The sequence below is a fragment of the Podarcis cretensis genome (genome assembly GCF_951804945.1).
Source record: "Podarcis cretensis genome assembly, chromosome: 14".
NCBI classification, from domain to species: domain Eukaryota; kingdom Metazoa; phylum Chordata; class Lepidosauria; order Squamata; family Lacertidae; genus Podarcis; species Podarcis cretensis.
The window spans coordinates 43,535,310-43,607,398 of record NC_137183.1 but is presented as its reverse complement, the minus strand read 5'-3'; the positions used below and the strand labels follow the sequence as shown (position 1 = coordinate 43,607,398).

At 44.1% G+C, this 72,089-nt stretch overlaps 1 protein-coding gene across 2 annotated transcripts; it reads left to right on the top strand.

The window, feature by feature from the left end:
- Positions 1-28,525: 28,525 nt before the first annotated feature.
- FOXL3 (forkhead box L3) lies at positions 28,526-50,895 on the top strand. 2 transcript variants are annotated; one of them, XM_079953986.1, is made up of 4 exons: positions 28,526-28,562; positions 40,531-40,659; positions 43,317-43,485; positions 49,414-50,895. In XM_079953986.1, the coding sequence occupies exons 2-4, from the start codon at positions 40,553-40,555 to the stop codon at positions 49,888-49,890; spliced, it is 753 nt and encodes a 250-aa protein (XP_079810112.1). In that variant the 5' UTR covers positions 28,526-28,562; positions 40,531-40,552; the 3' UTR covers positions 49,891-50,895. The 2 variants fall into 2 exon arrangements, with proteins under 2 accessions (XP_079810112.1, XP_079810111.1); XM_079953985.1 differs by lacking the exon at positions 28,526-28,562 and adding an exon at positions 40,024-40,256.
- Positions 50,896-72,089: the final 21,194 nt, after the last annotated feature.

Here is a 72,089-nt window from a genome sequence, read left to right as displayed (position 1 = left end):
AGTCCTTAGGAAAGTTTGTCACCATTTAAGTCCCAATGTACACATTCTTGCAAAGCAATTTCCCTTAATATAATGCAGTTCTCTATGCTGCTTTCACTAATATGTACATTTCATTGCATACTTTAGCCAGCCTAGTGATATGCAATTTTGTCTCCATTGCCAGAAGCAGAAATGCTTCTGAATACAGTGGTACCTCAGGTTACATACACTTCCGGTTACAGACTCCGCTAACCCAGAAATAGTACCTTGGGTTAAGAACTTTGCTTCAGGATGAGAACAGAAATCGCGCTGCTGCGGCAGTGGGAGGCCCCATTAGCTAAATTGGTGCTTCAGGTTAAGAACAGTTTCAGGTTAAGAACGGACCTCCAGAACGAATTAAGTACATAACCAGAGGTATCACTGTACTGGTTTCTGGAAACCTCTGGAAGGGAGAGTGCTTTTATGCTTGAATCTTGCTTGCGGGTTTCCTGCAGGAATCTGGTTGGCCACTGTGAGAACAGGATGCTAGACTAGAGTGGTCCATTGGCTGGATGTAGCAGGCTCTTCTATGTTCTTGACAGGTTGCCTCCAGAAGCGGTGGTCTCTACATCACCGGAACTGTTTAAGCAGAGATTGAAGAGGAATCTGTAGTTGCATTCTGCGTTGTGGATCCCGGCCAAGAGGTGAGACCAGATGACCTTCTAGCACCCCTTCCAACTGATTCAATGCCCTAATTCGATGCTCAGTCCTTGCTTCAGAATGACTTGGGGCTTCGCGGAAGAAAATGAAACAGCCACAGAACATCCCTCCCCGAGCTTTCTGCAACTAATAACAAAGACCTAATTATATATTTAAAGATGAGGAGGGGGGATGAAGGAGGGGGAGGCAGAGGGAAGCAGCTTCAGGGAGCAGAGCTGATCTGAATTCACTGTTATCTCCAGTGGCTCGTCTGATTAATGGTTATGCCTCTTGCTGTTTCTGTTTGATAGGTGCAGGGATATGGGGGGGGGGGGAACGTGTGTTCTTCATAATTGCCTCGGAGCCTGAATCAATGAGGCTTTCTCTTCCAGAGTAAACAATTTTCCTCTCCCTCCCCCCACCCCCCATTCCCCGCTTCTCCCTTCCCTGCTTCTAAAATCACATTTGGAAAAAAAGAAAAAGAAGTGTTGAAATCTGAGCCGGCTAAATTGGCATGAAAGGTTTTATGAGTTTGAAAGCTGATATCAGGGTTTCTCTTGGGGGGTTTTTGGGGGGCTATGCTTGCACCAGGAAGGAGAGAAAGGCTGCAGATTAATAGGAACACTGGAAGTTGTTTTACACTGAGCCAGACTCCCTGGTCCGTCTACTTCAGTATTGTCTACACTGACTGGCGAAGGGATGCGGGCGGTGCTGTGGTCTGAACCACTGAGCCTCTTGGGCTTGCTGATCAGAAGGTCAGCAGTTCGAATCCCCGTGACGGGGTGAGCTCCCGTTGCTCGGTCCCTGCTCCTGCCAACCTAGCATTTTGAAAGCACGTCAAAGTGCAAGTAGATAAATAGGTACCGCTCCGGCAGGAAGGTAAACGGTGTTTCCATGCACTGCTTTGGTTCATCAGAAGCGGCTTAGTCATGCTGGCCTCATGACCCGGAAGCTGTACGCCGGCTCCCTCGGCCAATAAAGCGAGATGAGCGCCGCAACCCCACAGTCAGTCATGACTGGACCTAATGGTCAGGGGTCCCTTTACCTTTACCTTACACACACACACACACACACACACACACACACAACACACACATACACACTTCACTGGAAACAAAGGAAGCTGCCTTACCCCAGGTCAGACCATTTGTCCACATGGCCCACCCAAGAGAGTCTACTCAAGCCTTCATCCAACCTTATGCGCTTCAGATGGTTCGAACTGCCAACTTCATTCAGCCCAGACCAGAATGACCAATGGGCAAGGATGGTGAGAAGGGCTGTAGCTCAATGATAGGACCCCTGTTTTGCATTCAGATGGTCCCACATCTGATCCCTGGTATCTCCAGGTTGGGCTGGGAGAGAGACTGAAATCCTTGAGAGTTGCTATTCAACAGTGCAGGCAGTACTGAACTAAATGGACCCAATGCTCTGATTCTGTATCATCAAACTGTAGAGTTGGAAGGGACCCTGAGGGTCATCTACCCCAACCCCTGGAAGGCAGGAATCTCAACTAAAGCTTCCATGACAGATGGCCATCCAACCTCTGCCTAAAAACCTCCAAGGAAGGAGAATCCACCAACTTCTGAGGGAGACCATTTCTCTCTCAAACAGCTCTTACTGTCAGAAAGTTCTTCCTAATGTTTAGTCGGATGATTTTTAGCAAGCTTGTTTTCTCCTGCCCTGGAGACTAGGACATGAACATAACCCGGAAAACCACTAAGCCTCTTGGGCTTGCCGATTGGAAGGTTGGTGGTTCGAATCCGCAGGATGGAGTGAGCTCCTGTTGCTCTGTCCCAGCTCCTGCCAACCTAGCAGTTCGAAAGCACACCAGTGCAAGTAGATAAATAGGTACTGCTGTGGCAGGAAGATAAAAGGCGTTTCCGTGCGCTCTGGTTTCCGTCACGGTGTTCCATTGCACCAGAAGCGGTTTAGTCATGCTGGCCACATGACCCAGAAAGCTGTCTGTGGACAAACGCTGGCTCACTCTGCCTGAATGCGAAATGAGCGCCGCAACCGCATAGTCGACTTTGACTGGACTTAACCATCCAAGGGTCCCTTACCTTTACCTTTTAGAGGGACAACAAATCTGCATTTCCAGTAACACACTGAAACACTGTGCTGAAGGGAAGCCCCTTGGGAATTTGGGACTTTGCATGGAAAAGTGAGGAGTCGTGATGGCTTAAGGGTTTTTTGTGATGATCCTGGTATTTGTGGGGCAGTTGGAGAGTGTGGAAGGGCCTCTTCCCTAAGCCATCCAGGCAAGCAAAAGCACCTAAAGATGGGTCAGAGCAGGGCTGGTGAATGATGTGGCCTGAGGAAGTGTCCTGAGAACCAGAAGGAGTGGACAGGTGGGCTTCATTTGGTCCAAGGCCTGAGGTTCACCACCCCGGATTTAGAAGAAAGGAATTTAAATGCACTGCATATTTCTTAATCTGAGTGCTTCTCAGTACTCCCAGTGAGAATGTTTAGCCCTATCCCTTTGGGTACTTTATCTGTGAGATTTCTTTTTCCGTATTCCAAGCTCTTTTATGTGTGCATAAGGAGATAGTTTTTTACCCCTTTGACACCAGGTTGGTGATAAGTTCTTGATAACTACTGCTTGTGATCCTGGGTATCTGTGGGGCTGTGGCTGATAGGGCACCCGCTTCAGCCAGGAGGAGCAGGGAGCACGTTCCTGCACTCTCTAATTGATAAAAGCTTGTTTTGAACAGAGAACAGACAGAAGTCGACATATAGATTGCTCAGGGGGGCTTCTGATAATGGAAGTTGTTCAGTTTCCAGATATATAGGCACTTCATTTTCATGCACTTAGCGAACCTGAGAATTCTTGTGCAAATTAATATGAGTATATAAAACTGCCTTTGTGCAGTCAGATCACAGGGCCATCTGCTGAGGCTGGCAGCCACTCCTTAGGGCCTCAACTGGGGAGACTTCCCCATCTTTGATGTTGGGGATTAAATTTGGCAACCACTGTGCACTGTACATTCAAAGCAGCACGATGCTACCTTAAACAGTCATGCCTTCCCCCAAAGAATCATGAGAAGTGTGGTCTGCCAAGGGTGCTAAGTGTTGTTAGAAGGGCCCTATCCCCTTCATGTTGTTGTTTAGTCGTGTCCGTCTCTTCGTCACCCCATGGACCAGAGCACGGCAGGCACTCCTGTCCTCCACTGCCTCCTGCAGTTTGGTAGCTTCAAGAACACTGTCCAACCATCTTGTCCTCTGTCGTCCCCTTCTCCTTGTGCCCTCAGTCTTTTCCAACCTCAGGGTCTTTTCCAGAGAGTCTTCTCTTCTCATGAGGTGGCCAAAGTATTGGAGCCTCAGCTTCAGGATCTGTCCTTCCAGTGAGCACTCAGGGCTGATTTCTTTAAGAATGGATAGGTTTGTTCTTCTTGCAGTCCATGGGACTCTCAAGAGTCTCCTCCAGCACCATAATTCCAAAGCATCAATTCTTCGGCCATCAGCCTTCTTTATGGTCCAGCTCTCACTTCCATACATCACTCCTGGGAAAACCACCCCCCTCATAGAATTACAATTTCTAGAGTGGTTCAACAATCAGTCCCTTTCCCCTGGGAACTCTGGGAATTGTAACTCTATGAGGGAGATAGCAGACTGTCTGGATGTTGTCAGTGGCTCCTGGCTGGCTGCCCAGGAAAGTATAAAGGCAAGGAAAAGTTTCTTACAGTCCATTTTTTTATTTCAGACTTTACAGAGAGAGGCTACAGAACCCAGCCTCTTGGGTAATGGCGTTGTCCCAAGTGAATCTTCACTCCCCGTCTATCCCACTTTGTGACTTCTACAGGTGCTGCTACGTGCCCTCTGTCTTTGAGCTCTTTGCTCTCCTACTTTTAAGGCTCGCCTGGTTCTGGGAGATGGAGGGTCTGGAATGCTTTCTAGTGACAACATGTCAGCCAGCTGTTGCTCCGGCTCTCTCTGCTCCTCCTCTCCCATTATATCCCAGCTTTCCCCCTCATCTGCCTCTGAGCTGTGTCTTCCCACAAACTACTGTTGTTCCCCCTGCCCTTTGGCTTAGAATCAACTTGATCCCCTCCCCCTCTTTCCTTTTTCCTTTCTCCTTCAGTGATGGAACTCCTATCTGGGGACTTCCCTGGCTTTTTTTCTGGCCCACATAGGACCAGTCTGGATAGTTGGCCTTGGTGATGATTTGACGTTTTCATCCCCAAAAAGTTTTTGATTTGAGTTTCTGAAAGGAGGCTGCATTTTAATGTTGTATTTTAATCTTGTTTTTAAGTTGTATTTTAATCAATTGTTTTTATATCTGGTGTTAGCCGCCCTGAGCCGGTCTTGGCTGGGGAGGGCGGGGTATAAATAAAAATTATTATTGTTGTTGTTGTTGTTGTTGTTGTTGTTGTTATTATTAAATATATGCTGTCTTCCTCTTCCCTGGACGGGTCAGGCTGGGAAGGCAGTTTCCACCACCACTCCTCCTCCTCTGCCCACCCCCTGACGCAGACCCTTCAAGTGTCCCTATTTTCCAGGGACATCCCAGATTTACAGAAAGGTATTGTAATGGTTCTAGGGGTTGCTTGTGCGTAAATCGGCGCCATGCCTGGCTGGGTTACCTGGGTGAACCCTTTCTGTCCGGACAGCCACTCATCCGTGGCTGTCTCAATCGCTGGCAGAATCCCTCAGTGGGCGTTTCTTGAACTTCTTCCAGCAAAGAAGCTCTTTAATGCCTAGTCTCCACCTACTCTCCCTGCGCGGAAGCCTTCTGCGCAGGGAGGGTGTGGGCAGCTGAGGACCCGTGCTCTCCCCGCTGGTCTCTGGCGAGGAGTCATGGAGCCCCCTCGCCGATTCCCCCATCTGCCCCCCTTCTCCACTGGTGCTACGCTGATTTCCTTCCCCAGAAGATGGGCTGCCTCTCTCCCTCCTGGGACGCTCTCCGGAATCCCTCTGGAGCCCTCCCTCCTCCTCTGGCTCCGATGGCAGTTCCCTGACATCCACCTCCTCCCCAGGACCCCCTCTACCCCCGGCGCGATTTTCCAGTTCAACCTCGTCTCTTTCCTTGGCCGATGATGCGGGGAATCCCCTGAAGGAGCTGTCACCATCCTCTGAGGATTCAAAACCAGCTTTCCACCTGCTCAGATCTCTTCCCGCAGGGGGGACCTCCCAGTCTGATTCTTCTCCCTCTGACATCTCCCCTCCCTCCTCTTCGGAGGCAGGAAAACCCACAAAGTCCCCTTCATCATCTGTGGTTCCAAATTCTTCCTCCCAGAATCTCGCTAGTGGTTTTGGCTTATCTGGGAACAAACTGTGGAATTCCCCCACCAGATAGTCATCATTAATTGATTCAGCGGGGACCCACGTGTTTTCTGACCTGGGTTCTCCCTCCCAAGCCACCAAGTACTCCACCTGGCGACCTCGCCACTTTGAATCGAGTATTTCTGTGGCTTGGTTGCGGAGTTCCCTCTCCTCTACCAGCGGGTGGGTGGTGACTCCTCCCTCCCCTCCCTGTACGGTGAAAGTAGGGACCTATGGAACACCGGATGTATCTTCATGCTGTCAGGCAACTTGAGTTTGAAGGCCACTGGGTTCACCTGCTGTGTTACCTCAAAAGGCCCAAGCCGCCTCGGCTGCAACTTCTTGCACCCTCCCCTTAGGGGTAACCCTTGGGTTGACAACCACACCCTGTCTCCCACCTGTATGGCCTCCTCCTCCCGACGGTGCTTGTCCGCCTGCCTCTTGTAAACTTCCTTGGCCCGCTCCAAGTTCATCTTGAGTTGCTGGTGCAAGGCCTCCATTTCTTCTACAAACTGCTCCGCCGCAGGTACACTCCACCCTTCCTCCCCCCTCCCCCGGGAAGGCCCTGGGGTGACACCCATAATTGGCCATGAACGGGCTCATCCCCGTGGACACATGTTCAGCGTTATTGTACGCACATTCAGCCAACGCTAGTTTCTCTACCCAATTGTTCTGTCTGTCGCTGACGTAGCAGCGTAGGTATTGCTGGAGTATACCGTTCGCTCTTTCTGCTTGTCCGTTGTTTTCTGGGTGCCTCGCCGTCGAGAAGCTCACCTCGACCTGTAGCAAGCTCATGAGCTTCCTCCAGAACCTGGAAGTAAATTGTTTCCCTCGTTCCGAGATTACCCTCGAGGGAGCCCCATGCAGCCTGAAAATGTGATCCACAAACAACCTGGCTGTCTCCTCTGCCGTCACCGCATGTGAGCAAGCTATGAAATGGCACATTTTTGTCAGTAGATCGACTACTACCATGACTGCTGTCTTCCCCCTTGACTTGGGCAAATCTATCATAAAATCAATGGACACCACCTCCCAGGGCCTTCCTGGTGTAGGTAAGGGTTCCAGTAACCCTGCGGGGGCAGCCCTCTCCCCCTTTGCCCTCTGGCATCGGTCGCACCCCCGTACATATTCCCGTACGTCTTCCCTCACCTTTGGCCACCAGAACTGCCTGGTGACGAGCAGCATGGTCTTGTGCTGTCCAAAGTGCCCAGCTGTTGGGTTGTCATGGCATTGTTTCAGTACCTTCCCCCTCAAGGTCTCCCCCCGGTACATACAGCGCCCCCTTATAGTACAGTAGCCCTTCCTTTTCCTCAAACCCTCCATGGTCTTCCCTCCCGTCCCGGAGTTCCCTGATTTTTGCTTGAGCAAACGCGTCGTCTCTAGTAAGCCCTGCCAGTTCTCGTTTCCCAACCAACGCTCCCCCACACACCCATCGGTCCTCGGGAAACACGTGCCAGATCCCCGGTGGTCCCTCTCCTTCCATGTACTCCGGCTTCCGGGAGAGAGCATCTGCTCTTACGTTTTCCTCTCCCGGCACGTATCTGATCTCGAAGGAAAACTTGGAGAACTCCTGGGCCCATCGAATCTGTCTCTGGTTGAGCACTCGCGTGGTCCACCAGTATTCCAAGTTCTTGTGGTCAGTACAAACTTGGATCTTGTGCCGCGCCCCTATCAACAGATGTCTCCATTGCCGAAAAGCCGCATAGATCGCAACCAGTTCTCAGTCATACACTGTATAGTTTTGCTCTGACTTGCTCAGCTTCCTTGAGAAAAAGGCACACGGCCTCCAGCCCTGCTTGGCCCCGGGCTGCAAAAGGACCACTCCAATGGCCTGGTCGGACACGTCCATCTCCAGTCTCATGGGTTTCTCCAGATCAATGTGCAGGAGCTGCTCTTCCGAAGCGAACGCCTTCTTCAGTCTTTCAAAGGATTGCTGGGCACTTTCTGTCCACGCGAACTTCTTTTTGCCACTGAGACAATCTGTGATGGGTGCTGTCAAGTGAGCAAAGTTCTTTATGAACTTCCTGTAGAAGTTGCTGAACCATAGGAACCTTTGCACATCCTTCCGGGTTTTGGGGGCTTTCCATTCCAGCACTGCCTTCACCTTGCCTGGGTCCATAGCTAGGCCCTTGTCTGACAACTTGTACCCAAGGAACTCGACCTCTCTGGGGGGAAATTGGCATTTTTCCAGCTTGACCCACAACTGATGCTTCTGCAGTCTCTGTAGCACTTCCCTGACGTCTCTGACGTGTTGCTTCTCACTGTCCGAATAGATTAAGACGTCATCCAAAAAGGCTACGCAGTTCTTGTACAGCAGGGGCCCCAACACATGGTGCATGAATCCTTGAAAGCAGGCGGACCCCGATTGTAATCCAAATGGCATGACTAAGTACTCAAAAGCCCCCAGGGTAGTTTTCCATTCGTCCCCCTCCCTTATCCTAATTAAATTGTATGCTCCCCTGAGGTCCAGTTTGGTAAAAATTTTCCCCTTCCTCACCCGTGTTAAAATGTCGTCAATCCTGGGCATTGGGAAGGTCACGGGTTCTGAGACCAGGTTGAGCCCCCTATAATCCACTACAAGCCTGGGCTGATTAGTGTCCTTTTTGTCCACAAAGAACACCGGACTGCCCCCCACCGCCTTTGATTCCCTTATGAACCCCCTCTTCAGGTTCTTGTCAATAAACTGCCGCAATTCCTGCATCTCCCGGTCGGACATGGCATACAGCTTACCCACCGGCAACTGAGCCCCTGGGAGTAAGTTGATTTGGCAGTCAAAGGGCCTGGGGGGGGGTAGTCATCTGCCTCTTTCTCGCTGAAGACCTCCTTCAGGTCAGCATATTGTGGTGGCACCTCCCCTTTTTGTTCCACAGCCAGCCCAGCCACCCTGGCCACCGTCATTCTTGGGTTCTCCCCTCCCAGACAGTGTCCTAAGCAGTAAGCTGACCCAAAGGTGACTGACCGCTGATGCCATGACACTACCAGATCATGCAGTGCCAGCCAGCTCATTCCCAGTATTATTGGGGGTCCTGCCAGAGTGGCCACATGAAAGGCAATGGTCTCCGTGTGCCTGGAAACCCTCATTCGCATTGGCGGGGTCTGGTGTGTCACTCCCCCCCCCCGAAGTTCCCTGCCATCAATGGTAGTCACTTGCAAGGGAAAATCTAGAGGCAACAGGTGGAGTTGGTGTTCCAGAGCGAAGTCTCTGCTGAAGAAATTACACGAGCTGCCCGAATCCAGCAGTCCCTTAACTTTGACGGGGTGCCCACTTGGGAGTTCTAGCACCACTTCTATGGCTATAGCTGCCTTGGGGGGGTCAGGCTGGGGCACTTCTATTGGTTGCTGGCCTGGCTGCTGCCCCTGCTGGTTGGCAGCCAGGCATTGTCATTTCCCTGCACCTGCCCTTCCTCCCCCTTCTCGTCGCAGCCAGCAGCCCCCACCATCCCCTGCCAGGCTTTTCTTTGAGGGCAGACCTTAGCAAAATGTCCTGGTCGTTGACAGAGGAAACACTTCTTGGTAGTTTTCCACTCCTTTCCCTTCCTTTTACAACCTTCACTGGAGTTTGAAACCTCCCCCGCATGCGCCCCATCAATTTCCATTGGCTCCGCCGCCTGGGAAGGCTGCCTTGGTATCTTAGGAATGCGGTAGTCATGGAAACGTTCCCCTCGCATTTCCCGCTTCTCCTGAGCCCACGCTTCCTGGCGTATGCCAATTGCCAGCACAGCCTTTGTGAGCTCATCCAGCGACAGTGGTCGGGGCGTGCGGGACAGCTCGTCTTTCACTGCGGGGGACAGACCCTCCTCAAACAACATTTGTATCGGTTCAGACTCCAGATCCCACCCTAGCCGGTGGACTAACATCGCAAAACGCGACCAGTAGTCTCTGACGGACTGGCTCCCCTGCTTGCACCCCATCAGTTCCCGCCGAGTCACATTTTGCTCTACCTCACTGGAGTACATCGCATCCATCGCCTGGAGGAATTTCTTAAGGTCCTTCAAGGCATCATTTTGCGTCGCCATCAGGGGCCTGATCCATTCGCGTGCCCCATTCTGCAGATGCCCCACAATGTAAGCCACCCTCTCCCCATCATCAGCAAAGTCATCTTTCTGCAGTTCCAAAGCGTACTTTACTTCCGTTCGGAAAGCGTTGTAGTCTTGGGGCTTTCCACCAAACTTGTGTACCAGCCCCAGTACCTTCCTTGCGATGGGGGTGGTTCTGACCTGTGCATCCTGAGCCGTCTTTTGTCCAGCCGCGCCGTCAGGATAGCAACATGCTGCTCCAAGTCTCGGTTCCTCTCGACCAGACTCCGCACTGCAGCTGGTTGCTCCGCCTCTCTGGCTGTCCCTGTTTGGCTCATCGTGTTGCCTCTCCGGTGCTGCGCACAAGCAACGTCAGAGACTGACGGATTGCTGTAATGGTTCTAGGGGTTGCTTGTGCGTAAATTGGCGCCATGCCTGGCTGGGTTACCTGGGTGAACCCTTTCTGTCCAGACAGCCACTCATCCGTGGCTGTCTCAATCGCTGGCAGAATCCGTCAGTGGGCGTTTCTTGAACTTCTTCCAGCAAAGAAGCTCTTTGACGCCCAGTCTCCGCCTACTCTCCCTGCGCGGAAGCCTTCTGCACAGGGAGCGTGTGGGCAGCGGAGGACCCGTGCTCTCCCCGCTGGTCTCCAGCGAGGAGTCATGGAGCCCCCTCGTCAATTCCCCCATCTGCCCCCCTTCTCCACTGGTGCTACGCTGATTTCCTTCACCTCTCTCCCTCCTGGGACGCTCTCCGGAATCCCTCTGGAGCCCTCCCTCCTCCTCTGGCTCCGATGGCAGTTCCCTGACAGGTATAAACAGTAAAATCATCATCATCATCATTGAATAGGACATCCCTATTTTCATCAGAGAGATGTTGGAGGGTATGAGATAGATATGCTATATAGCCAGTGCTTTTTTCCCTAGGGGTACGCATCCCCCTAAACATTTTGTGAATCTTTGTACTTTTGTCCATTTGCTGTATTTATTTCCCCTGATTTAAGCTATAAAATGGTGGTTTTATTGAGTTAAAATGAGAGTACCCCTAAACATATTCTTTTTTAAGAAAAACACAATATATAGCAATATAGCTCAGATCAAAGGTCTTGCCAGGAGCCGCAGAGCAGTCCTAAAACGAAATAACTGCTCAGTTTAAGATATTTTACAACGTTATTTACTCATAACAGGCCCCTTAATTAGCTGGCTTGCCAGCAACACAAGCATGAAATGCCTTGATGCGTTATTTACATAAAGGGAACACGGCAATCCATTTGGTCCTGGCTGAAACAGGCCTGGAGCGTTCATATGCGGGTGCCTGAAAGCATCTTTACCCATCCCTAGTGGTACCAAACAAAAAGCAAGCAAGCCCAGACCCCCTTTCTGGGCTACTTCCCTCGCATCCCACCCATCTCTGTTGTGCTCTCAAAGCACATGTTCTTCTCTCAGTTCGGTTCGCTTGAGATCATCACATATTCATGGAGAACTAAAGAATGGCTTTAAAATGCATTTACCTTGTAAAAAAAATTTTTTTAAAAGCACAGCTCTTCTTTCAAAACGAGCACTGGTGAATTATGAATGACGACACGCGGAGCTGAAAGCCTCTGCTTATACATTTTTAAAACTGGCCTCTCGTTTCTGATAATACTTCCTAAAACCCACCGGACTGCAGTCTGTAGACTATTGCAAGCGAGCAAACAAACAGGAAAAAAATATTGAGTCTGTGCCATGCTTCATCTTCCGAGGATGCTCTCAGGTGCTCTGGAAAAGCTGCTTATCTTGCAGCTCGCCCTGCTTTCACAGCGAGGACCAGACAAGATGCAGATTTGGCCTGAGATGGGCGGGGAAACGACTGCTTAGATCAGCTTACAAGAACTTTGTACTGGGTGCGTATTCTGAGACTGCACACAAAGGCAGGGAATGTGCAGGACTCACCTCCTCAAAAATCTTAGCTTCTAGTAAAGAAACACATCTATTCATAGGGTGCATTGAGATATAGGGACTATTGTCTTAATTTTCCTGGTGGCTCACTCTTTCTTTTTTCTGTGGGAATGTTCAGGGTGACAGGATAAAGTGGTACCTCAGGTTACATACGCTTCAGATTACAGACTCCGCTAACCCAGAAATAGTACCTCAGGTTAAGAACTTTGCTTCAGGATGAGAACAGAAATCGTGCTCCGGCGGTGTGGCAACAGCTGAGGCCCCATTAGCTAAAGTGGTGCTTCGGGTTAAGAACAGTTTCAGGTTAAGAATGGACCTCCGGAATGAATTAAGTACTTAACCCGAGGTACCACTGTATATTGTTTATTAATATCCTTCCTAACTTGTGCTAGCAAGTTCCTTTACTTAGCAGAGTTTACATTCCCCTTTTACATGCACAGCAGATAGCTGGTTGCAGGCTTGTGTAAGCTTCTCACTCTTATACAATTCATTCTGTCTCAGATTGAATTGTATGTTCCTGGTAAATTCCTTTGAATCCCTCTTAAAAGAATAAAGACACCACAATCTTATTCAAAGTCAACAAAAGATGTTTACTTACATCAGTTCACAGTTAGATTCCTGAAGGCAAACTTAGTTACAAATATGTACATGTGGATCTACCCCATATGGGGGAATAATCCCAGTGCTTCTCCTAGCTGAGAGCTAGCAGAGCAGTCCTAGCTAAAAGCTGGTCAAATGAAGAAGGAAGTCAAAAAGAAGGAATGGTGCTGCGTGACTCGTCCTTTTGTTACCTGGACAGGTTAGATCACACCCACCTTCTTGTTGACATTTCCATTCCACCTTAAGGGCAGACGTGTGGAATTGTTGTGTGTCACATGTCTGTTTACATTCCAGCACAGTATGCTGGGAACTTCCGTTGTGTGTATAGCTTTTGTTTTTAGCTGTTCTCTCTGAGATGACATGAAAGAGAGATGACATGTTTCTTTGTCCTAATTTATGACTAATAAATCTGTAGTTGTAGTATGCTTCCACAAGCCTCACGCCTATTCTGTGTGCGCAGTTCACTCTGCTGATAGTGTGCCCTGGCTGAGTAAGCCTGGGTCACTGATTTACGTCAGAGCAGATGTGATGGTCTTTGCACCAGACCGCTGGAAGGGGACGGCCCAGCCGGGGCTAGCCAGCTGGCCTCCCGGCCCTCTGCATGATGACACTTCTATCACATGCAAAAGGAAGGATGCTCCAGCCAGGAGGAACAGGAAGTTTCGACTGGTTGGACCAAACATTCCCTCACATGTCTTCTCTAGCATTTCAAGGAATGTTGTACCTGACTGCCTCTCATGGATCACATCCCACATTTTCATTGCAACTTGTCCTCACCGCACAAAAACTATCAGGAGTGCTCATGTGCCTATGTTCTGCTCGTATCTGCTTAGCCACTGTGGGAACAGGATGCAGGGCTAGATGGGGCATTGGATGGATCCAGCAGCCTCTTCTTATGTTCTTATGTAGGAGCTGCTGTCCTTTTCTTTTCATCATGGTTGCCTGAAATATGGAGCGGGTGGCGGGATTGGGATGTGTTGTTTATCAGACGTAAGCATCAGCTTTCTGTGCACCCGACACTGCAAAGTTAATCAGGGTTTTTCAGGGATGGTTTGCACGCATCCAAGTCTGATTGTGTCATTTACAAGGCGTCTCAAGCGCACCAGTGGCCAAAATTGTGGAAATCTTTTGGGAAGTGTATTTCTGAGGTTTGATGGCTCATAACACCACTTTTCTTTGGAGTAAGACTATAAAATTATATATCAATGGAAAGATAATTTAATGAGGAATGTAATGCAACAAAGTTTGTTCAGTTATCTGTCTTCTATCTAAGGTTATAGCCAAATAACCAGAAAAAGGAAGGACAACTTGCTTAGTAGCAGCAGCTTTCCTTCATTTGAATGTAGCCAATGAGCATGAGTGTTGAGAGAGCCAATCGGGTGTTATGAGCCATCAAACCTCAGAAATACACTTGTTCCAAAAGGTTTCCACAATTTCGGCCACTAGTGTAAGTGCAAGGACTTCCTAAGCCAGGGCTGGCCCAAGACATTTTTTCACCTGAGGCAAACCACTCAGCCAGGGGTGAGTGAAGATCTAAACAAGGAACAAGGGAGGAATAAAAAACTACATCAGCTGTGCTGCTCCTGTTGATCCTGCCACCTGAGATGGTCTGCTCACCTGGTCCCATGGTAGGGCCGGCCCTGCCCTGAGTGTCCCAGTGGCTCTGTAGCCTCAGCTTTGCAAATAATGCCTGATGTTCACCCCACCACCCGAGAAATGGGCCTAGCTAACTGGGGAGATGTGCAGGGCTCAAGAAGGAAGGGGATGGAAAAGTGGAGGCATCTTTCATTTTGATGGACAGGCCTGGGTTTTACTCACAGTGAAGTATTTTCCCAGAGTACGCTATAGAAACCATTTTTTTCCTTGTGCAGATTAATTTATTTGCCAAAATGCAGATACTGCTTACTTGTAAATTAAACCTGTAAGCTGGGTTAATGGAGAGGTCTCCATGGGGAAGGGGCACAGATCACCAACAACAACTCTTGGAGTAGCAAGGAAGAAACTGTTCTAGCACCCTACTCTTTTTCTGGGGGTTTAGGTTATTTTCCACCTGCTACCCCCCATGCAGGTGGCGCTGTGGGTTAAACCACAGAGCCTAGGACTTGCCGATCAGAAGGTCGGCGGTTCGAATCCCCGCGACGGGGTGAGCTCCCGTTGCTCGGTTCCTGCTCCTACCAACCTAGCAGTTAGAAAGCAGGCCAAAGTGCAAATAGATAAATAGGTACCGCTCTGGCAGGAAGGACAACGGTGTTTCCATGCCTGCTCTGGTTCACCAGAAGCTGCTTAGTCATGCTGGCCATTTGACCCGGAAGCTGTATGCCGGCTCCCTTGGCCAGTAAAGCGAGATGAGCGTCGCAACCCCAGAGTTGTCTGTAACTGGACCTAACAGTCAGGGGTCCCTTTACCTTTACCTTACACCCCATGCAAGTCAATGGAGAGTTCTTTCTCTCCCAATGAGAAGAGTTTGCATCCTCCCTCTAAAAAAACCCCAAAGGCGGGGGAAGAGGCTTACCCCACACCAATCATCATTGGGGTAACAGGATTCTTTGTGGGGGAACATTTCCCCACCCCAGTCTTCTTTGGGGAGCCATGGTCTGTTTTCACCATCCCCCTCCCCCTGTGCAAGTCAATGGAGAGATCTATCTTTCCCTTGGAAAAGAGGCTGTATCTCCAGAAATCCGTGAGGGGGAAGCCCCTATAGAGCAACAAGGTAATTGCTGGTGGATGAGATCCCTTCAGTGTTTACTGGAAATCTGTTATCCTTTCTCTATCTCATCTTTGTCCCCCTTCCCCAGAATTCCTATGGTGATCACCCCCAAAAGGTAAAACCAGCCTTGGCAGAAGAACTGCTGGCATTTACTGGGCTTCATCCCCACAGAAGAGGTGGTGATTCTTGAAAGTTGCATCAAATTCTGGCCTCAAATAAAATAAAAAGCTGTAGACTGTGCTTTTACTTAAAAAGTCAAAATTTTAAAGTGCTCTGTACAGAAACTCCTGGGTGTCACTGTCGACAGTTCGGAAGGCTTAATCCACTTTGGAAGGGCTGAGATGCCAGCAAATTTCATGCACTTCTGCAGATACATTTTGGGTCCCCCAATTATACTGAATGGGGAGGGGGCAGAGCTTTATCTTTAATGGGTCTAATTTGCTCCCAAATATGAGACTTCCGGTCGGCGCCAGCGCTTAATGGCGGTCCGAGCCTCGAGCTCCGAGGCAGGACTGCTCCGTTAGTTCGGGTCTTACCCGCTACGGCAAGCGGGGGACCCCTAAAATCACAGGCGCGGAGCCTGTGAACAAAGGAGATTCGGTGGGCACCCTTTGCGCCCCCCGGTACTGTGAGGGAGCCTTTTTAAAGGCTTCTGAGCGGCATCAGGGTAAGCGCGGTGCTGAGAGTCGTCACCCAGCTAGCGGAGTGAAGCCGCGTCGCCATGAGCGGAGAGCGCCGATTCCTTCCTGCAATTGGAATTTGACCACAACACCCGTGAGTAAGATTGGAAAAGTAACGGGACTTTAAAAAAAAAAAAAAAATTGGCTGAAAACGGGAAAGGCAAAAATTAAGGAAGTCTGCCTCCCCGGAACTGCAGAAGGAATAAAGCAACGAAAATCAAGCTGCACTTAAAGGGAACCTTTCTAATTTTTTTAAGCTGTCAAACTGACATCGGACTTAAAACCTCCCCCCAGATTGGCAGGAGAAGGGGGGAAGGGATTGGAACGTTGTTAAACTGCTGGAAAATTAATGGAAAATTAAGACCTTCCATTGTCAAATCCCCTGGGGTCGGGCTGCCCAAACAAGACACCGGGACGTGGACTGTCAAACTTTGAGAAGTGGGGACTTGTTTGCAAAAAAGTTATCGGACCTTAGATGTACTTTGCGACATTACAATTTGGACATTGGAAACTTTTGGCTACTGTTATACTTCCTTGCTTCTTTGTTTTCTTCTATCTCTGCCATTTGGATACAATTGAATGCTCCCTCTAGAGGGCTCTATTTGAAACTGTTGCACTTGAAAAAGTAACAGTGGGATTTTCCACTTGGGAATCAACTCTGTGAAAACGACCTTGAGGATATGAGTGCCCCTACAGAAGAGATAGTAACAAGGCAGAAAGCAAAACAATCTCACAAGAAAAGGGCCTCTATATCAGGAACTGCAGCTGTGCAGGAAAAAACACCAGCTTCTATGGATCCTATGACTCAGGCTCTACTTAAAATAAATCAATCCCTGGAAGCATTGACAAAACTTTCGACAGAGAATTCTAAAAAATTAACAGAGTTGACAACAAGGTTGGATGTGAATACGGCCAGTGTTGCATCGAACACAGATTCTATAAATAGATTAATTCAGGAAAGTTCAGAGACACGAAAGATTGCAGAAAGTGCAAAAATAACGGCTGAAGAGACAAGGGAAAAATTTGGGCCTATTATTAAAAAAGTGAATGAGCATGATGCAGCCCTCTCCTTACTGGAACTTCAACGTAAAGAGAAGAATTTAAAATTTAGACTGGTGCCTGAAGGGGAAGGGGACAACCTTGTGAAATTTCTCACAGAGAACATCATAACTTTTTGGCAGGAGGAATGGGAGGAAGATGAGGAACTTGAGATAATATCAGCCTTTCGACTGGGTAGAAGGCAGGACAAAAAACCAAGGGACTGCCTAATTACATTGAGATCAAAAGAAGAAAGAGATAGAATATTGAATTTGCATTATCAAAAGGCATTGGTGATCCAAAATTGTCAGATACAGATTTTTAAGGACATTCCTAAATACATTTTAGAGGTGAGAACATACTACAAGAGTTTAGTAGACCTGCTGAAGAAAAACACTATACCATTCAGATGGGAGTTTCCACAAGGATTGTCCTTTAACTTCAATGGAAGGAAGATCAAAATAAAAACAATTCAGGACAAAGAACTATTTCTAGAGAAGTATCTGGAGGATCTGCAGAAAGGAACCGTGGAGGAGAGGGAACCACCCGATATAGCAAATTTGTCATTTGGACTTTCACTACCACCATCGGAGGAAGAGCAGAAGCTTGGAGCAGTTGGAGGAACAGCTACCTAAATACAAAATGTCTCTGCAACTCCTTAGTTGGAACTGTAATGGTTTGAACCTTCCTCGGAAAAGAAGACAGGTTTTTCACATTTTGAAGAAAGAACAATTAGACATAATATGTTTGCAAGAAACCCATATTGCCAGGATACACAGGAAATTATTAATAAATAAGAGACTCGGTCAAGAATTTATCTCATCAGACAAAGTAAAGAAAAGAGGTGTGGTGATCTACGCAAAGGAAAAGTTGGCTCCAAAATTAATATTTAAAGATGAACAAGGAAGATACCTGGCAATTGAAATACAAATTCAAGGAGAAAAGATATTAATTGTGGGAGTTTATGCCCCAAATGAAGGGAAGGCTGAATTTTTTAGGAAGTTGCATGAGACACTAGTTGACTTTTTAGATTATAAAATCCTAATGATGGGAGATATGAATGGAGTTGTCTCAACAAACATGGACAAAGCACAGAGACAAGTGATCTCGAAAGAAGGGAGACTACCAAGGATCTTTTTTGAAATGACTGAAACAATGGACTTGATTGACATTTGGAGAACAAAGAATCCTTTAGAGAGAGAGGGAACTTTCTTCTCAGAAGCAAAAATGACATGGACAAGAATAGACCAAATTTGGATTTCTAGTAGTCTGGCGTCAAGAACAAAAAAAGTAGAAATCTGCCCAAAAACGTGCTCCGACCATAATGCGGTCAAGATGGAGATGAAACTAACAACAACTGGTTCCTTTAGATGGAGAATGAATGACACCCTACTCAAGGACGAAGAGATCCATAAGAAGGCCCTTAAAACATTAAAAGATTACTTTGAGATCAACAGGAAAACAGATGTGGAAAAAAGAATAATTTGGGACGCAAGCAAAGCCGTGATGCGAGGTTTCCTGATTCAACAAAATTCTATTAAGAGGAAGCAACAAAATGAAAAGAAGGAAAAAATTTTAGAAAAAATAAAAGAAGGAGAGAAGAAGTTGAGGTCCAAACCAAAGTCTCATGAGATTTTGAGAGAAATAAAGTTTCATCAGATGCAATACATGGAACTCATGAACCAACAAATAGAATGGAAGATAAAGCAAATGAGACAAAAAACTTTTGAATCAGCGGATAAATGTGGGAAACTTCTGTCATGGCAATTGAAAAAAAGGCAGAAAATGAATACGGTAACAAGTTTAGAAATGGATGGAAAGATTATCCACAAACCCAACGAGATCAACAATTGTTTTCAAAGCTTTTTTAAGAAATTGTATGCACAAGGGCCAACCAACGAGCAAGAAATAGAAGAATTCATCAGAAAATACGGTTTACCAAAAATCTCAGAACAAAGTAAAAGGATCTTAAACGAGGAAATAACAGAACAAGAAATAGAGGGTGCCATTCAAAATATGAAATTGGGAAAATCACCAGGACCAGATGGCCTGACGGCCAAATACTACAAAATGCTGAAAGAATGGCTGATACAACCATTGAAGGAAGTTTGCAATGAAATTTTGAAGGGGAAAAAGGCACCTGAATCGTGGAAAGAGGCTTTCATCTCACTTATACCGAAAACAGAGACTGAGAAGAACCAGGTTAAAAACTACCGCCCTATATCTTTACTCAATGTGGATTACAAAATTTTTGCAGACATTTTGGCAAAAAGATTGAAAAGAGTGTTGGCAGAAGAGATTCATAAGGACCAAACAGGCTTTCTCCCAGGTAGACATATGTCAGACAATGTGAGGAACATTATAGACATTTTGGAGCTGCTGGATGTTGACATTAATAGGAAAGCAGTTTTGATTTTTGTGGACGCGGAGAAAGCCTTTGACAACATTTGTTGGACTTTTATGAAAAAGAATCTCCAAGGGATGGGGGTAGGACAAGGTTTTGAAAACGGTATAGGTGCAATATACTCTCAACAAAAGGCCAAATTAATTGTAAATAACGTGGTAACAGAAGAAATACCTATAGAAAAAGGTACACGACAGGGCTGCCCAATATCCCCTTTGCTTTTTATATCGGTCCTGGAGGTTTTGTTAAACATGATTAGAAAGGACCAGTTGGTTAAAGGAGTTCAGGTCGGAGTTAGACATTATAAATTAAGAGCATTTGCAGATGACCTAGTATTGACTTTGCAACAGCCAGACACTAGTACTAAAAGAGTATTAGAACTAATTGAAACATTTGGTCGAGTAGCAGGTTTTAAATTGAATAGACAAAAAACGAAAGTGTTGGAAAAAAATTTAACAATGGAAGAAAGAGAGAGTTTTCAGAATGAAACAGGTTTGGAAATTACAAAAAGGGTAAAATACCTGGGGGTAAACTTAACATCCAAGAATGTGAACTTATTTAAGGATAATTATGAAAAATGTTGGTCAGAAGTTAAAAAGGATCTGGAAATATGGTCAAGGCTGAAACTTTCCTTGTTAGGCCGAATCGCTACTATAAAGATGAATGTATTGCCTAGAATGCTGTTTTTATTCCAGACGTTGCAGATTGTGGACAAGATGGACTGTTTCAAGAAGTGGCAGAAAGACATATCAAAATTTGTCTGGCAGGGCAAAAAGCCCAGAATTAAATTTAAGATTTTAACTGATGCAAAGGATAGAGGGGGGTTTGCCCTGCCGGACTTAAGACTTTATTATGAATCAGCAGCTTTCTGCTGGTTGAAACACTGGCTACTTCTTGAGAATACTGACATTTTGGATCTGGAAGGGTATGACAATAGTTTTGGTTGGCATGCATATTTATGGTATGACAAGGTAAAGGTGTATAAAAGTTTTAAAAACCATATTGTAAGGAAAGCATTGTACAACGTTTGGATTAGATACAAAGATTTGTTGGAAAGTAAAACCCCTAGGTGGGTGTCACCAATGGAAGCTAGGGAAGTAAAAAAGCTTAATATGGATTCTAAATGGCCAAAATATCATGAGATCATAGAATACGATGGTGAAAGGGTGAAACTTCAGAGTTATGAGAAATTAAAACCTAAGGTTCGAGATTGGTTGCATTACTATCAGATAAATGAGACGTTTAAACAGGACAGGAAAATAGGATTTCAGAAAGAGAAGTCAAAATTAGAAACAGAATTGTTGGAACCCAATACTAAGAATTTATCAAGAATGTATAACTTGCTGTTAAAATGGAATACACAGGATGAAACGGTGAAATCAGCTATGATCAAATGGGCACAAGATATAGGTCATGATATCATGTTTGCTGACTGGGAACAATTATGGACCACCGGTATTAAATTTACTGCATGTAATGCTTTAAAAGAAAATATTATGAAAATGATCTACCGGTGGTACATGACCCCAGTCAAGCTAGCAAAGATTTATCATTTGCCTAATAATAAGTGTTGGAAATGTAATGAGACTGAAGGCACTTTCTACCACCTTTGGTGGACCTGCCCAAAGGTTAAAGCTTTCTGGGAAATGATCTATAATGAAATTAAGAAGGTCCTTAAGTGGACTTTTCCTAAGAAACCAGAGGCTTTCCTTTTGGGTATGGTGGGCCAAGTGGTGTTAAGAAAGGATAGGACTTTCTTTATGTATGCCACTACAGCAGCAAGAATTCTACTGGCAAAGTATTGGAAGACGCAAGAATTACCTACTCTGGAAGAATGGCAAACAAAGGTGATTGATTTTATGGGACTGGCCGAGATGACGGGCAGAATCCGGGACCAGGGGAAAGAGACAGTGGAAGAGGACTGGAAGAATTTCAAAATATATCTCAAAAATAATTGTAAAATTGAGGAATGTTAAGATGTCAGGGGGTAAGAAGTAAAGAATTGCAGCAGTAAACAAAAAAAAAAAAACTTAAGAAATATTTACGAAAAGGAATTAAGACAATGGACTTAAGGGTTGCTAAAGAATTATTAAACAAGGATGCAGGGATGGGGAGGTATGGGGAAGTCAAAGAAAAAAGGTTATGAACCGATGAGTATGAAGTTATATTGTGTTATATTGCTGTTTATTATCTGTGTGGAAAATTAATAAAAATTATTATAAAAAAAAAAAAATAATAATTTGCTCCCAAATAACAAGTCAAACTGAAAAGATACTGAGTGGCTTGGGAACAGATTGGGGTGCTTACCTAAGCTGCAGACACAGATACAAGCAGAGTCTTTTGGTCAATACAGGCACCTATAATTTATTTTTAAAAACTAAGGATGAATGGTAGGTCATCGGGAATTGCTTCCCCATAGCAATTATGCATGTGCTGTTGTTGCTACACTCTGTGTGTGTGTGTGTAGAAATAGTTTTAAACTGTTTTTATATATGTAACTGTTTTATCTTGGTTATTATATTGTACATTACTTCTGGGATGCCTCATGGGAAGCAAGTCTGAAATGAAATGAAATGAAAATATGTTGGCTAGAGAAGGGAGTGTTAGAAGGTCCTAAAACGTCACAATATTCTTTCATTTCATCCTTACCTGTGTCTCTTGCGCTCAATGGAACATTTCAACCCAACTTAAGTTGTGCTCTATTGCCCTCTAGTGGTCAACTCTTTTAAAGAAGGAACATCAGCTGATAATTCCATACACTTTGGCAGGCACAGATATCCTTTCTCTCCTCCCCCAATGGCCTTAATGTTTGTTTTCCCCTTAAAAGTAAAAAATAACAACACCTGTCTGCCAAATAAATCTGGATTCCATCTCACTGCATCATACCAGCATCGTGCAGTCCCTGGAGAGATACACGAAGAAGCAACAGTGGTCACATCTAGAGTCCACGCCATACATTAAAGCACATTTAAAAGCTCGTGGCATCTCCCAAAGAATCATGGGAACTGTAGTTTGTTAAGGGTGCTGGGAACTGTAGATCTGCACAAGATAAAATACATTTATGGGATTCTTTGGGGGGAAATCCATGCACTTTAAGTGAGTTTTCAGTGGCTGGGACCATATTGCAGTGCACCCCTCTAACTAAAGGATGTCTGTAAGAATGTGTAAATTGCAAGGAAGGGGATCTAAAAACCCATACATTAGTCAAAAAAGCAAACACAAATGTGTTCTGTTAGAGAAAGTGGCCTGCAAAATTGTATATGCGGGGCAAAACTAAATGCAAAAATGTGTCTGTTAAGAGAAAAGTGCCCTAAAATGCTGGCAGATTTTCACAAGGACTGGAGAGAGAGAACATATTTACTATTAATGTGTTGCAAAATATATTGTTATCAGATTGCACCATCTAGAGGAGAACAGGTGAACATTATGGCATGTCATTGAATGACTGATAAGTCAGAGTTTCAGGGGGGAAAGGCTGATCATGAACTCAGAACTGGTGGACCTCAGTGGCTGAGATGTTGAGCGGGTCCCTGGATTGACTCAGCTCTTATCCAGATTCATTCTCCTCTTAGTCCTCACAGGCACACAGGAAGTTGCCTTTGACTGAATGAGACCAATTGAGGCAACCAGCTTGGTGTTGTCTAAACAGACTGGCAGCAGCTGTCCAAGGTTTCAGTCAGGAGATTGTCCCATGCATTGCAGAGATTGTTTTAAATGGCTTTTAACATTTTAAAATGTTGTAACCCACCCTGGGACCTTACAGACCCTCCAACTTTTCCCAGATGGAAATAGGGACATTCTATTCTACATCAGGAAGCTTCTCCCATGTTAGAACTTGCTACACACATGGGCTTTATATGCACATATGCATCTGTCAGCTTGAACCAGTTACAGCCTCTCCACCTAACCTACCTCATAGGACTGTTGTAAAGAAAACATGTTCGAGGGAAGGGATCACGTACAACAACCTCAGCAGATAAATGGAATGAAATAACATTTTACTGTAAGCTGCCTTGAGTCCCTGTCAAGGAAAAAGGTGGGATATATTACTACTAATAGTGCTACTAATAACCATCATCTTCAAAACTGTGCGAATGATCAGGAACATAAATCCTATTGAAGTCAGTGGGATTTAGTTCTAAGTAAAAATGCTTAGGATTGCAATGTGAGACTGCAGTCTTTACCCGGTTACCTGGGAGTAAGCTGCATTGACTTACTTCTGAGCAGACATGTAAAGTTTTGCAATGTAAAGCTCCATTTACAAAAAGGAATAACACCAGTTAAACTGGCCAAAATGTATAGAACACAAATAGAACGTTGTAAATGTAAGGAAAAGGAAGGTACTTTTTACCATATGTGGTGGACATGTAAAGAGGTAAAAGCTTTCTGGGAAATGATATAGAATGAGCCAAAGAAAACATTTAAAAAACTTTTGTTAAAAAACCAGAAGCTTTTTTATTGGGTATAGTGGGTAGAAAGATACCAAGACAAGATAAAAAATTGTTCTTATATGCAACAACTGCGGCAATAATTTTTGCAATGTGAGACTGCAGTCTTTTCCCAGTTATCTGGGAGTAAGCGGCATTGACTTACTTCTGAGCAGACATGTAAAGTTTTGTAATGTAAGGCTCCATTTACAAAAAGGAATAAACACTCCACACATTTCCTTAAAAACTGCTTTCTGCTGAAGCATTGCCATTAAGGAATTTTAAATGGATTGGTGACATTTTTCTTCAAAATTATAGGAAGGGCTTCATATGCCAGCTTCACCATTTCCTTCATTTGGTGCAGGTATTTTATTTTCAGTATAAACAGGACTCCAGTTTTGCACCTACACACACAGAGAGAGAGATAGCACACACAAAGGCTCCTGTTTCCAAGAAGGACAGGAAACCATTTTAATTGTTCTCTGAGACATGAAGGAGAGGAAAAAGAAAAACTGGGGCATTCCAAGATCAAATGGGAAACTGGGGTGGCTTCTGTAATTCTGGGACTCTCCCTAGAAAATTGAGGGTATGACCTGATGGTGACGGTGAGGCAATAAATAAATTAATAATACAGTGGTACCTTGGCTCTCAAACTTAATCCATTCCAGATGTCCGTTCCAAAACCAAAGCATTCCAAAACCAAGGTGCGCTTTCCCAAAGAAAGTAATGCAAAATGGATGGAATACATGGAACTGGCTGAGATGACTGGCAGAATCCGGGACCAAGGAGAAGAGTCGGGGGAAGAAGATTGGAAAAAAATTAAAGTTTATCTTCAAAAATATTGTAAAATTAAGGATTGTTAGAAAGATGTTGGAAAAAGGAAATTATGTGGTTTTGGCAGAAAGGACATAAAGGATTAAGTAAAAATGAATTGGTGAAAGAGAGAATGTAAAATTATAGTATATTAAGACAAATTATTAAGATAAAAACAAGGTTGGAAAGATTTGCTGAAACAATAATTTGAATTAGAATACAAAAATGGGAGGTGTGAGGAGGTCAAGGAAATAAGTAAAGGAAAGAAAGCTATGTAAAGGTTCGATTTGTTCTATTATTTTTTTTAACTGATTGTATTTTTTCTGTCTTTTTTCTGTCTTTTTTACTTTTCTTTCTTTTTTTTCTTTTTGTAACCTTTAAAATTTGAATAAATATTATATATATATATATATATAAAAGAAAGTAATGCAAAATGGATAAATCCGTACCAGACTTTTTAAAAAACAACCAACAACCCCTAAAACAGAGATTTAACATGAATTTTACTATCTAACGAGACCATTGATCCATAAAATGAAAGCAAGAAACAATGTGCTACAGTCACACACACAATCAATCAACCAACCAACTAGGGGTTCCACGCAGCCACAAAAACAAAACAAAAAAGCCGCAAAAACAAAAACGCTAAATAAATAGCAAAAACAGACAGACCTCAACGTAACACTCAAAATGGAAGTGCGGCATTCAAATCGGAAGCGTAACACTCAAATTGGAAGTGTGGCACTCAAAACAGAGCATGTTCGGCTTCCGAAAAAAGTTCGCAAGCCAGAACACTTACTTCTGGGTTAGCAGTGTTTGGATTCCAAGCTTTTTGAGTACCAAGGTGTTTGAGAACCAAGGTACCACTGTCATGTCTCTTGTTGGCATCTGTCTGTCTCAGGAGACAATGGAGTGCACCCCTGGGAATGAAGTCAAACCATTGTGTTAGCAGCACCAAAGTGACCCCTCTGGGATGCAAGCCTGGGCTGCCAGATGACAAATGGAGAGAGCCCTACTTTGTTGTGGGCCTCCCACAGTCATCTGCTTGGCCACTGTGAGAAGACGTTGGGCTGGATGAACCACTGCCCAAATCCAACAAGGCTGTCAGTATGTTCTCTGAATTATCGGTCGATGGGGAGAAACAGGAGAATGGGACTACTGCACTGCTGAATGACGAGGAAGCACCAGTGACCATTGTTCTTCAACCTTGATTTCCCCCAATGTTGCTAGACTACAACTCCCAACATCCCCAGTCAGCTTTCCCAATGGTCCAGGATAATGGACATTGTAGTCCCACAACTTCTGGGGAACGAAGGTTGAAGAACACTGAGTTAGTCTAACCAAGGGTGATTTCTCAGCAAACATGTATTGTGTTCATTTTCAGCTGTATCCACTGCTCCTTCAGTCTCAAACCTTTGTCACCTGCTGGGCTATAAAATCACCTCTCCCACACTCAGTTTTAGGTGTCAACTTAGAGATAGAATCAATCGCTGCCAAGACTTGCTTTAAGGTTTGGAGGGTTTCTTGATTCACAGGTGATCTCCACTTTGTAGGATCTTTTTCACGGGTCACCGGTTCCTCTGCAAATCACTCGAGCGTGTCTGAAGAATATATTTATTAATAATGAAACAGTGCGTGTTAATGCCTTGATGATAAAGTGATTAATAATTTGATTCCTCAGATGTCACACTGAGGCATCTAATCATAAGCCTGCATTTTTATCAAAGCTTATATTTTTGATTAAGGCCTGTATATTAAGATGAGCTTAAAGATTTTCAAATGTTTCATGCCAGGCAGAAGACCAGCTGCCTAAGAACCTTGGCAATGTTTATTCTCCTGGACAAGGGGGCCCCCTGATTTATAGCAGAAAACAATTCTCAAAGTCGTAAAAAGGGAATTACAGGCTGAGAGCGAGGACACTGACCTTGCATGTTGCAAAGTACAATTAAGCTGTAAGAGTGGTTAAATTAAGAGTTGGTAAATAGTAAAATAAAACCATGTGCCTCCCATTAAACTTGAGCCATATTTTCCTAAGGTTAAAAGGCCAAGAGCATCTGGCTGGCAGAAAGGAAGAGAGTATTTTGGGAAGTCTTTTTCTAAAGTTGTTTCTTTCTTAAACTGAGATCCTTTTAAGATTTCTTTTCCTTTTAAAAGGTTATTTATGTTATGTATTAAATATATTGGCTTAAATGTAATTATGCAAAGGATTTAGAAACTAAGAAATGTTAAATCCTTATGCTAGATCCTTATTTCATATAGTTGAAAGAGATCACAGGGGCCATCAGCCCAGCCCCCCTGCCAAGCAGGAAACATCATTAGAGCACACATATGGTTGTCAGGCCTTTGTTTAAAGACCTCCAAAAGAAGGAGATCTTTCAATGATGATGTGAACTCAAGATCCTTGACATCTGTTTAAGATAAAAATTTAAGATTAACCATTTGTTTTGGAGGGCAATAGGGCAAGGAGGGCAAGAGGTGAGCTGGTAATTAAGGTTCCTTGTTGAGACACATGTAAAATATATTACTACTTATTTGTCATTTATAGATAGAAGAATATATAGCTTTTTGTTTCCCATAAAAGGGCAAAAGGAAATGGGTGTATCTTTTGTGATTGGTTCTAGCAAACAGCCAATAGGAATTTCAACCAGGCTGATTGGACAGAGGCAGCCAAAGGAGGAGCAAGGGGGCTGGGTTAAGGAAATATAAGTGCTGGCCATAACGGCAGGAGGCCAGGCCAGAGCTTGGTAACCATATACCACTGTGCCTCTCATTTATTTGTCTGACAAATAAATTATTATTTTAATTTCTCTATTGCTGCGTTGAATATTTCATTCCAGCTAAGCGTTAACCACAAGCAGGGTGCTACAACACTGCCGAACGATGAACGGCCTCCCTGCTGATTTAGAGGTAGATGTGAAAACTTGATTTGAATTTTAAAAGAACTGCAGTAAATCTGCATCAAAAAGCCCACCAAATATATTCACTCACACACACACACACACACACACACACACACAAATGCTTCTGAAAGTCTCCCACACACAATTTCTCTCCTGATTCTGGCATTCCCCATTATATAGACTAATATTGTAACCTTTCCTTATAGGTGAGTTATTTATTTATTATTAAATTTATATACCGCCCTTCATCCGAAGATAACAGGGCAGTTTGCAGCTTTAAAAATGTGAAGAATGGCTGTGTTTTGGCTTGTGCATTGTATGGAAAGGGTGAATTAAAGTGAATTTGGTAGGTTCGCATTCAAATATGAACTGAATCTAATTTCTCTCCCATCCAGTGCTTTTTTCTAAAAAAAATAAAGTTTAGGGGTGCTCTCATTTTGACTGAAGAAAATCACCATTTTGTAGTTCAAATCAGGGAAAATAAATACGGTAAATGGACAGAAGTACGAAGAGCTGGGTAAACTCTGGCCCTTCAGACGTTGTTGGACTCCAACTCCCCTGAGCCCCTGCCAGCATGTCCAACCATCGGGGATGATGCGAATCATGGTCTACCAACATCTGGAGGACCACTGGTTTAGGAGATGTTCACAAATTACCAATTCCTGAGAAGGGATTGACTGGTGCCCAAAATGAAGAGGTACCTCTAAACTGCAAACCATCAGCACACCAGGAATGGCTGTAAATGCCGAGTTGAGACCCTAGGAGGGAAGAAGGCCTGTGTGGGCCAAATCCTGCCCAGAGCATCTGGGAAATTCAGATGTGGAGTGATTATTTCCCCCCACCTCCTTTTAGCTTCATATGTTGAGCTTCAGGCTTGCAGAGTGTAATTTCATCTTGCAGAACTCATGTTAGATCACAAGACACACCTGCCTTCAAACAGAAGGGCATGTCTTTAATCAAAGCAGCTCCTTCGTAGCATGGAGATTTTGTATCGATAAGGCAAAGTGCAGAGACCCTTTTTCCTCCCTCGCCTCCTTTGAATTCCATGGCGTTCAAGGAGGAGATATGCTTCATTTCCTGATTAACTGGGCATTTCCTTGGCTGTTTCTGTAGCTAACCGGGAGGTACGTAATTGTCGACAGACAAAAGTTCTGAGACATGTGATAGGAAAGCTGCCTGTGTATTATGGTCTACCTTCGTGGGCACAGCTAGTGAGATAGAGGCATCCTGTTAGCCACTGCTGGAAGCTACTCGCTAGAACAGATAGACCTTTGGCGTATTCCGGTAGTGAGATGTGCAGGCAGAAAAAAAGTCCTTGTAAAAATTCATCAGCATTTGAGTGATGAATACACATGCATTCGTTTACCTAACTGCTCTCAGTACCCTTTTGTCGCCTGCTGAAGACATTATTTAGACAAGCCTACCCAGATGTTCAGAAAGTTTTAATTTCTTTAAGTCTATTTGATTGCAGTTTTAACCTTCCATATGTTTTATATTACAGTTGTGAAATTTTTTAGTGATAATTTTATTGTTCTATCTTTTTTGTATACCACTTTGAGGTTTTTTCTGTAATCAAGCAATATATAAATCTTATTAAACAAACAAACAAACAACAAACTACATAACCAATCCTCACCCCCTAGGCTATAACTGGATGTGGATAATACAATAACATAGAAAATGTGCAGACTAGTCTTTGCAAACTAAGGTTTGCTAGAAATGCAACTCATCCTATGTTAATGGTGTTTTCATTTTTATAGACCTGATATAATTTCTATTATACCAAAAGTCTGGAATGTATTAATGAGGTCTCTGAGGCCCTTTTTGTATCTCCTTCAATATTTCATACCTGTTTTCTGTGATTGTTTTGTTTTATGATTGATTTTTGCATTTTACTAAAACAAATAAATAAACAAACAAACTACACTTCCCAGGATTCCTTGGGGGGGGGGGACATGATTGTTAAGGTGGTATCAGAGTGCTTAAAATGTATAATACAGATGTGACCTAACTTAGCACCTACTAGGAATGGGACATAACATTGGATACAAACCATTCCTTCCAGCATTTGGATACAAACTGTTATTTTGATACAAATCATTAGAGAGCCAGTGTGGTGTAGTGGTTAAGAGCGGTAGTCTCGCAATCTGGGGAACCGGGTTCGCGTCTCCGCTCCTCCACATGCAGCTGCTGGGTGACCTTGGGCCAGTCACACTTCTTTGAAGTCTCTCAGCCCCACTCACCTCACAGAGTGTTTGTTGTGGGGGAGGAAGGGAAAGGAGAATGTTAGCCGCTTTGAGACTCCTTAAAGGGAGTGAAAGGCGGGATATCAAATCCAAACTCTTCTTCTTGTTTCTAGTGTTTGGATACCAACTGTTGGTTTGATCCAAACCATTGTTTCTAGTGTTTGGATACAAACCATTGTTTCTAGGAATTTTTATGAAGAACACACAATAAAACAAAAGGTGGGAGGGTGGGAGGGAAGGGAGGAAGAGAGGGAGGGAGAAATGAATGAATAGGAGGAGGAAGCTGCAATTTTTCCCTTCAAGGAATTATTGACACCAGCTCCAAAATACCGTGTTAGCAGAAGACTTATCTGCTCCAGTCTTCACAGTAGGGTTATCTGTCCCTTTAACGTGATAGATGGTTGGAGACGTAAAGGATGATAGATGTGTGAGTCCAAGTAGTGATTCTAATTTAGGAGGTGGGGAGCTTGGTGTATGAAAGGGAGAGACTGTCTGTCTTTGGTGAACTACAAGAAAAAAGATTCCACCTAAACATTAGGAAGAACTTCCTGACAGTAAGAGCTGTTCGACAGTGGAATTTGCTGCCAAGGAGTGTGGTGGAGTCTCCTTCTTTGGAGGTCTTTAAGCAGAGGCTTGACAACCATATGTCAGGAGTGCTCTGATGGTGTTTCCTGCTTGGCAGGAGGTTGGACTCGATGGCCCTTGTGGTCTCTTCCAACTCTATGATTCTAGGATTCTAGGATTCTATGACATGTTACACAGAATCCCTGACATAAGCTCTATCAAGGCTTCACTCTGGCAGCAAAATTTGCCTCACAACTGTCACTTTCACCAGCAGGCAATCTTCCCAGAATCAACGATGAGGCTCGTTAAAAAGAACTTTTCTCATGCTCTTTATAGTAAAACCAAGGAAGGGTGACTTGGGTCAGTACAGACTGTCCTCAGCTAAAGTCAGAACTGGCTAGGCATTTACAAACTTTTTGGTGAGCAACATTGGAGGGGGCATGGTGCCAAGGAGAATCATCTGATCCTAAGAGTTCTTTCCTGTCTTTAAAGGTTCCTCCAGTCGACCCATTTATTGAGTGCTGGTCCTTATTTCCTTGCACAAAGCTTACATGTAAATTAGATGGTTTTCAGTTTTTACTGAGCTCTAGTGGGGTGTATCTGGTACTGCCTGGGAATTTGTAGAACCCCCCCCCAAAAAAAAATAAATAAATATTGCGAGTCTTGATTAATATTTAATTTGTGTGTCTGTGTCTAATCCTGCCCCTTTCTAAAATTTATTTATAGGTGCGTGTTTTGCTTTTTGTAAATCTGCCAAAGAAGAAAACAAAATAAAATTGGGATTAAAGGGTGGTGGAGGGTGTGTGTGTGTCATGTTCCATTGGTGAAGTGGTGGCACTTGACCTTTTGCTAATGCGGGGGGGGGGGGGAGAGAAAACATGGGAGGTCGAGGAGGGTCAGTTGGGGGGGGTGAGAAATGTCGCAATCTTTACCTGAGGAACGTTGGAGAGTATGGGTTTTGCACACCTGTGGACTGTTTTGGCCTGGCTGGAATGTGTCTTTGAACTCATTGTTTCATATTTGCCTGGATGGAAGACAGAGAAGTGTGTGTGTGTGTGTGTGTGTGTGTGTGTAACCCATTCTTCTGCAGAAAAGCAAAGTTTGCATTCATTGCTCCACCTACTTTTGCTACTGGCCCCACCCACAACTTGCATGTGATCCTCAGAAAACTGCCCAGAAGGGAGCTGCACATCTCTGGAAATTGTAGCCATGTAAGGGGGAATTTGTAGCCATGTAAGGGTGGCGCTGTGGGTTAAACCACAGAGCCTGGGACTTGCCGATCAGAAGGTCGGCGATTTGAATCCCTGCGACAGGGTGAGCTCCCGTTACTTGGTCCCTGCTCCTGCCAACCTAGCAGTTCGAAAGCACAAAAGTGGAAGTAGATAAATAGGTACCGCTCCGGCGGGAAGGTAAACGGTGTTTCCGTGCATTGCTCTGGTTCTCCAGAAGCAGCTTAGTCATGCTGGCCACATGACCCGGAAGCTGTATGCCGGCTCCCTCGGCCAATAAAGCGAGATGAGCGCCGCAACCCCAGAGTCAGTCACGACTGGACCTAAGGGTCAGGGGTCCCTTTACCTTTACCTTAAGGGGAAAGGCCCCTCCTAACAACTCTTAGCACCCTTAACGAACTCCAGTTCCCAGAATTCTTTGGGGGTAGACATAACTGCTTAAAGCAGTATTATAGTGCTTTCAAATATATGATGCCCATATATTCTCAAGCTCGGGCCCCCAGATAATGTTGGACTACAAATCCCATCATCCCTAGCTAGCAGGACCAGTGGTCAGGGATGATGGGAGTTGTAATCCAACAACATCTGGGGACCCAGGCTTGAGAAAGGCTGCCTTAGACGGATTTGCTTGCACCCTTATCCACTTGCAAGCAGCAGGGAGTGTTCGTTGCATACAGCAGCCAGCTACTTTCAACAGCTGCCGTTCATTTTCTTTCCGAATCTGTTCTCTCGGAAAAAGCAGTTTAATTAAAATTGGTGCGTAACTGTCTGATGCCATTTTGGGCACCAACGAAGGCGGTGAACATCTGGAACAAGTTCTTCGTCCACAGTTAGTGTTTAAGTCAGAATGTAAACACTTGCATTCGTCCAAACAAACCTTTAATTGGCTAGGCGGTGCTGTGAAGACCAGTGGAATAGTTCAGGTCAGCATTCCCTGTAATATGCAATTGTGGGAGACAGCTAAGTAGCTCCCCGGTTTTATTTAGGTGTATCTTTTTATCATGTTCTTCAGCCCCCCAAAATGTACTCTGAGTGACTTACAAGCCATTAAAAATAAAAGAAGAAGAAGCAGTCCCTGCCTTCAGGCTTACAATCTAAACAAAGCACAACACAAAAGGAAAATGGATTGGGATGGGAGGAGGAAATAAGCAAAACTCGGGCTCAAGTTCATAGTTACCATTTATTTATTTATAAAAAATATTTCTATGCAGCTCATACAGATATTAATAAACATGTGGTTTATCAATCCATTTCTCTTCCCAGTGATTTATGGGAATTGTAGCTCTGTAAGGGTAAGGCAGCATTCCCAGCACTCTCCCCAAGTGCTGGGAAAGTCATGTCTTGCTTAAAGTAGTATGATACTGCTTTAAATGCACATTGCAGATGGAGCCCTGGATTGTGCAAGTCGCATCTTGACTACTTATATTGTTTCCTTCTGTTGGCTACTTAGCTTCACTACATTCGTAATCTGTCTTTTCTCCAAAGAGCTCAAAGTAGCATCTATAGTTCATATATATACACACACATTTTATCTTCACAACAACCCGGTGTGGTAGGACAGGCCCACGATCACCCAGTGAGCTTCATAGCCAAGAGAGGATTCAAAGCTAGGACCTCCTTTGTTGTTGTTTAGTCATTTTGTCGTGTCCGACTCTTCGTGACCCCATGGACCAGAGCACGCCAGGCACTCCTTTCTTCCACTGCCTCCCGCAGTTTGGTCAAACTCATGCTGGTAGCTTTGTGAACACTGTCCAACCATCTTGTCCTCTGTCGTCCCCTTCTCCTTGTGCCCTCAATCTTTCCCAACATCAGGGTCTTTTCCAGGGAGTCTTCTCTTCTCATGAGGTGGCCAAAATATTGGAGCCGCAGCTTCAAGATCTGTCCTTCCAGTGAGCACTCAGGGCTGATTTCCTTCAGAATGGATAGGTTTGATCTTCTTGCAGTCCATGGGACTCTCAAGAGTCTCCTCCAGCACCATAATTCAAAAGCATCAATTCTTCCTCCTACACACACATAAACCCCCACTTTCTCCTTCTCCTTCTCTTTATCTCAATTCCAGGACAAGCCTTGCCTGTTTCTGACTTTTATGCACCCCACAAAGGTGTAGAGCAGCTTCCTCAACCTCGGCCCTCCAGATGTTTTGACACTACAATTCCCATCATCCCTGACCACTGGTCCTGCTAGCTAGGGATCATGGGAGTTGTAGGCCAAAAACCTCTGGAGGGCCGAGGTTGAGGAAGCCTGCTGTAGAGTTTCTGTCCTAAGAACAGATGATGATTTGACTAGCCTGAATATAATCAATTAGAATTTGAGGTCACCTGGGAAACATCTGTAGCCCTTTGCTCTGAATTTCTAAGTGAAAAGCTGCAGGTGCTGATCAATTAATCTGTTACTTTAATTGATTTACAGTGCAGTCACAGAAGTAGAGTTCAATGAGACTTACTTCCACACTTGGAATTATTTCTGGATAAGAAGATCCACAGGTCTGTACACTAAATCCCTTTGTAATCAACTGAAAAGTTATCCCTGATTAACTGGGTGAGACTTTGCCTTTAAAAAAATAATGTTCATTACCGTATTTTTCGCTCTATAAGACACACTTTTTCCCCTTCAAAAATTAAGGGGAAATGTGTGTGCATCTTATGGAGCGAATGCAGGCTCCTTGGCTTCAGCGATAGCAACGCGAAGCCTCCAAAGTGCAGAGGGAGAGCTGCCCCCGTGCTCCGGAGGCTTCACATTGCTTTCGCTGAAGCCGCCTGAAGCTCCTGAAGTGCAGCAGGAACTCCGAAGGCTTGCGGATAGCCGCCTGAAGCCTGGAGAGCGAGAGGGGTCGGTGCATACCGATCCGTCTTGCTCTCCAGGCTTCGCTTCGCTGGAGAGGCGCTGCACAGTTTTCCTTCTCTGCGCAGCGCCCCTTCAGCGAAGTGGGAGGAGAAATGGAAGGGGCTCTGTTTCTCCTGCCGCTTTGCTGAAGGGGCGCTGAGCAGAGAGGGGGAGAATTTTTTTCCCCTGTTCTCCCCCTCCTGTGGTCCAGTGCGTCCTATAGAGCGAAAAATACGGTAATTTTAATGAAGGCACAAAAAACTGCAGAAAGGAATTTCCCCTTCAACCTCATATATGAAGGAATGCCTATTTTAAGATGACATATAAGAAGCTGCCTTCCACCAAGTCAAAACTATGGGCCCATTTAGCTCAGTATTGTCAACACTGACTGGCAACTGTTCTCCAGAGCTGGCAGCGCCACCTGCCATACCTGGAGATGTTAAAGATTGCACCTGGACCTTTTACAGGCCAGGTAGATGCTGTAAAATCAAAACACTTGATAAAGTTGCTAAAATACCTTGCTGCATTAATCACCTTTATACTAACAATTGTCATTTTCTATGTTTCTAATATTTGCTTGGTATTCCAATTTTTAAAATATCCTTTCCCCTATTCCCATTGTCCATTGCACCCAGGCCTAGACTTTGGACTGGATAGAAAAGTAAACAATTATTGCTCCCTTTTATTAACGATTATGGGATGGGGGTTGGAATAACCCCCCTGGAATTATAAAAAGATCCAACTGCATGCATCACGTTCTTTTAATCATTGTCATAATGATATAATATTTCAGCTCGGTTTTAATATGAAAGTTTTATTTTGCTCTGGCTTTCTCTCTTTTCACAGAAAGCAAATCTTACATGGCATTTTAATCATCCGCTTAATCTCCCAAATCAAATAGTTTACAGCTTTACATTCTGGGAATATACACCAGAAGGGGTGAAAAAAGTGCCCAGTAAAATTATGGTTTTATGATAACGCCGGGTATGAGTTACAGTTTCCCCAGTAAAATCACCGCAGCCAAACAGATGCTAAGGCAAAACCATTGCTCAGCTTTACTCCTCTATAATAATTGGGACACCTGCTAATGTTGCCATTGCAGTTAAAGGTCCTCCTATATTTCTTTTGTAAACATTCTTTTGGGGAGATTTATCAACTGGCCATAAATAGTCAGCCAGGGATGAAATGCAGCACAGAAGGCCTTAAAACAAAAGATACACTGCCATTTGGATTTCAAAAGCACATTGGCAGAATTCGGTTGTTGTGTCTATTTGCTCACTGCAGGAATCCAAATTCCTACTTTGTTTGTTGACTTCAAGTAATCTAGGGCAGTTGTCTAGTTGTTGTTGTTGTTTTCAATCTGCAAGAAGATGCACCCAATGGCCCATGCTTGACATTCGTTTTTAGAACAACCACAACGCGCCCAAACAATGCAAGACAGACAAAACAGGGTAAGTTAAATTTAGCACGTTAGAGCAACTCGCAAAACAGAAATGTTGCTAATATTACCAAAATGCTTTCAGCTCCCTGAAACTCCTATAGGTAGGTTGTGTGAGAAAGTTTTACATTCATATCCCATTTCATTTTAGGGAAAATTCCAGGCTTGATTATTGTAACTCACTCTACGCGGGGCTGCCCTTGAAGCTGACCTAGAAACTCCAGCGGGTGCAGAATGCTGCGGCGAGACTCCTTACAGGGTCCTTGTCGTGGGATGACATTCATCCAGTGCTTTACCAGCTGCACTGGCTCCTGGTGGAGTACAGGGTCAGGTTTAAGGTGCTGATTTTGACCTTTAAAGCCCTATGCAGCCTAGGACCCTCGTACCTACGGGACCGCCTCTCCTAGTATGCCCGCAGAGGACCTTAAGGTCGACAAATAACAACACTTTGGAGGTCCCACGCTACAAGGTGGTTAAATTGGTCTCAAGTAGGGCAAGGGCCTTTTCAGTACTGGCCCCGACTTGGTGGAACGCTCTGTCCCAAGAGACTAGGGAAGTGGGAGACCTGTGGCTCACTGGTCGCACACTCAAAAGGTCCCAGATTCAATCCACAGCACGGCTAGGAGAGGCTCCCCACCAGAAATCTTCGACAGTCACTTCTAGTTAGCATAGACAATGTTGAGCTACATGAAAAGATGGCCTGACTCAGTATAAGACAGTTTTCTACATTGTTGGTTCCAGCCAGCCATGCTCTAAAATATTCCATTCCACCACCCCTCACACCGACTTCTCCCTTTCCTTTCAGGGCCGGATTTAGGTTTGATGAGGCCCTAAGCTACTGACGGTAATGGGGCCCTTAATATGTCCAGCTGTCCTTTGTCAACAACAAATTGTCACTGCTTTTTTTGCGTTGAATATATGCTGCATGATAATTTATGGACCTAAAGCTGTTTGCACATAACAAATAGGAGCCTACACAACACAAAACTCTGTTGATGTATGTAGGTTTTATTCTATTTGTTTTTTATCTTATATTTTGGAAATGTACATCCAGGTTTTTTTCCTTTAAATATTTTTGGGGGGCCCAAGAGAGTGGGGCCCTAAGCTATAGCTTGTTTAGGTTATACAGTGCTACCTCGGGTTACATATGCTTCAGGTTACAGATTCTGCTAATCCAGAAATAGTACCTCGGGTTAGGAACTTTGCTTCAGGATAAGAACAGAAATCGTGCTCTAGTGGTGCGGTGGCCGCGGGAGGCCCCATTAGCTAAAGTGGTGCTTCAGGTTAAGAACAGTTTCAGGTTAAGAACGGACTTCCAGGTACCACTATACTTAAATCCGGCACTGTTCCCTTCCCTTCCCTAATAGTTAATTAGCATTCTGCGGCTGCTGAGCATGCTCAGTTCCCATTTGGCTCTTTTTGAGTCTCTTCCCCTCCAAGCACACACTCCTTAAGGTTCTAGTTTCAAAGATTTTTAGCACTTCTGAGAGCCTTGGGGTTCTCTTGAGCCTGACGATGCCTTCATCTTGCACATGGATGGTGCTGTCTTGGCAACGAAAGGTTCTGCACTCCATCCCTGAACTTCTGAAATGGAAGCAATGGGGACACGGCTTTCTATGCTTGGTGTAGAGATGCTCAAGGCATAAGATGTGCCACAAATTCCTGCACTCTTTGCTGTGCCTCCGTGGACACAATATAGGGCAATCTGAAACCAGGGATGAGAGAATCTGTCTGCTTCAGTTTCTCCCCGTTTCTCATTTTTCCAGCCTAAAATTCAGTTCCCCACATTTCCCTTCAGTTTTGTGATTTTTCTTCCTTTTTCTTTTCTTTAAAAAAGTCCTCGTGAGAATCCATCAGGAGTTTAGTGCAAATTGCTTCTGATCAACCCATCTTCCCTATGCATTTAGTCTAATAAGCATATTTTTTTCCAAAACATTCTCCTTTAATATCATGTTTTGGTGTTTCCTTCTTTTTCCCCTTCCTAAGATAGATGCATTTTTATAGACACTTTTCACCATAACATAGACATTTGGCTTGGCTGGAGAACTGCATCGCAAAATTTGGAGAAGTGCGAATTTTGGATGATCACTGAGCTTCTGCTCGTAAAAGTGTGTAATTGGTAGATTTGCCTTTAAATGCAAACTGATTCAAATTCCTCACCATCTCAAACCACCCTGTTGTCTGCCTCCAGAGTGTATGGAATAAGAACACATGAAGTTGTTAAGAAAGAGTGCTACATAGGAGGGGTGGGGGACCTGTGGCCCTCCAGAAATTGTTGGCCCTCCAGAAATTGTTCTTCACCCAGAGTGGCTGGGGAAACCCAGCCAGATGGGAAGGGTATAAATAATTTATTATTATTATTATTATTATTATTATTATTATTATTATTATTGATGTCAACTCCCATCATTCCCAGCCGGCATGGCCAATGGTCAGGGATAATGACAGTTGCAGTCCATCAACACCTGGATGGCACTATGTTGTTTAGCCCTGATTTACACACAGAGAGGCTTGGTTCACACACATCATGGTAAGCCAAAGCTAAGATTAACTCAGTACTAGGATTCTAGATTTAGGTAGGTAGCCGTGTCGGTCTGATGCACTCGAAATAAATTAAAAATTAAAAAATTGTCCAGTAGCACCTTAGAGACCAACGAAGTTTGTTCTGGGTATAAGCTTTTGTGTGCCTGCACACTTCTTCAGATACACTGAAACAGAAGTCACCAGGCCCTTATATATAGTGGGATGGTGAGGTGGGGTATGGGGAAATTAGAAATTGAGGTGAAATTCAATTCAGGTCTTGTTTAAAGCCAAATCTACCAAATTTGCACATCCTAAACTACCATGTAAACCGAAGCATAGCTAGCCTTTGAAATTTGCACTCATCTGAATTTTGCAATGCAAGTCGCCAACGAAACAGTCTTTACAAAAATGAGTTTATTAGGAGAAAGTGTGCATAAAAATGAAATTGTGAGTGAAGATAACATTCAGAAATCCATTATATTTGGGGAAACTGCTTGCAAAAATGTGCACACGTAGAAATGAAGCAGGTACTTTCTATTTCAACCTTGAAATGTCTGCTGAAAACATTTCTATTCCACCAGGATAGTCTGACCATAGTTGTCCATAAAATCATAGAATCAGAGCATTGGGAGGGACCCAGAGGATCATTTAGTCCAGTGATGGCCAAACATGGCCCTCCAGCAGTTTTGGGACTACAACTCCCATCATCCCTAGCTAACAGAACCAGTAGTCAGGGATGATGGGAATTGTAGTCCCCAAACAGCTGGAGGGCCAAGTTTGGCCATCACTGATCTAGTCCAACCCTGTGGAATGCAGGAATATGCAGCTGTTCCATATGGGGACCTAACTTGCAACCTTGGCGTTATCAGCACCACACACGGAGCTATACATGTTCTGATAACCTCCAAGTTGTACAATTGCAATGCCGTTCTTGGCGAGGGAAACATCCTAAGGGCTGGTTGGAAAAGCACCAAGGGTCATATTTGACCCCTGGACCTGAGATTCCCTACCCTGATGTAGAGAATATTTCATTGGTGGACCAGTGATCCAACTTCCTTTGTTCCCGCCTTTCCCACCGTTTTCCAATCCAGCCAACCCTCTTCCAAAACAAGCCACCGATTTGCATTGGCTCCTCTTCTCCTCAGAGTAACTGGCTTCCTGGGGGAAGTGGCTGTCTTCAAATAATTTAATTATCATGTAGCGTGCACACCTTTCAGGGAACCCCCTCCTTTCCCATAATGAAACCGTTGAATGATTTGCCTTTAGTTTTACAACACATGTTGGAAGAGAAGGAGGGGTAAAGGAGAGAGAGAGAGAGAGAGAGAGAGAGAGAGAGAGAGAGAGACTATCAAATTGTTACAGGACTGGATGCCAACACAGAGAGTTATTAGTCTAATTCATCCTACAGATCAAAGCCCACACAGGCAGCTATCCTGCCTACAGCTATTTTCCTTTTACTTTCCTACTTGACAGTAGTTCCCCCCCCCCCACCAGTCCTTCTGTTCTGTCCTCTTTGACACACACAGAGACACACACATTTGTGTGTATTCCCACCCCCCTCCCCAGTTGTGGAAACAGAATTTACGCCCGTTGTGGGGGGGGGGGGCAGTTTAAAAAAACAAAACAAAGCAAAACACCAGGATGGGCAGTTTGTCATGTCCTCTCAAGGGGGTTTTATTTATGACTCAATGAGGGGTGGATTTTGGAAAAGAAAAAACACAACAACCCAGAGTAATTGGGACTGTCCTATGTCTCCTTTATTTGTCTTAAACACCAAGGAAGAGAAGGAACTCTGGAGCCTTGTTTACAAGAAAGAGTTATGAAGCCAGTTGGGCTATTTAATTTGGCCACATTGTGTATGTCGTTGGCAAGCGGGAGGCTGGTGCCCATCCTGCCAGCGGGAGACCACCCAGGAAGCCAGGATTGCATAGCTACTGGCTGTTGCATACACCCAAGTTCAAAGGTTCAGGAGAGACCTTTACCACACTTGAATCGGTTAGTCGCTGCCTTTTTCATTTTCCTCCAGCGAGAGCAGGGGGAAGGGAGAACGAGCCCACTGAGGATATTCAGAAAGGGTTGTTTGGGGACTCCAAGGCTGCAACAACAAAAATTGCCACTGTGTGGATTAAAAGGGGGTGGGGGGGGGAGAAAGAGAGAGAGAGAGAGGAGGGAGGGTGGAAGCAAAGGAAAAGAAGGAGGAGAGAAGAAACAGAGAAGCATCATTCTTCCACCTCTCTCTCTCTTTCTCTCTTTCTCTCCTACTTCACAGAAGCCAAAAGAGGACAAGGAATATGTTTGATAACACCCAGTACCCCTATAATTGCTTTAATTACGATGGGGATGATTACCCAACCTGCAGCTCTGATGAAGAGAAAAGGTTCACCAGACCAGCATACAGGTAAGCTTAACTTTTCCAACTCTCTTTCTCTCTCTCTCTCTCTCCATATTGTCAGTTGCTGGTGAATTCCTCTGTGATTCTTTGCAACACTCATCCAGGTGTGGGGAAACAAAAACAAAATAAAATGGATATGGGGTTGCAATGATTTTGGGGTTGTTGTTTTTTTAATGACTTGTTTTTATGCATTTCAACTGCTCACATTATTTTAAAAATAGGAGCCAGGTTGAGTTTGGGATTTCAACCAGGGGGGCTCCAGACTGAAGTGGCAAAAAAAGGTTTGCTTGGGTGGCCTCAGTCTGATCAGACTTGCCTACTGCAGAGGGTTGTTTGGCGGATAAAATGTGTACAGTGTCATAAGTATTTCCCCCAAAAAATGTAGCCTTATTTAAGTTTTAGAATTGATGTAACTGATAGGGATTGCTGTCCTCTGATCAATCTCCAACCCCCCTCCCCATTCTCTGCAACAATCTAACGAATATGTCTTAAATGCATAAGGTGTTAAATTAACCACTTTAGGCAAGGATATAAGTGAGATACTCAGGATCTGAGTCTCTCAAGCAAGTCTGATTAGTCACTTCTAAATCTTTCAAAACGGCTGGATTTTGACTTACTAAGTAGCTAATCAAATGTGCATATTACAAAAAAAATCTAGGTTCTTTTTTTGAGAGATTGAAGGACGCTTCTTGTTACTGAGCAAAAACTTAGCACTCATTATTAAAAGAGAAGATTGTCTTTAACCATTTCTTCTTTATTCTCTATTGCATTAACACCACACCTTAAAAAATAGAGTATGTCCTTAACTCTCAGATCCACTGCTAAAGATTCATCAACCAAAGCATGAGTCGATTAATCCACTATTTACATTAAGTTGCACTTCCCAAAGATCACAAAGAGAAATACTTCCTGTTTCACTATGCACAGTTGTATGGGAATAACTGGGCATCCAATGCATGTCTACTCATAGGCAAGCCCCATTAAGTTCTGTGGGGCTTACTCCCAGGTAAACATGTGTAGAATTGTCACCTGAGCCCCCTGGAACTCATGCCACATCCAAGTCGACCTGGACAGAACCGAATTGCAAAGTGATCCTTTGATATGAAGTGCAACCGTCTGCCACAATTCACAGGAATTTCAGTGCTGAGAAACTTCTGTTGTTGTTGGTTTTTCAAAAAAGTTGCAAAACGTGCCTGGACATGCTTTTTGGTGGTGCTGTGTGTTTGTGTGTTTTAAATCAAAGCTCTTTCACTTGAGTGGAATGGAAAAACAGTTGCCAAAACAGAGAGATTGCATTTCTCACTGTGCAACTGGAAGAATCCTTAAGTATTTTCCTTATACTTAAAATGGGCAGTTAGCAGCAGTCCTGCTACTTCTCATGCAATAACGGGCCAGTCATTGCTGTAGACAAGGGCTGAAGGAGAATCCAGGACATCTCTACTAGGCGCAAATCCTACTTTCAGGATCTCTTTTTAAAGAAACATTTTGTGCTTTCCGCAATCAACTTTCCTGAGTCATAAACACCCAGGTGTTCTCAGTGGGAGGATGTGACTTGATTTGAGAGCTAAAGTGAGATTTGGACTCAAATTCCAGCATGTGGACTTTGTTTGTCGATGACTTGGAAGTTTTTCCAACTTACCCTCTTCTTGTTGCAACTCACCCTGGGACCTTATGACAAAAGGTAGTTAACTTCAATGGGTCTCCTATGTGTAGAGCTAGTGTTGAATACAACCTAATACCCACTGACCCCACTCATGGAGCCCAGTGCTTCAAACAACTCTCTCAAGAGATTATCCAAAGAAAGTGGGCATCTCAAGAGCAGCGCTGTCCAATGGATGGAGCTGTGCAGTGCAAATGTTAAGAGCCTGAGCGATGAGCGGGAAAGCTTCCAGTTCAGTTACCACACTCAAGCTTCTATCTCTCAGTCTCCACTGGTAATATGGGAGACAGTGTGGTATAGCAATCTGAGCGCTGGACCAAGGCTGATTCAAATCCCCACTGAGTCATAGAGGTCACTAGGTGATCTTGGGCAAGAAACACACTCTGCCTCTCTGTCTCTGATCCTATCCTACCTCATAGGGTTGTTGCGCTGCGAAAAGTGGTGGGGTAGAGAATTATGAATGTTCACCTGGGTTCCCTGAAGGAAAGATGAGAAATAAATAAATAATACAGGTCATCATCGTCATCATCATCATCATACATTACTGCAGCAATGATTTGAGAACTTAGACCAGCATTATGCATTAAAGATATCTAGGGCTGGATCCTGACTAAGGCTAAAGCTGTAGTCCTACTGAAAACAAAGGCACTTCCGAGGAAGCGTATTAGTTATTGGGTGTTGGGTCTCATTGTTACGTTGGTCCCATTGTTGTTATTTTGGTTTCAATGGGACCTCTCTGCATAGTTAGTCCTGACTTAATTGAAGTCCCGTTGATGTCAGTGGGAAATCATGGCAACTAACAATCCTATGCTTGTCTATTTGGAACAAAGTCCTTGCCATATTCAGCGGGGCTTATTCCTGAATGTGTATTGTTTAGGATCGCAGCCTTGGAGTTAGATTGAATCTTATGTGATGTTGCTTCCAGAGTCTCTATGCCCATAGCATTGACACCTTTCTATACAGGACGGTATTGCGATTCGTTTTCTTTTGTTTCATGTTGCAGCTACATCGCTTTAATTGCAATGGCCATTCAGCAGAGCCCCTCCAACAAAGTGACTCTTTCTGGCATTTACGACTTCATCATGAAGAAATTCCCTTACTACAGGACAAACCAGCGAGCCTGGCAGAACTCCATCCGCCACAACCTCTCCCTCAACAGCTGCTTTGTCAAGGTAGGACCAACAAACCACAGCAGCAGTCCACAACCTGGAAAGGGAGTCTTGGGTTCTGCAAGCTGCTCGGTGGGGAGCCTTATTTGCAAGAGGATGCTGTGCACATCTGGCTGTAGAATCAGCTCAGCTGTGGCCATAGGGAACCAGCGCTGTGCTGAAAACTGGCTCTTGATTTCTCCCCTGTGAAAGGAGGCTTTCATTAAGCCTCTCAGCGCCAGTTGCTGCAAATCACAAACTGGAAGAGCTCTGTTGCGCTCACATCCTGCTTTCAGGCTTCTCATGCACAAATCATCGTCGTCGTCATTATATTAAATTTGTATACTGCCCTATACTCATAGATCTCAGGGCAGTTCACAACATAAATTAATAGTGGAACCTCAGGTTGCGAACGTGATCCGTGCGGGAGGCACGTTCGCAACCCACAGCATTCGCAACCCACAGTGGCACATCTGCACACACATGGGTTGCAATTCGGCATTTCTGCGTATGCGCAAAGCGCGATTTAGTGCTTCTGTGCATGCGCGAGCGCCGAGACCTGGAAGTAACCCATTCTGGTACTATCGGGTTCAGTGTGGTGCGCAACCCGAAAACGCACAACCTGAAGGTCTGCAACCCGAGGTATGACTGTACAATATAAACAACACAAAATACACAATAAAAATAAGAATAAAGACAACCCAATAATCCCTCCATCCATAACACTTTTAAAAGGGCCACTGTGAGAATAATAATAATACTGTCATTTATTATTTATAACCCTGCCCATCTGGCTGGGTTTCCCCAGCCACTCTGGGCAACTCCCAACAGAGTATTAAAAACACGATAAAACATCAAACATATAACCTTCCCTAAACAGGTCTGCCTTCAGGTGCCTTCTGAAAGTCAGATAGTTATTTATTTCCTTGACATCTGATGGGAGGGCGTTCCATAGGGCAGGTGCAACTACCGAGAAGGCCCTCTGCCTGGTCCCCTGTAACCTCACAAGGGAACCGCCAGAAGACCTTCAGAGCTGGATCTCAGTGTCCAGACAGAACGATGGGGGTGGAGACACTCCTTCAAGTATACTAGGACTAGAGCCATTAGCCTGATTCAGCAAGAATTTCCTTGTTATTATAATCACAGATTCATAGGATTTTAGAGTTGGAAGGTACCTCAAGGGTCATCTAGGCCAATGTACGAATTACAGTTAAAGTACATCTGACAGATGGTTATCCAACCTCTGCTGAAAAATGGGAAAAAAGTCTACCTCCTTCTGAGGTAGTCCACTCCACTGTCAAACAGCCCTTTCCGTCAGGAAGTTCTCCCTAATGTTTAGCCAAAATCTCCTTACTTGCAATTGGAATTCATTTGTTCGGGTTCTACCTTCTTGAGTGATTAGAAAACAAGCTTGTTCCACCTTCTATGTGACAGCCCTTCAGGTATCTGAAGACGGCTATCATATTCCTCTCTCTTCTCCAGGCTGAACATGCCCAGATCCCTCAACCATTCTTCATAAGGCTTGGTTTATACTCCATTTGCATGTCTCCATCTCTGGACCCTTGAGAGATGCTTTAGGGCAGGGGTCAGCAAACTTTTTCAGCAGGGGGCTGGTTCACTGTCCCTCAGACCTTGGCAGGGAGGGCAGATTATATTTTGGAAAAAAAATAATGAACGAATTTCTGTGCCCCACAAATAACCCAGAGATGCATTTTAAATAAAAGGACACATTCTATTCATGTAAAAACACATTGATTCCTGGACTGTCCGCCGGCCAGATTTAGAAGCCAATTGGGCCGGATCTGGCCCCCGGGCCTTAGTTTGCCTACCCATGCTTTAGGGTTTTGGTGGGTGTGGAGTTTTGAGCTTCCTTTGGCATTGTGAGGTGGCTGAGGGTGTTCTTTCCAAGAAACATAACTCCAACTCTTTGCAACCTCCTTGGCTGCCTGTGCTTCCTGATCTGACGTCTTCCTTCAAACTTTCATTGAAGCATGGGCACCCAGGAGACCTGTAGTTTGCAGGCGATTTGTAGAACGAAGGAAATGAAACTCAGAAATGCCCTGGGTCATCTTGAAAGCAGAAGAAGCACATGCACATCTGACCCAGGGAAGTCTCACCAGAATGTGCTCTCCTTTTGGATAATTTTTAAAAAAGCAACTTATTTATGGAGAATGACCAGCAAGGAACAGGGAGACAAAGACAGGAATAGGTTTTCAGCATAGCACTATAGGAAACGAAGAAAGCTCTATTACAGCGGTTCTCAACCTGTGGGTCCCAAGATGTTGTTGGACTACAACTCCCATCATCCCTGGGCTCTGGCCTTGCTAGCTAGGGATGATGGGAGTTGTAGTCCAATAACATCTGGGGACCCATAGGTTGAGAAAGGCTGCTCTATTATGATGGGTGAGGCTGTTTGTCCATCGAGGCCTGAATTGTCTTCTCTAGATGAGAGCGGCTCTCCGGGGTCACAGACAGGGAGCTTAGCTGGTCCTTTTGACTGCAGGTGCCAAAGATCTGACCTGGGATTTTGCATATGAAAGGTGTGCTCTCTACTATAGAGCTGTGGTCCAAGCATTCTCGAGGTGCAGCTGCATGGGCAAAAATATCCCCTCTGTTTCTGAAGTCCAGGTTGCGAGTGCTGTGGCTGGTGATGGTTGGCAACTATGGTGACTGGTTGGGTGGAAGGCAGGGAGCCCAACAGTAGGTGGCGCCAGAGCCAATATCAGGAATTGCCCATTAATTCTCAGTTTGCCCCATCCTCCTCCCTGCTGGGTTCTGCAAAGGGCAACAAAGACTATGAGGAAGAGGAAGTGGACAGGCAGTGTCAATTCCTGGACTTCTTGTAAGCAGAAAGGCAGGCTGGTGAGAGCTGACTGAGAATAGATGGAGGTTAGTGGGGCAATGTCCTTAGTGGAGAAACATCCATGGGCTGTTGCTTATGGAGCTAAAATGCCACCACCATTACCCCCCCCCCCGAGGGTATTTGGAGGGGAAAACTTCAGCTGGACCCTCCAACAACCGAGTGAGTACTGAACATGCTCAGTGGACATAGTATGCTGGCTGACTCTTGGGTGCGATGATTGAAGGCCAAGTGGGAAGGGGAATGGAATGGAGTTTCCTGTACAAGATTCCTTCCACGCTGCAACATTTTGTTGCAGATCCCATATTTCACAGGATTTCTATACCGCTAAATCATCCATAACCTCTAAGCGGTTTACACATTTAACTCATGATTTCATCATGTCCTCAGTTGCAGCCACTACTCTCCGATGATAATGCATAGGAGTGCTACTGTACATTTATCAGCTCATGCGCAGGTGGAAGGTGTGCTGAGTGAGATGCTAAATGGCTGTGCAACCCAGGAACATGAAGGTCATCTGGAGAACAGGCAAATGTTACATAGTGGGATCTGAGCTCAATGGTGGAGCACATACTTTGAATGGAAAAGGTCAGTTGTATCACCAGTGAAAAGGATCAGGTAGCAAGTGATGGGCAAGATCTGTGCTTTGGACCCTTGGATAGATGCTGCCAGTCAGTGCAGGCCATGCTGAGTTAGTTGGATAAACAGTCTAAGCAGGCATCATTGCAAACACAAAAAGGAAACTTCATGCAATGGTGTGGTTCTTTTTGTGTGGCATTTTACCGATGTACTCGTGTGGTCTTGCAAGGGGGAAAAATATCTAAATATAACTGTTCCTACAATCATATGGAGATTGCTGCTATCTAGGGATGTGGGAGAAAATTGACTCATTTAAGACAAACATACCTAATTCGCACCATTTAAGACAAACATACCTAATTTGCACCAAAATGCAACCTAAAAGACAGCCATCCTTTGAAATTCACATGTCTCCATATTTTGGGCTGCAGTTCTTCAGCCAAGTTATTTGTACAAAAATGTGTATACTAATGCAAAGTGTGCATATAAATGAATGCAACATGCAGAATTGCATTACATTAGGGGAGAGTTACTTGCAAAGATGTGTATATTAGTCAAAACCAAATGTATTTATTAGGAGAATCTGCATGAAGTTGCTGAGGAATTTTAAGGAGGATCAGCAGCAACAAATACCTGTGGAAATAGGGAAAACTGAATTTAAGATTGGAAAAATGAGAACCTTGGAGAACCAAAATTGACAGATTTGTCCATTCCTCCTTTTATGAGTGTATGTTCTCAATGCAGGTTCATAACATAGAGGGGAGAAAGATGCAAATCATAGCCAGAATTAATTATTTTTTTTAAAAAAATTATCTGCATTGATCCAGAATTCAGAAGGGGAGGATCTTAGGGCAGAGCAGACCCTTGGGATGATATAGCAAAAGCATTGCACACAAACACACACAGAATATCTGTGCACCAATGTGTATATGACCAGATACTCTCCAGATATTTTGAACTACAGCTCTTGTCATTCCTCACCATTGAGCCTGCTGGCTGAACAGGGAAGATAATAATAATAATAATTTATTATTTATACCCTGCCCATCTGGGACGCGGGTGGCGCTGTGGGTTAAACCACAGAGCCTAGGGCTTGCCGATCAGAAGGTCGGCGGTTCGAATCCCCACGATGGGGTGAGCTCCCGTTGCTTGGTCCCTGCTCCTGCCAACCTAGCAGTTCAAAAGCACGTCAAAGTGCAAGTAGATAAATAGGTACCACTCCGGCGGGAAGGTGAACAGCGTTTCCGTGCGCTGCTCTGGTTCACCAGAGGTGGCTTAGTCATGCTGGCCACATGACCCGCAAGCTGTATGCCGGCTCCCTCAGCCAATGAAGCGAGATGAGTGCCGCAACCCCAGAGTCAGTCACAACTGGACCTAATGGTCAGGGGTCCCTTTACCTTTACCCTGCCCATCTGGCTGAGTTTCCTCAGCTACTCTGGGCAGCTCCCAAATGAGTGTTAAAAACAATATAGGATTAAATATTAAAAACTTCCCTAAACAGGGCTGCCTTCAGATGTCTTCTAAAAGTCAGATAGTTGTTTATTCATTTCCTTGGCATTTGATGGGAGGGCATTCCACAAGGCAGGTGCTACTACCGAGAAGGTCCTCTGTCTGGTTCCCTGTCACCTCACTTCTGGCAATGAGGGTACCGCCAGAAGGCCCTCGGTGCTGGATCTCAGTGCCCCAGCTGAACGATGGGGGTGGAGACACTCCTTCAGGTATACAGGTATATAGGACCGAGGCTGTTTAGGGCTTCAAAGGTCAGCACCAACAAGATCAGTAATAGAGGGCAAGCCGCCTTTCCGGAAAGCTTATACACCATGATGGATATTTTCCTCACATAACTCCTGATAAGCTTTGGAGGAACCACAAGGCTCTGTGGAACACAGTTTGAAAGCCACTGTCCAAGGTTGGTAGGGAGAAAGAGAAGCTCAGCTCTAAGTAAATGGAGATCATTGAAAATATCCTTTCGCCCTCTTAGCTGCTTCTGGATGGAAGGATAGAAAATGCAGATATTGTTTTCTTCTGATGTATGCTAGTACATAGCAAATGAAAGGGGCTATTTGCCTACAACTTCTCTAATTAGAGAGCCTGGTCTTCAACAGTTTGTCATATATGTTTATACGAGGCTTGCATTTAAACGGACACAGATGTTGAAGCGGCTGTGTTTGTAGCACACACGCACACAAATGCCGAATTCGGGTTTTGCTTTCACCCAGGCTTCAGCGCCGCAATCTGTTCTGAATACTGTGCATCAACCTTAGACCTTTGGAATGAACAGCAGTAAGAAAACCGAGAGAGTTCCTGTGCATGTGCAGAGTGCATTCCCCCTCAACTTGAGTACCCACCGCCCACTCTCTTCCACTCTTGGATTAGGAGATAAAGGTCTGAGATGAGGGAAAGGTTGCAGTTTCCAGACAGCCTTGACAGATGGTTTTATATTTCCCAGTCACTGACAGAATGGATGCTTTCTCTCTCTCTCTCTTTATTATTTTAAAAACAATGAATTGCAGGTTCCCCGGACAGAAGGCAATGACAAAGGGAAGGGGAATTACTGGAGCTTTGCATCGGGATGTGAATCTATGTTAGACCTGTTTGAAAACGGGAACTACAGGAGAAGGAGGAGGAGGAAGAACGTCAAAAGGGAACCCAGAGACAAACGGCCAAATGGCGGGAGCGACTGCTTGCAAGCTCTGTCCCCGGTGGATTCCGGATTCCCTGGAATCAGCTCCTGTCCCGGTCAGAGAGTGCAATCCCAGCCCAAAGCTTTGGAGACTTGCGAGCTTTTTCCAAACGCCGCCGCCAGCCGAGAGAGTCTAAACAGCTCCTCCATAGGAAAATCTGACTCCGAAATTAAATTTAGCATTGATTACATTCTCTCCTCCCCAGACCCTCTGCCTGTCCTGAGGTCTCCGTATCACACGGAAGATAATAAATACCACCTCTTGGATTCTCAGCAGCTGGTGAACCTTCAGTTTTGGACAATGTGAGCTTGCAAACTGGGGAAGCAAACTGAGAAGGAACAAGGGACTTTTTTCTGTCCGACAGTCACTGCAGTCGTCCTCAGGAACAGAAGACTAGATGCTTCATTGGGCTATTCAATATCTCAAAAATGAATTTCTCTGAGGTTGGAAACTTACCACTAAACCATCCTACTGCTTGTGAACTTGCTTATGGGTCTGTGGCACTTGCCAGTTCTTGCTTGAATCGAGTGTATCTGGTGGCCCCTTTCCTCCCTTATCGGGCCCAGCTGGGCTTATTCTGAGCACACCAAACAGCACCAAGTAGCTGGGTCAAGCTGTCATTTTCATTTCCCACAATGCCACTAAAATGGGCGGGGAGCACCTCTGGCCCTCCAGAGGTTGATGAACTACAACTCCCATCATCCCTGATCATTGGCCCATCCTTGGTTGGGCACTGATAGGAGTTGGAGTCCAGCACTGACTGGGGGAGCAAAGGTTTTGCGGCCCTGCCCTAAAATGATTGCTAGACCCGACTGCTTGGAGCTCTGGTCTGAAGGGAAATATTTAAAGGAAGGGTTCAGGGCAAGAATCAGTTATTGGGGGCTGTCAGGTTGATAGGGTTCACCCCACAAGGATTCCGAGTGTGAAGCCAGCCTTAATCGGCAGTATAAAATAAAGGTTTTCTTTTCCACGGTCATCTGATTACACTTCACCACATTTCTGTTCTTTCAGGATGTTGGAATTACTATGGCCAGTTTTGTTCTATGGTTGCTGTCCACACACACACACACACACACACACACAGAGAGAGAGAGAGAGAGAGAGAGAAGCAGGGGGTTTTTCAGCCAAAACTCTGGCACCTCTCAGCTGGGCGCCATTGCCATTCTAAGAGCACTAGGAAGGTGTTCATGGTGAGTTCCAGCACCTCTTTTTCTAGAGAAATAGCACTGTGGATACAGGTGTATTTGTACCTGCAGCGATCACACAGAATCAGCTCAAGAAGAAAACACACACATACCAGAAGTGAGCCAAGATTTCTCAGAAAACATTTTTCTGAGGAGAAAATAAAACTTACTTTGCCAAATGTTCTCTGAATATTCTTTACAATTTGTTTGTGTGGCAGCCGCCGCTTCCCACCCCTACAATGCTCTGAACGGCACTAAGTCTGGGGTATTGTGGATGGTGCAATTTGGTGGGTAGGCCGCCAACACAGTTGCCGTAGAAACAACATCAACAATCTATGCAAAAAGAATAAAAAAGCTCTAGTGCTACCCTCTGAGAAAATATTACAGAATTTCTAAAACCCCCTGGATAAATTTAGTGGTTTGACCACACACACACACACACACACCCCAGCATTTCTCTGTCAACAAATAGTGCTGATAATTTAGAGAAACCATTTGTACATTACTATTATTGGTTATTAAATTTGTATACCACCCTTCACCCATAGATCTGTGAACCGCCCTGAGACCTCTGGGTATAATTCAATAAATAATAATAATAGGTCTCAGGGTGGTTCACAGCATAAAAATACGGGATAAAAACACAAAATACATAAGCAAAACAAAAACAAACCGAGCCAGAGCCAAAGGCAGGTAGAACCAACCAATTCTAGATTTGTCCCCATTCTTACTCTCCTCCCTGCTAAGTCCTACAAGAACAGCATTGAGGCTAAGGTCAGTGGCGCATCTGCCCTAATGGACCATCCTGTACTGCTTCTCAGTTCCTCTTCCCTCTTTCCCACAAAATGTGTGTAGAGAGGTCATGCCAGCCTTGGAGCCCACCATCTTCCAGTTTCAATGGGAGGGAGATGGTTTTGATGACCAAAAAATGGACCCAGAAACTGTATAACAGAACTGTCTCCCCAACCTTTGCCCTGCTGGTGCTGGTAAAGGCGGTCCATCTGTCATTGGTTCTTATTATCACCAGTTGCTCTGCAAATGTGTACTTCCTTCCCAAATACCTGCTTAATTGTGTGTGTCCTCAAACATCCATAGCCTGGATCCTCCCTCTAGTGCTGAATCTCCAACATCCTGGTTAGGATCCAGTAGCGGACCACAAGTTATTCCTAAACCGCAGACAAAGCACAGTCTATAGGAAGTGCTATTCTCTCTCTACCTGTGTCTATGCTCTAAGAATGTAGGATTCTACCTGGGATCCTCATATCAAATAATTTACCTACCTCCATTTGGCAGTATCTATGGCAGCCTTCTCCAACCACATGCCTCTCAGATTTTGTTGGCCAATGGTCAGGGATGATGGGCATTGTCCAAAACATCTGAAAGGTACCAAGTTGGGGATGGTCACTCTACTATATGCTTGACCCATTTCTCAGATTTCCCCAGGATTGTGAAGTTTATGTTGTTTTACTTTCTCCCCACTGTGAGCACAGTGGGGAGAAAGTAAAACAACATAAACACAGCACAGAGCACAGAGTTACAGCAGCTGGAGGAAGCAGGCAAGGTATGACTCAGGACATATGGACAAAGGCTGTTATGTGGAAGTCAGTCTCCAAATTCAATGTTCTTTCAATCCACTGGGCCCAGTACTCAGTTCACAGGAGTAACCTTCTTCACTGAGAGCGTGGAATAAATGCAAGATCATCTTGCAGCGGCCGTGCACATCAGGACAGCCTGTGACACCATTCCTGTTCTAGAGCAAGGAGAGGGAACCTTCAGATATTGTTGAACTCCAACTCCCATCAGCCCCAGCCAGCATGGTCAGTGGTCCAGGATGTGGAAGTTGTAGTCCTGCAACATCTGGGAGACCACAGGTTCTGCATCCCTGTCCTAGAGGGAACGTTGTATCTGGTTCATATGGTACAAGCCACTTGGGGACAAGACAGGAAGCATTCATAAAGAGCTGGCATTCGGTTAGGGAACATGTTTTTACCCAGCACCAATAGACCTGTTGACCATATGCAAACCACCAGCATAATGACACACACTTTGCAGCGATTGCTGCAGTCTGCATGGTGATTTCTGTTGCTTCGTTGTACATCAACGTCCAGCTGAACTGTGGATTTGCATCTATGGAGAAAACAGTTATTCAATAACATGATGCTGCCTTTCCCTTCATGTTTCAAATGTGAACTGAACTGAACTGATTCAAAGAGCACAAAGGATGTATGCCTATGTTGTTGACTTTGTTTTAAATCTGTCTGTCAAAGGTTAGACAAAGTCTACCGAAAAAAAAAGGTGCTTTAACCTCAATCTTGATGGCTTGTGGGAAAGTTTTTCAGGAAGTTATGAGTGCCTCTTTGCCTGGAATTGATAAGTATGGACAAAACTTGAAACTTTACCTGCTGAATATAAAAGGAGTCCCCTTTTATATTCATATGTATAATATATACGTGTGTGCTCATATATGCAAAACAAATAGATTTATTTCCACCTTTCCTTCCAATAATCCGGAAAGTGAATTGATGCAATTTCCAACAAAACTAGTGAGATCCCTAATGTTCTTACCTTCAGTATCACGAGCAACACACATATGTATATCTCCTCATTTTTGCTCTGGCCAGTGCATTAATAATCCATTAAGTTTCACTGAGGTAGAAGGAGGAACCTTGATGTCAATTTCCCCACTTTGGATAAGGACTCGCTGGAGGAACCTCTGGCAAACTCCCTTCAGCCTCAGTTTCAACATCTATAAAATGGGAACAGTACTAGCTTTCTTTACAGGGATGTAATGAAGCATGCCGAAAACTGTATAGCACCTAAATATATTTATATAAACATGAATGATATATATGATCAATATGCAGTAGTTCCTTCAAAAGAACACATTTGCAATATTGGTAGCTTGTGTTTCTGAATGGTAGCATCAGTGTGAATTCCTCATAATTTTGTAATACACTCACTCTGGCAGCCGTCAATGTAAACCCTGTTTTTCCTTTCAAAACAAAACAAATTTCGGAGTGACAGGCAACAATAATATCAAGCCAATCTGTAGTAAGTTTATTTACATTAGCCGAACAGAGACTTGTTAATGTATATATTTCATTGAGTGCAGCTTTGCATCTTTCCATAGAATTTACAGCATAAATATAGACAATGTTTTTGAGCGCTTGTCCTTTTCGTCTCCTAATGTCCCTATCCATGCACAGGGATCACCAAGATGTCATTCGCTTCTGGTCTGCTGGCTCTTAATGGAATCTCAAGTATCCTGCATTTTCATTTCAAATAAAAAGCCATTGTCTAGTCACCATGATTGTAGAGAGAGTTCTTCAGTTCTGATGGCAAACATTTAATGTCATGACCTCTGGCCTGAAAACCGTTACAGTGGTACCTTGGTTTGCAACCGTTTTGGATTACAATCACGTCAAACCCGGAAGAGTGTGTCCCTTTCTTTTCATTACAACCCCCCCTTTTTTTTTTTTTTGGATTACAACCAATTTGGAAGGGGGAGGCCCCATTGGTGAAACCACGCCTTGGGTTACAACCTGTTTTGGTTTACAACCGGACCTCCGGAACAGATTCCGGTTGTAAACCAAGGTACCACTGTATTCATCTATGAGCTCTTCACATGCTAACAATCATATTGTTTTCTCTTTAGCAGTCCACTATACAGTGGTACCTCCGGTTAAGAACTTAATTCATTCTGGAGGTCCATTCTTAACCTGAAACTGTTCTTAACCGGAGGTACCACTTTAGCTAATGGGGCCTCCCGTTGCCGCCGCGCTGCCACCATGTGATTTCTGTTCTCATCCTGAAGCAAAGTTCTTAACCCGAGGTACTATTTCTGGGTTAGTGGAGTCTGTAACCTGAAGTGTATTTAACCTGAAGCATATGTAACCCAAGGTACCACTGTATTCATCCGTTCTTGTTATTAATAGGTTGAAATCATTTGGGCGGATTCCAGCATAGCACTAAGTCTCTCATTTTGTCATCATGAGCATTTCTCATTGCGCAATGGATTGTTCCCCCGTCTCCTCCCTATCCTCCCATCCCTAAATCTGTTCTAGAGGTTCCCACAACCCTCTAGAACAGATTTGGAGAGGGTGCAGGGCAGACATGGCAGGAAGAGAGGGGAGAATGTCCCACTGCACAAGCAGAAATCCTTGCACTTCTGGGACATGGTAGTTGGATACCATATTTTTTTCTACAACTGAGCAGGAAGGGGGGGATCTTCACCCTGTTTGTGGGTGATTATATGGAGGGGGAGATTTAACGAGTGACAATATTCTCCAACAGTTTGGAGGTGCGAAAAAGAAATTCCTCTTCTGATAAATTTTGCTTCAACTGATGCTGAATAAAACTATTGTGCAAATTCATAGTGTTGGGTGAAGGGAAGCTCCGACAAAAGAGTGGAGGACTGGGAATTGTCAGAGCCAAGCACATTGCTTCCTTCAGCGATATGAAAGTATACCAGGACAGATTCACAGTTGTACCCAAATGTTTTCCAACCTTTTCGTGAGTGGAGAAATTGGGGGCATATCGTCAAATACACTTCTGGGGGAGAGAAATTCTGTCAGTTTGTGGGAAGCGCCTGAAAAAGGACATTCTCAAGGGATTTAATGTTAGCTCCAGATTTTTACTTTAACAGTGGAGAGCTCAGTTGGTTAGAGTATGGTACTGATAACGCGGAGGTTGCAGGTTCGATCCCCGAATGGGACAGCTGCATATTCCTGCATTGCAGGGGTTTGGACTAGATGATCCTCAGGGTCCAGTCCAATTCTATTAAAAGCAAACACCTCTTTGTACCATCAGCTCAAGACTAATGAAGGCATTTGAAACGGCATTAAAGGTTACTTGGAACAGGTGTAGGAGACACTCTTCGACATGAAAGCTTCATTATGTGGGCAGGCAAAAGTGGGCAGAGCAAAGGATGTGACTTGCCCTTTGACAGTAAGCTATATTTCAGCCATAGGTTTTGACACACAGACACACCTCTCTCTCCATCCTCCATCTGGGCAAGCAAGAGGCAGCATCTTATTCAAGGCAAGATCCCAGCCAGGCAAAGGCATAAGGTGAGGGGGGTGATCTAGGAAGGAATGTAGCCTTCAGGGAGTTCTGAAAGCCAGAGAGAAATCTGGAGGGCTGCTCCCTGCCCCCAGCCTGAGATTCTCTACCCCTGACCTGGAGCACTGGTAACCAACATGGTGCCCATCTATAGCACCTGCCATCTGTCACCATTGGCCATGCCAGCTGGGACTAATGGGAGTCCAGCAGCGGAGGGCCTTCTTGGTAGTAGCACCCTCCCTATAGAACACTCTCCTTTTGGATGTCAAGGAGATAAAGAATTACACCACTTTTAGAAGTCATCTGAAGGCATCTGAAGGAGGTTTTTAATGATGCTTTTCTTATGTTTTTAGATATGATGTAAGCTACCCAGATGGGAAGGGTATAAATACTACTACTATTACTATTACTACTACTATTACTACTACTACTACTATTATCTGGAGGGTGTGGTGTTGGCTACAACTTGCTCTAGGCACACACCTACTGGTTGATTTAATTTTTTTTACAAAAGTGTACACATAAAAAACTAATATAAGAGGGGCCTATGTTGAATTGCCACCTTTGCAATGTCAATTTATGCCATGTTGTTATACTAAGCAATTCCTCAGCCTTGGCCGGGGATGGGCCAGGGCAATAATCAGTGGTTACATCCACACCATGCATTTAAATCTTATACCATTTCAACAGTGATGGAGAATCCCCGAGAAATGGTAGTTTGCTAAGGGTGCTGAGAATTGTTGTTCTGTGAGGTCAGCGCCCTTAACAGCCTACAGTTCCCAGGGTTCTTTGGGGGATGCAGGGCAGTCAAAGTGGTATAAGAGTGCTTTGAATGTATGGTGTGGATCTGGCCCTCGTAATGATATCAGCAGAAGTCGAGTTATGCATTACAGCAGAAGGAAAGAACTTGGCACTCTGCAAATGTTCTCTCTAACATGCATCTCCATCTCCATGCAACCCATTCTTCTTCTTTTTAAGGTTTCATGTACAGCAACTACCAGAATCCAATCAACCCCTAAACCATTTGATGCAGTTGCAAATTCATGCACCTGGACCTGTATTTGTGAACATCTAGACTCGAACCCTTCTCTTATTTTCTTAGATGCAACCCTGGTCTATTCAGAGTTATCAGGAGAGCGGCTATTCTGTTTAATTCATGGTAACTCTACACTCTCTGTGTGTTCTGCTGATAAACATACCCTCTGGCTACATTGTGTTTACACTTACTGGGTTGCTGGCCTTTACCAAAGAAAATGAGATCAAGTCTGCCCGGAGTACAACTCTGCTTAAAGGTAATTGGGTTATTAACGAAGTGGAATATTAAAGGGGGGTGAAATCTGAGTAGGTATTTATGCATCAGGATCTTTTCATTGCCTTTCTGAATTTTCATCAATAGTAAAGTTGCAGTAAATATGGGCAAGCATTTAAAAAGTAGGCACACGGGAAGCTGCCCAAGTCAGACCATTGGCCCATCTGGTTCAGTATTGTAAAAGGTAAAAAGGTAAAGGACCCCTGGATGGTTAAGTCCAGAAAAAGGCAACTATGGAGTTGCTGCACTCATCTCGCTTTCAGGCCGAGGGAGCTGGCGTTTGTCCACAGACAGCTTTCCAGGTCATGTGGCCAGCATGGCTAAGCTGCTTCTGGCACAATGGAACACCGTGATGGAAACCAGAGCGTGCGGAAATGCTGTTTACCTTCCCACTGCAGGGGTACCTATTTATCTACTTGCACTGGTGTGCTTTCGAACTGCTAGGTTGGCAGGAGCTGGGACAGAGTAATGGGAGCTCACACATTCATGGGGATTCAAACCGCTGACCTTCTGATCGGCAAGCCCAAGAGGCTTAGTGGTTTAGACCACAACGCCACCTGCATCAGTTTTGTATACCCTGAGTGGTAGCAGCTCTTCAGCATTTCGGACAGGGGTATCTTCCATTGGTATCTGGAGATGCCAAGGATTGAACCTGCAACCTTCTGCATGCAAAGCAGACGCTCTGCTACAGAGTTATGGCCCTTCTCCTAAATTACCACAGTATGCATGGAGGAATATATACTACTGTCAGCTGTGTGCTCACCCTCTGCCTCCCCAGTGATGCACCATCGCAACAAATATCCTATAAAGTTGTGCCATCTCCTGTAAAATGCAGCTGGTCCCACAAGGAACCAGGGTGAAGTAGAGGGAACATGCCTCCATTGCCGAGACAATAAGACTGAAGCTCCTGTGCGCTGGGCATACACTGAAATATGCATCTGACATTGAAATCAGCACAGTGCCAAAGGATGGCACTGAACACAATGCAGATGTCTTCATGTAAATCTAAATGGACTTGTCATGCAGGGAACCAGGCAGAGGGCCTTCTCAGTAGTGGCACCCACCTTGTGGAATCCCATCCCACCAGATGTCAAAGAGAAAAACAACTACCAGACTTTTAGAAGACATCTGAAGGCAGCCCTGTTTAGGGAAGCTTTTATTGTTTAACAGATTATTGTATTTTAGTATTCTGTTGGAAGCCGCCCAGAGTGGCTGGAGAAACCCAGCCAGATGGGTGGGGTATAAATAAATTATGATGATTATGCATTTAGAGGCATGCCAAATGCAAATGCATGGTCAGGAGCCCCAGCCTTGCGATGTGGTACATTTGCTGTTCAGCCCACAGCAACCTCATCAGACCCAGAAGGGAGCAGAGGAGTGCAACATCAGCCACTGCAGCTGACAGGTAGAGTTAAGCCTCAGACTTGGCCAGACCTGGTATCAGAAGTAGAGACCTGACCTTGTCTGGTCAAGAGAGCACTACTGCCTGCCTGTTGCGTTTCAGATACCTTCAACTGATTTCAGGCAACCATGGGAGGAGATCATGTACGCCAGGTCTGATGTTGAGTGTGGAGTCTGAAACAGTTATACCTGGGGGGGATGGGACTGTTTTAAGGTAGGTCATGAGGAGTAATGATGTTCCAGAGTCTGAGCTGTCAGTAGACCACTGTACACTCATTCCACAGATGTCTGAGACTTTATAGGACATCTCTCCACAACCTATAGGAATAACCTATAACCTTACCTGTTGTTTGCCCCAAAGCACCGAAAACCATGAAACTGATGGGTGGTTGGTGAAGGACCTTGGGTGAGAGGCAGAGTAGGGAAGATCTCCCAGGGTGAGAGAATGGGAGAAGAAAAGAAAGCTCCGGGTGACAGCTGGGAGGCTCCACCCCTCCCTGTGTGAGATAAGAGTTAAGAGCTGCATTTGAGAGAGGACTCTGCATTTTTCTTTCTTTTTCTGTTTTCATTTAGAATAGTTTGTTTTTAATTGTATTGTATTGTGAAAAACCTTCATACAATTTTGTGTGTGTGAAGAACTGGGATACCTAACAGCTGTAACTTTGCATCTTTATCAAATGAATACAGCAATGTTGTTGTTGTCTTGCTTGTATCCAATCTGAAGGGATTGTGGTTTGGGATAACCCCAAGCATCTGGGACTTCTGACTCTCTTCAAAAGTTGACGATTCTGGAATGATGTGACCATTCCCAACACTGCAGGTCCTAAATCACCAACTGTGGTCCCCAAGAGCTTGCCAAGTCAAATTCCTCCCCATTTGCCTGTAAAGGTTAGCATGGGAAGCTGACATCAATCGACAGCAAGGAAAATTAATGTAATACACGCTGATATAGACCTATTATCTTGGTCCACATTAGATTCCAGCAGCAGGATAAAGCTCTCAGTGTCCCTGATGCTTAATCAAAGGCATTTGTGTACTGCTGTTCTCTTGGTGTTTGGTTTGCTAGGGATATCAATCATCTTCCTAAAAACCCAGGGACATTTTTTCAATTTACCTGGTGTATTGTAGTCTGACGACTTCCCAAAGGTTTCCAGCCCTTAAAATGAATGGCATTTAATATAGGACAACATAAGAGAGGTTAGGGCTAGATGTGACCTTATTCAAATGTCGTTGCCATTACAAAGCCATTCCCAACATAATTATAATTAAATACTTTATGCCTTTCTTGCAAATCCTTTTGATCAATCACTGATATTAACATTAATATGGCATTGCCCCTCAGCAAATGCCTCCCCGCTCAAGTGTTTACGGATCATCAGGTTTCCATTAATAAAGTTGCAAGGTACTACCACACACCAGTCCTGGGTAAATTTACGTAAATTACCTCTTCATGAGAAATGGGGAAGGAGAGGAAACTTCCAGGCTTTGCCTGGAAAAGGAGAACATCTCTTCTGCTTCTGTTTCTTTTTTAAAAGTATATTTCTAAGCAACAAAGCCAGATAATACACATGGAAATTAAAAAAACGGACACTGACAGCAACAAAATAAGGGATAACTTGATGCATCTCAATGGACAAATATCTTTTTTTGATGGAGTTACAATCTTGGTGGATCAGGGGAATGCTGTGGACAAAGTGTATCTTGACTTCAGTGAGGCTTTTGACAAAGTCCCCCATGATATTCTTGCAAGGAAGGTGGTAAAATGTGGGCTGAACGAGGTAACTGTTAGGTGGATTTGTAACTGGCTGACTGGCTGAATCCAAAGAGTATTCATTAATGGTTCCTCGTCATCCTGGAAAAATGGGACAAGTGATGTGCCGCAGGATTCTGTCCTGGGCCTGTTGTTGCTCAACATCAGTATAAATGACTTGTTGTTGTTGTTGTTTAGTCATTTAGTCGTGTCCGACTCTTCGTGACCCCATGGACCAGAGCACGCCAGGCCCTCCTGGCATGAATGACTAGGATGAAGGAATTGAGGGGATGCTAATCAAATTTGCCGATGACACCAAACTCGGAGGGGTAGCTAATTCCATAGAAGACAGAATCAGGATTCAAAATGACCTTAACAAATTGGAGAACTGGGCGCAAACAAACAAAAAGATTTTCAATAGGGGCAAATGTCAGGTTGTGCTCTGAGACAGGAAGAACCAGATGCACAAATATAGGATTGGGGACACCTGGCTTACTAGCAGTACATGTGAAAAGAATCTAGGGGTCTTAGTAGACCGCATGCTTAACATGAGTCAACAGAGTGATACAGCAGGGGAAAAACCCTAATGCTATTCTAGGCTGCATCAATGGAAGTATAGTGTCCAGATCAATGGAAGTAATAGTACCACTCTATTCTGCCGTGGCCGGACCATACCTGGAGTCCTGTGTCCAGTTCTTGGTGCCACAATTTAAGAAGAATATTGACAAGCTGGAAGGTGTACAGAAGAGGGCAACCAAGATGATCAAAGGTCTGGAAAACAAACCTTATGAGGAACAGTTGAGGGAGTTGGGTATGTTTAGCCCTATATAGCTTGAACTGCAATACCTAAAAGAATACATCACCCTTTATATAACCAATGGATCACTTCACCCTGCAAGAGAGGCCATTTTGCAGAGTCCATTTCATCAGAAGGTCCATTCCATACAAGACAGGAATTTGACCTTTAGTGTGGTGGCAAATACCCTTTGGAATTCCCTTCCATTGAATATTAATCAGCTGTCATCTCCATTGTCTTTTTGTTGCCCACTGAAGATCTTCCTCTTTCAACCAGTCTTCAAAGTGGAGATCTTTATTATCTCAGTTTGCATCTGTATTGAAACAATTTCAAATACTTTTTATACATGGAAGTGTTTCAAAATGTTTGTATTGTATTGATACAGGGAATAGTTTTTAATTATTTTATGTATGGAACTATTTTCAATTGATAGAGTTTTTTCCATTTCTTGCTTTATATTTGTAATTTTTTTTATTTGTTTATTGCCTTGGGACCCAGTGATAAAGGGAAGGGAAGTAATCTAATACAATGCAATGCAATAAAAGTGTTGCAAGAATAGGAATAGGGCAACATCCTGTTCTATTCATAGTTACCTCAACTTTTCACATGGATGAACTCTTCAGAAGTTTACACCAGAAACAGTTTTAGGTTTCTGTTCATCATCTTTATTTCATTCCAAGCATTAAATTGAACAATCTATTTAAAAAGACACAAGACAGGGGTGGTTTGTTAGAGTAAGTGTGGGTTGTTGTTGTTGTTCTTTAAAGAAAGAAGCCATGGTGTATTACCTACAGCTGTGTTTTGCTACAGATGAAATTAAATGAAGGCAAATATTTGCAAAATGACATATTTTTACATCCCTACAAACGCCCGATGTGTTTCATGTAAATTACGGAAACATCAGTGGCTTTGTTGTTCTAAGTAACTATTTCCTTTGAACCAAATGAAATGCCTGTTGTGCTGCGATACTGTGGCTTATAAATTAGCGGTTCTCATACGCTGGCCCCCTGCCCCTTCTTCCTCATGCAATTACCTCCTCCGTAAGCTTTAGGCTAACTTCGGGAGAGCAGAAAATAAATAAATAAAATGAAAATTAAAGTAAACTGTGAAGTCGCTGACCTGAAACTTGTGACATGAGACTAATAGTAAACAAAGGTAGGTCAGGTTACTGCGCCATGAAAAGAAAAAAAAATTGAGGGTTCCCACATGCACCCCAGCAAAGGAACCATTTTTTAAAGTTGACCAAAGGCCTACTTTTGTTCCTCTAGAAATATCTGAGATTAAGATTGAGTTTTTAATTAATGCCCCATGTTATATGACTAATCTGGGCTAACAGAGCCCATTGCCAGATAGAAATGATGTCGTTTGTAGCTAAGCAACTGGGTTTGTGGAACATGGGCCATTCTGTCCTACCACTTTAAACAGTAATGGCTTCTCCCAAAGAATTCTGAGGACTGTAGTTTGTTAAGGGTGCTGAGGATTCTTAGGAAAACCCCATTCCCTCCACAGAGTTACAATTCCAAGAGTCAATCCCTCTTCCAGGGAATTCTGGGAATTGTAGTTCTGTGAGACAAGAAGACCAACAGTAGGTGGAGCCAGAGCTAGAGCTTCGTTGTCTACAAAGACAACAAAGGAAGAGGAAGCTAACAGCCAGGACAATCCTCTGAACTAGCTCTGAACAAGAAGACAGGGAGGTGGGGACCAGCTGAGGGCAGACAGGGGTTAAAAACATATGATGCACCTGCTGGGTCAGGCCAATGGACCATCTGGTCCAGCCTCCTGTCCTCACAGTGGCCAACCAGATGACTGTAGGAAACCAAGGAGCAGAACATGACCAAACAAGCCCTCTGCCCTCCCATGGTTTCCAAAATAATTATACATTCTTTATCAATCTTCTGAGAAAAATACAAAACCTTGTGCAAAGCCACAGAAACTTGCGAACTACCCAGTCTAAGATGAACTTATAATGTCTGATTTCAATAGATTTTTCAAATGCTTAACTCAGTCTTTTGTTTTTCTTTATCCTTTTAGGTAAGTTCATGAAGATACCAACAAAAGGTAAGTTTGGTATTGTTCACAAAACTGAGAGATGCAAGTGAAGTTGTAGATGGATGTTAACGAAGTTGTAGACAGGGTGCCAGCACACTCCCAAGGTAAGCAAATCAGTCTCTTAAGCAAGAAATAGTATTATCTATGAAATTGAATACAGTAGTACCTTGGGTTAAGTACTTAATTTGTTCCGGAGGTCCGTTCTTAACCTGAAACTGTTCTTAACCTGAGTTACCACTTTAGCTAATGGGGTCTCCTGCTGCTGCTGCTGCCACGCCGCCAGAGCACGATTTCTGTTCTCATCCTGAAGCAAAGTTCTTAACCTGAAGCCCTATTTCTGGGTTAGCGGAGTCTGTAACCTGAAGCATATGTAACCTGAGGTACCACTGTATCAATATATGTATCAAGGCTTTGAGATTAGACCACTGAAGAAGCCCGAAAAACTACCTTGGGAGTGTGCTACCTGCAAGCCCCAGTAAAAGGGCCCCATCAGGGGCGAACAGCGGCCTCTTGATTACTTGGACTGCCAGGGCAAAACAGGTGCAAAACACCAGCACCCTGTCCACAACTTCATTAACATCCATTAACGTGTTGCATGAGTTGCACTACTTCTATCACCAGCACAGGTTCCATTTTTCTAGCTCCCATGGTTTCCAGCAACTGGTATTCGGAAGCATTTCTGCCTTCGGTTGTAGGGGGAGAGCAAAGCCACCATTGACAGCCCTGTCCCCCTATGAATTTGTCCAAGTTTAGAATTACCAACAAAAGAAGAATGGAGGATGAAATTGATGGACTATGCAGAATTGGATAAACTAACCGGAAGAATTCAAAACCTGTGGGACCAGAGATTCACAGAAGACTGGTGTAAATTTACGGACTATTTGAAAAGTAATTGTGATGACCAGATTACGTTTGTAGGTTTGCAAGAAGTTTTGCGAGGTAAATTATTTGTATTATTGCAAAATGGTTAAAGAAGTGGATTGTGAGTTAAGATAATTAAAGGCAATAGGAATTTAAGAAATGCAGAAGAAATGATAAAAATGGTGGATCATCAGAGGTGTTGATGGAAGTCCAAAAAGACTGTATAAGATGCGAAGTTCTGTGGAATGTATAATAACTGCTATGTTGAAATTAATAAAAATTATATATATATATAAATTTGTCCAAGTTTATAGCCATCCAAGTTGGTGGCTATCGCTGCTTCCTGGGGGAAGCTGCTTCCATAGTTTGACTTTGCAGTGTGTGAAGAAGCACTTTGTTTCAACAGTTCTGAGTCTTCCAACTTTCAGCTTATATGGATGTTCATGAGTTCTAGGATTAGGAGACAGGGTCTGTCCATTTCCTCCATGTCCAGCCTCCAGTGGTCACTACTATGCCCCCCAAACTCCTAAAGAAGTAGGCAAAGTAATGCACATTACCATCTAGAGCAGTGTTTCCCAACCTTGTGCCTCCAGCTGTTTTTGAACTACAACTCCCATCATCCCTGACTAGCAGTGGCAAGGGATGATGGGAATTGTAGTCCAAAAACAGCTGGAGGCACAAGGTTGGGAAACACTGATCTAGAGAGGGTCCCCCTTCCAGTAAGACCACAGAGTCTAAAATAACTTAACTTCACAGTTGCTAGGTCTGCAACGTTTGCCGTCGCAAAATGTCTAAACTTAGCTGGAACTCCGAAAAGCTTGCTTCTAATTATTTTCACAGATTTTTAATTTTGATTGCAATGAATGGGCAGCGCTTCAAAAATGGTCGGTTCTTTGGCTGCCCACAATATGAAATGAATGGACAAGCTGTTAAGATTGATAATCAGGCTGCCGGTCTCCTGGGCTGTGAGCTAGTTATACTGATGGACCCTGTAAGGAAATTGAAATCCGGCAAACACAGAGCTGCAGCTAGAGGCTATTAAAGAAGAAGAATCAGTATTGTATTCATTTTAGCCAGAACATGATGAGAACACCAGTGGGAATTATATAAGCATGTTTGAAAAAAGCATCAAATGTTACATTTTCTCACCTTTGTTCAACAGCTCAAAAAGCGGTGTTCAGAGGTGGGGGGGGGGCCTGTATTAAGAGCTCAGAGAAGGAAGGACATTTAGCAAGGTCATATGAACACACAAACACACACACACCGCGGCATGAAACAACAACAATATTGCCATAAATATCTCACAGCAGTCAAATTCATTCATGGCAGTAAAAATAAACTTATTTTCATTATTACAACTTCAACCACTATTAGTATTATTGTTCCTACCATGTTATTACTATCATTACTATTATTGCTGTAATTATTTTTATTATCATTACTGCTACTGCTATTATTACTTTATGAAATTACTACTTTACTACTACTCCTATACTTATTATTACTTCTACTACTAATTCTATTTTTTCTATTTATTCCTATTACTATTTGTATTACAGTGGTAAAAAGGTAAAAGGACCCCTGACCATTAGGTCCAGTCATGGCCGACTCTGGTGTTGCGGCTCTCATCTCGCTTTATTGGCCGAGGGAGCCAGCGTACAGCTTCTGGGTCATGTGGCCAGCATGACTAAGCCACTTCTGGCAAACCAGAGCAGCGCACAGAAACACCATTTACCTTTCCGCAGGAGCGGTACCTATTTATCTACTTGCACTTTGACGTGCTTTTGAACTGCTAGGTTGGCAGGAGCAGGGACCGAGCAACGGGAGCTCACCCCATCGTGGGGATTCGAACCGCTGACCTTCTGATCGGCAAGTCCTAGGCTCTGTGATTTAACCCACAGTGCCACCTACGTACCTTATTACAGTGGTACCTCGGGTTAAGAACTTAATTCGTTCTGGAGGTCCGTTCTTAACCTGAAACTGTTCTTAACTTGAGATACCACTTTAGCAAATGGGGCCTCCCGCTGCCACCGTGCCACTGCCACACAATTTCTGTTCTCATCCTGAAGCAAAGTTCTTAACCTGAGGTACTATTTCTGGGTTAGAAGAGTCTGTATCCTGAAGCATCTGTAACCCGAGGTACCACTGTATTCTACAACAAAATATTGCAAGGTAGGGTCCTTCTGCACAGCCCTGCCTCTTTCCAGGATACTCCATTCCATTCCACCTTCCACCCTGCCCTGCCCCCATCAGAGCTAGCCAGCATTCCATTACCACTGAGCATGCTCAGTCCTCACTGACCTACTTTTCCTCCCCTGCCCCTGAGAGTCGTATTTGTGGAGCAGATCAGATCTCCTCTTGCAGAATGGCTCCTTCCTTTCCTCTTGCCTGCTCTGTAGCCCCTTATGTGTCCCAAAAATCTGCTCCGGAAGGGGAGGCAAGGATGAAGAAGCCCTGCTGTATGAGTCAAAGCCTATATATGTGGAATGCTGGATTTTCCCCAGAAGGTTCCCCCCACCCAAAGATTCGCTGTGCTACCGTAAAACTTGGATTTCCCCCCAGGTCTGCTGATACCACCACCTTTTGCATTTGGCTACATGTGGACTGATACTCTGCATGCTAAAATCATTATTTGATTGGTTTTTCAGTATTTATACCCCATACTTTCTATTCAAAACTTTTTAACCTGGTGGCTGAAACACTGCGAATTTAGGACCAAGTTAAATGCCTTTGTGGGAAATATTTCATAACCAGGGTACAGCCACAGGTGCAACTCAACCAGTCAGGGAAGCTCAAAGAAAAGTTTCCAATAATAATCTTAAGAGCCACACAAGTTCATACAGGAATACCGAACAGAGCTTGCCAATCAAGGGGAGGGGGGAATGAATGTGTACAATTATATAAATTTACTGAATGACATACTTTGAATAACTTATTTTCTCTGCCTAGACTTTACATCCGTTTTGATTCAGGCTAGGAACAGCCTGTTTGGTTGGTGATTTTCTCCCACCGGCAGCCAAACGAGTTAGAAATTATTCCAGCCTTTCTGGTGTGTTTACATTAGCTAGGAACTTGGCAAAATTGCACGTGAAATTATTTTAATCCCCGGCATGACAAAGAAAGGAAGTTTGAACAAAAGTGGTATGTAAACATTCTGTTTTCTCTATAGTAGATGTATTTGAGAAATTAAACATATTTCTGAAAATGGAACAAACTTGTTTACTTTCATAGAGTGGCTTAAAAAGAAGAAGAAGAATGTGAGCACAGTTTGTGCCTCTGGGTATACCTGACAATAATAACAGGACTTCAGAGTCAAATTATGCCAGAAAATACTCTGAATCCACTTCCAATTGATGATTTTGGTATTTTGGGCAACTTTCCAGGGGCAGGTAAAATTCTGACATCTTGTATGCAGAAAAGTCTTGCCTAAATACAAGGTAGACGTGTTTTTATCTTGTCCTTTTATGCTGTGAACCACCCTGAGATCTACGAATGAAGGGTGGGCATAATAATAAGAGGTAACCCATAGCCCCCCATAAGTTGTTGGACACCAATTCCCATCAACCCCAGCCAGCATAACTAATGATCTGGGATGATGGTGGCCGATGATGCCTCAAAACACCTGAAGGACCACAGGCTCTCCAGGTGCTTCTTGAACTGTGCCAAAGCATCAGTTACAGATAGGTAGCCGTGTTGGTCTGCCATAGTCAAAACAAAAAAAATTCCTTCCAGTAGCACCTTAAAGACCAACTAAGTTAGTTCTTGGTATGAGCTTTCGTGTGCATGCACACTTGGTATCTGAAGAAGTGTGCATGCACACGAAAGCTCATACCAAGAACTAACTTAGTTGATCTTTAAGGTGCTACTGGAAGGAATTTTTTTTGTTGTGCCAAAGCAATCATCCTTCATGCAGGGGTGCCTGGAAGAAACAGCAGGAAAAGCTTTCCCTGAAAAATTGGCAAGCCTTTAGGATTGCGCTCACTCCAAGTGACCTTTTGCATTCTTTCGGGAGGGCTGTCAGGTCCTGATCATGCCCATGTTCCTTTGAGAAAGGGCTGTAGCTCAATGGTAGAGCATCTGCTTTGCATACAGAAGGTACCAGGTTCAATCCTCCTGGTAAGGTTGGAAGACACTCCCTGTCTCAAACCGCTGCCAGTCAGGGTAGACTATACTGAACTAGATGGACCAATTGTCTGTCGAAAATGTATACTTTGCTCCTGGAATGGCATAGCAAAGATGAACAGGTCGAATCTGTGATGATACAACGGGGGAAAGAAGTAGGACATAATATACAAATGACAGACTGGGAGAGGCTATGGAAAATAGATCTGAAATTTAGGGGCATGTTCTTTATTGAAAGAAAATTATATGAAAATGGTGGTATTTGACCCCGGTAAAACTAGCAAAAAAGTATAGAACAAGTACCAATATGTGCTGGAAATGTAAAGAAAAAGAAGGTACCTTCTATCATATGTGGTGGACCTGTAATATAACTAAGAAATTCTGGTTACAGATAGGTAGCCGTGTTGGTCTGCCATAGTCAAAACAAAATAAAAAAATTCCTTCCAGTAGCACCTTAAAGACCAACTAAGTTAGTTCTTGGTATGAGCTTTCGTGTGCATGCACACTTCTTCAGATACACTGAAACAGAAGTCACCAGACCCTTCTATATAGTGAGAAGGTGGGGAGGGGTATTACTCAGAAGGGTGGTGGGATTGGGTGATTGGCAGATAGCTATGATGAGCCTGTTGACGACTCTTAACGACTGCAAGACCTATTGCCTGTAAGACCTATTGCAGTCGTTAAGAGTCGTCAACAGGCTCATCATAGCTATCTGCCAATCACCCAATCCCACCACCCTTCTGAGTAATACCCCTCCCCACCTTCTCACTATATAGAAGGGTCTGGTGACTTCTGTTTCAGTGTATCTGAAGAAGTGTGCATGCACACGAAAGCTCATACCAAGAACTAACTTAGTTGGTCTTTAAGGTGCTACTGGAAGGAATTTTTTTTATTTTGTTAAGAAATTCTGGGAAATTATATATAATGAAATGAAAAAGAATTTCAAAATAACTTTTGTTAAAAAAAACCAGAAGCGTTTTTATTAGGAATTATAGGTACCGAGATCCCAAAGGACCAGAGGAAACTCTGGCCACCATCATGTATGCTACAATGGCCACCCGGATGTTACTAGCCCAGAGATGGAAGGAAGAGACAGCACCGACCAGAGAAGAATGGCAAATGAAGTTGATGGACTGTGCCAAAATGGCAAAACTAACTTGGAAGCTTTGGAATTGAGAAGACAATAAATTTTTAAAAGAATGGGAAATGTTCATAATGTATATACTAAATCATTGTAAACAGGTCAAAACATTAGCAGGATTTTAGATACACTTGTAATGTAACAGAACATATAGATAACTTAGGAAGATGAAAAACTGGAGAAGTATTGATATGCAATTGAAAATAGAATCAAAAGGACACATGGAAGGAATGGGGGGAAGTCAGGAGATTCGGAGTAATCTCAACATTTGGATTTAGTACTGTTTTATGTTATATGTTTATATTTTTGAAAATCAAATAAAAAGATTATAATAAAAAATAAAAAATAGATGGACCAATTCTCTGACTCAGTAATAAGGCAGCTCCCTATGTTCCTGGTTCAACAGTGTTCTCAAGATGTTAAACCCGAGTGCTCTAAATCCTCCTCCAAAAGGCTATCGATGTAACTTTTGCACAGATGAATGTCCCATTTGCATTCAGAAGGATTATCGCCATCCGTGTGCAGAATGCTAACTTCCCAGAGAAAGACCCCAGGATCTCCGTGATATTTGTCATATAATGGCTCCGTTTATTTGTGTAAATATGAGCATCCATCAACTGCACAAAACAGACTTTTCATTAGCCGTTTTACCATGGCGGGGGAAAGCTATTAATTTAGTCAGTTCCTTACAATAAACTCTTGGGTTGCTGCGATACCAGAAACTGATGAAAAGAAAATAAATGTTAAGACTGTATTAGATGTAAAGGTTAATCCATAAATCAAAAGGAAAATGTCAGTTGCCTTTTAACATTGATTGAGATGTAATTTGGTGTCGGTAGCAATGTGTTTGTTATATAAATTCGCAAATCCTCTCCTGTTTAGGAGCCCAGGTCTTTGTAACCTGAAACAAATTAAGTCATTTGTTTTGTTTATATAACCACATCAAGATTGATCACCTTGTTCCATTTTGCTTTCCATGGATTGCACATTTAAAAAGAAATGAATATTTACAGCTGTCTGTTCAGCTCCTGATGGCTGGCAGACATGGAATGCCGCATTGCGTTGAGTTTCCATTAATTTACTTTAAATATCATTTCGTCAAATGCATGCTTATTTTCTATTTTAAATGTTATAATATTGTAGACTTAAAAAAAAAAAAAAACACCACTGAGTGGGAGAGTGTGTACAGAAAGAGCCTGGCTATATCTTACAGATAGACTACTGTAACACTCTCTCTATGAGGCTGTCCTTACACCTGCAGCTTGTGTACAATACTACAGCCTAGGTGGTGAATGGTTCTTCTTACCAGGCATATATGACACTATGGCTAAGACATCTGCACTGGCTGCTTATCAGCTGCCAAGCCAGTTTGAAGGTATTGTTATTTACATACAAAGCGCTAAGTAACTCTGGACCAGGTTACCTGAAATATCACATTCCCCTCTGTATTGCCTGTTAAGGAAATCCCTGTTTGTGGGCTAATGCCCTTCTGGGATTCTGTTGCTGTGCTCCTCTCCCCAGGAGGGAAGAAGAGAGATGGGAGTCCTGCTACAGATTTGAGGCCCCCTGCTAGGAAGGAGAAGTACTCATTGTGTCCACCCTCTGGTCTCCAGTCTCAGCACATCCCCATGCCTAGGACCCAACTCCCACGGGCCACAGGGACTTCAGCTCTCACAATAAAATATTTGAGGGGGCCAGGCCCCCCCAAAGTTGATGGGCATTCCCATTCAAATGGTATGTGTGCACTGTTTCATGTGATTGATTATGTAAAAGGTAAAGGTAACTGACTCTGGGGTTGCGGCACTCATCTCGCTTTATTGGCCGAGGGAGCCCGCATACAGCTTCCGGGTCATGTGGCCAGCATGACTAAGCCGCTTCTGGCGCACCAGAGCAGTGCATGGAATCACCATTTACCTGCCCACCGGAGTGGTACCTATTTATCTACTTGCACTTTGACGTGCTTTTGAACTGCTAGGTTGGCAGGAGCAGGGACCGAGCAACGGGAGCTCACTCCGTCATGGGGGTTCGAACCGCCAACCTTCTGATTGGCAAGTCCTAGGCTCTGTGGTTTAACCCACAGCACCACCCGCGTCCCAGCGATTATGTGGGGTGGGGCTTACTTGGACCCCCACAATATTTTATTCAAGTTGGCACCCCTGCCCCCATGCCAACTTCCTGTTCCCCCTCAAGGTTTGTCTCAGCCTGGCAAGACCCTGGGACTCATGGCAGCATTTTCCCCAATATAATGCATTTCTGCATGTTATTTTCACAAATATATGCATTTCTATCCACACTTTACCCCAATGTATGCATTACTGTACTGTGCATTACCCAGCAGGAGATTGCAAAATTCAGAAAAATGCAAACTTTGAAGGGTGGTTGTGTTTTGCTTCTTGCATTGTTCCAGAAAGTTGTGGCCAAAATCATGCCAAAAACCTTAAACAAAATTGATGTGTGATAAAAGGTAACGGTAAAGGACCCCTGACGGTTAAGTCCAGTCGCGAACAACTCTGGGGTTGCGTGCTCATCTCTCTCTATAGGCCGAGGGAGCCGGCGTTTGTCCACAGACAGTTTTTCTGGGTCATGTGGCCAGCATGACTAAGCCACTTCTGGTGAAACCAGAGCAGTGCACAGAAATGCCGTTTACCTTTCCGCCGGAGTGGTACCTATTTATCTACTTGCACTTTGACGTGCTTTCAAACTGCTAGTTTGGCAGGAGCTGGGACCACAGCGTCACCCGCGTCCCCTCCAAAAAGTGTAGGTAGGTTCAAATCTAAATGTAACTCTAATCTAAATGTAAATCTACACTTTCTGGTTCAAATCTAAATGTG

What these genes read in the sequence shown, in the direction of transcription:
- FOXL3 (XM_079953985.1), top strand. Translation starts at nt 40,081, where the DNA reads ATGAAGCCAGTTGGGCTATTTAATTTGGCCACATTGTGTATGTCGTTG. An exon ending in TTCACCAGACCAGCATACAG is followed by an intron (nt 40,660 to 43,316) that starts GTAAGCTTAACT and finishes TTCATGTTGCAG; the next exon opens with CTACATCGCTTTAATTGCAA. An exon ending in TCAACAGCTGCTTTGTCAAG is followed by an intron (nt 43,486 to 49,413) that starts GTAGGACCAACA and finishes AATGAATTGCAG; the next exon opens with GTTCCCCGGACAGAAGGCAA.